The sequence below is a fragment of the Saccostrea echinata genome, unplaced genomic scaffold (genome assembly GCF_033153115.1).
Source record: "Saccostrea echinata isolate AGI-Se365-2 ecotype Australia unplaced genomic scaffold, CSIRO_AGI_Sech_v1 ptg000010l, whole genome shotgun sequence".
Lineage (NCBI taxonomy): Eukaryota > Metazoa > Mollusca > Bivalvia > Ostreida > Ostreidae > Saccostrea > Saccostrea echinata.
The window spans coordinates 11,683,560-11,755,648 of NW_026889759.1; the positions used below are offsets into that span (position 1 = coordinate 11,683,560).

A 72,089-nucleotide genomic window follows, 5' to 3' on the forward strand; every position below is an offset into this window, starting at 1 on the left:
ACAACTGCTTTCAATAACTGGCAATTGTATGCTGTTGCCAGATAATAGAACACTTGTTGCGTATGCAACGTGGATGAGGATTATGCAAACCGTTTTCACCAAGGAAATAAAAATGGAAAGCACTTATAATGAATCCATGTCATGGTCGATATACTAAGTACTGCATTGTACTTTAAGGCCTATCCCACATATTTTTCATATCCATGAGCACCTATTGAAAAGAAAAATCATTATGGAGATGACGTTACCTGGTCCGCTTGTAGATAGGACTTTGATGGCTGGTTAAAAAACCTACTGGAACAGTCACTGTCGGTCATTGTCCCGCTGTCTATCCCGATGAAAGCGAAGGGACAGTGTTTGGAGGGGCAAGAGGATTTCTCCCCTTCTGTGTAATCCACATCACTGACCATTTTGAAGAAGATCACTCTGAAAATTGTTGATATACAATATATTTTTAATTCTTCTGTCAGTATTTTGACGAATGAAGGTTGGAGACGATGGTTTCAATTTATAATTACTAGTAAGTACTTGTGCTCACCCAACATTGGAATCGAAGAAGTATTTTCCTCCCGTGGTATCAGCTAAAACCTCATCTCTTGTGTACACCTTTTGAGCCCTAATTCTGTCCGCTTTGGAGATGGAATAACGAAATGTAAATTCGGCATCTCTTGGTAAACACAATGCCATTACAAATGAGTTTGATCTAAAAGAAAAAACAAATTAAAATATGAAATAAGTGGCAAAACTATTTGAAATATTTATATTGAGAGAAAATTATTCGGAGAGATTTAAGCCATTAATGTGTACCAAAAGGATGTAAAAAATTGTCTCACTTTGTGATGGAAGAGCCACGAATTCCAACAGTGGCTGGCATTCCATCTTCAATGAGGGCTAGATACTGGAAAGTCCTCGACGAGTCACCAAGGATTGAGATGAAAGACTTGCTGGTAATATCTCTCATTGCGTATGTCGATCCGCCATCAGTTCTGTAGACATTTAGATCATTTTCCGTCGGGTACATGAATTTTATCTGTAAATCAACAAATTTGGGGATAATTTAGTCAAAGTAAATAATATGAATTATTCTGACGAAACCTTAAAAAAATTCAATGTTTATTAAAATTTTTGGAGTCGAGGGAATTCAAACGGGTAGATAATGAAGAAATACTAACCTCTCCGTAGTTGTATGGGCAATAGGCCATATCCCACGAGTTCCTCAATTTACATTCCCCAGTGGTGTGGAAGGGGTGATTTGTGACAAGGGTCATGTCTGAAGTTCCCTGATCTCGTGTCAAACTATTTCCCACATCTTTAACGGTGAACATCGCCTCTTTTTCGGGGCAGTTGCGTCCATTCGTGAAATGGAAGCGGCTTCCTGGAGTCTGTATATATTCCAAATATGTTTATTTCCATAATAATTTAGCTAAGATTTGTTGAATCGAATTTGTATAGATATATGTTAAAGGTTCGTTATTAAAATAAGCCATTGAAATGTGTAATCATCTTTTCCTTTTTGCTAAATAATTACATGTACGTATAAAAATCTGTAGAAAATTGCGCACACAGAGTTGAGATATTTTGACTATTCACAATAAATAAGGAATACCTGCTAATATTAACAATAATTATTCTTAAATCGTTAATATCTTGTAATTTCTTACATCATCAAAACCAAAAAGAACATTCTGGACTTGGTTCTGTGGGTCTAGATTTGGGGGACACTGTCTGTTTGTGATGGCTGTGGCGTTGTATAAATCTGTAGACTCAAAGCCTCCAAACCACGTGTTTCTGACATAGACAGGACCCTTGTGTACCCTATATCCAGCTATTGGTCTAGAACTGAAGGAAAAGGGTTTCAGACTGTATAGTCAATAGGCATCATTGTCAAACAAATTACATTGCTAACTTGCATCATTTTGTTGCACTGCTAAATTAAATTTATACCTTTTGTTGTAAAAAAAAAACTTGAATCAAAACAAATTCTTAAAAAAATTTGAAAAATTTGAAAATACATTATTTAATTTAAATTAAGTTTAATTATAACCTAAGAGACCGTAGAACCTACAACAGCTTTATTTCGTTTACTGACGTTAATAAATAAATGTATTAGTTATATATGTTCTAGTAGTGTGGCATTTTTCTTTAAAACTTACGGTCTTGATGGGAATGATCTCTCGGCACTTCCCATTGGATTACCCATGTTGTCAGAGTAACCAATCACAACATTGTCTGTAAATTCCATCCATACGTTGCTTTCTCTATATTAAAAAAGTGAAATTAATGTAATTCCCTGATAAAAATCTTGAAAAAAAATAATTTTGCAAATAAGCATATTTTTCTTCTATACTTACTTGATCAAAGTTGCTCCGAATAAACTGTCGGAAAATCTATTAAACAAAAGAACAAATTGCAATGTGAAAAATTCATTTTTTTCCCCTAATCTCTGGTCAGAAGTAAATTTTCAACTGAATTTTCAAATTAATTAATGAAAATATTTTAACTTACGATGATTTTTTGACAATTATGGGAGTCCCTCGAATCCAAACATTTTGCATTCGATTTTTATAAGCTGTAAAATATTTACATAAAATTATATATTAATGAATTTGGTTAATTACTTTTTTGATTTAATCTGTGAAATTCATTTATTCTATTTTAACAGGTCAAATAAACATCTATTTAGCATAAATATAATCATTCAAAATCCTGAATTTGTACACTCAAAAAAGGATCCTTTACGACTATTAAAAAACTTTTTTTTGTTAAATTAAGTTTGTTTTAGATTTATTTTGGCTTCTTGCATGAAAATCAAGGGAAACCCCATCATTTTTTAGCTTCAGAACTTAAACTCTAAAATATTTAGCTTTAGAATTTTAAAAAGTTTAAAATACTTGATGCAAAAATAGATCTTTCAAATCGGTGCATGCACCAATGAAAATTTGACAAAAATCAAAATGAAGATCAAACAAGTCACCTGTAATTCCTTCAAAGACAGCTGCTACCCTGGGGGAGGAAGGATCGGTTGGGATAAGCCTGGGGTTATATTTATTGTACCCTTTCACGGTCAGGTCCTGTTGCTCAATATTGTCCACAAACAGTCCTGCCTGCAGTTGTCAACAATAATAAATCATTGTTTTCACGCTGATTTTAATATCTATCAAGTTACTGAGGACAATTTTGAAATTTCTAGTAAATGACCAAAAAAAATTCTATTTTATAAATATACTAAAAAAATTTTAGATACTAAAACTAACATACCACAACATACGAATGATGCACATTGTTAAGATACTTCGTGATTTTTGTGCGACGAGCCTCTTTCTCCGCCATGAAGTTTTTGTCATGAGATGGGCCCGTCGGAATATCAGGGTAAACAAACCACATTCCGATTCCCTGTCATTTGAAAAGTAGCACATTATATAACACCTTATCCATTTTGTAATTCATTCAATTTAGCGAGAAGTAAGTAAAGATATCCAGAATTAATTCTTGTAGATTACAATATATTGCAAGAACCCGGGTTTATTTACTATGCAACGTTGCTTTTAATATTATCTAAGCTAATACTTGAATTTGATCCCCATGACGGGGATCAAATTCAAGTATTAGCTTAGAAAATATGCAGGCATTGATCCCCAAAGTAAGCGCATACCTCTCCTCCGGCGGCGACATTGTTGATCAGAGTCGTTTTTGGGCTCGTGACCCAAAATGTAACAGGACCTTTTTTTCTAAAAAGAAAATTATTTCAAATGTCAAATAGATCTCCGTACATATAAATGTATACGCCAAAAAGCCTTTCATTTGCAAATGCTTATTCGAACACGTTCAAGATCCACTCACGTGTCAGTAGGAATAGCTCCCGTGACGTCTAATACGGTGTCTCCTTTATATCTACGCTGACCCAGACCTAGGTTACCCCTGAGATAAGTGTCTTTTTCTCCTCCATCCTCGATAAAGAATCCGTGACCAACCGTGTCATAGCAAACATTGTCAGTTACCTAAAATATAAATACAATTGGAAACTCTATGTAAAACAGTAGAATGCAATTGATTTCTCCAAATGAAAACTTTATAAATGATGGTGAACTTTAATAACCATATAAATGAAACATATAATTATGTTTGAACGCATTTTTATTAACGGTATGTTTTACCCAATGTAAACAACTCTTATTCATCTTATATTTGCAATTTTTCTATTAAAAATCCATCTGCTATTATTTATATTCGCTACTGAGAAAAAGCCTCTATACATAAATGCTCAAAATTTGATTCGTGACAAGAAATATTCGCGCGTAAGATAAGTTTTCTAAATTCACATATTTCACGTTTGCAAATAAAACTTAGTTTACAGTATTTACCGTTGTATTATGAGTTCCGTGAATTGTGACACATCTGAACTGGCTATGGTGAATGGAGTTCTTCCTGAGGTAAGAGCGGACTGGATAGAGAGAGGTGTCAGCAAGGTTCTCACACATGTGATAGTGGAGAGGGTAGCGACCTAAAAATATTATTTTTGAATTTCAATGTCACAGGTTTCATGAAGACGTGCAAAACTAAGGGCCTTTGCATGTTTTTCCTAAATTGAAGAATTTTTAAAAATTTCAGAATATAGCAGTCAAATTATCAAAATTTCTTCAACTTAAGTTAAAGCTTGTACCTGTGATCAAAGGTTGACCAAGATTTGTAAGTTCAACACCTTCTACTCGAACACTTCCAAATCCTTTCACGAACTAAAAAGAAAGTGAGGCAATTTTAATAAATTATGATTGTATTAATTACACAAAAGAATCGTGTATATGATATTACAGAATATGTACATGTATTAACCTTGACGTGTCCCCCGTTGCTTTTGCCCTTGGACACCTCGGCGTCTATTAGGATGTGTCTTGACATCAAACCCACCTCAGCTCGCATGTCCACCCGCTTGAAAATTTCACCATAGTGATCATTTCTGATTGGACCTTCAATTTAAAAAGTTAATTTGCAAAAACTAGACTACTTAAAGGAAGAAACAATAAATCACGGAAAAGTGTTATGTATCATTAAAAGTAAACCAAAAAGAATCAGTAAATAAATGTATGGTTATCAGTAAACGAAAGTAAGGCCATCAGTAAACGAAAGTAAGGCCATCAGTAAACGAAAGTAAGGCCATCAGTAAATGAAAGTAAAATTTCAATAAGCGTGTTGAGGCAATAAAATATAATTTCAGATTACATATTAAATAATTTCAAATTCATGTATGTCGATCGCTCATGATTAAAATCTATCTTTATCCACTTTTATTTATTGGCCAAATTACTTCAATAGAATTCATTTTCCCCAGAATATTATGCGTTTCTAAGATAATTTCCTCCAGATAAAGGTATAAAGTTTGTGCACTCGTCAGAAAGAAAGCTATTTTGTCAAAGCATCAAACTGTGTATATTTTGAAAGCATTTCGAAAAATATTTTGAAATAATTTGTTTGCATGGGTTATAAATATATGTATATATTTGAAACATTAAATGTATAGAGAATCCTCAAACGAGCGGTTAACCAACCGGAAGCCTTTATCGAAGGATAGCTGAGTCTTGATTATGTAAAATACTCTTAAATTATTGTATAATGTACAGTAATGTCGCCGTTTCCTGCCTTTCCTGCCCCGTTACATGAACTTTTAAATTGCTGAATTATCTGTCCATGTAACACGGATTAAATTGAGATCTAACTTTTGTTTCAATCTTTTTCTTTCCTCCACACTCCGTACTAATGGGCTACATTTTTTTTATTGATCTGATATTAATTGCATGGCAATAATCAAAAGTCAGATACTCACATGAAATAGATAAAGTTTTTACTTATTACTTTATGTTTCTTCTTTGCGCATCAGAACATAGTGATTATTAAATACAAGCAATATTACGGGGTATAACAAAATGACGATGTAAATCAATAATAAAGAAATAGCAAGACTTGGTACATAGCAGGTAATTGTAATAAAACATGCATTCTGAAAATGTAAAGATTCAGTCTCTACTCAGGGTTGTCCCTTTGACCCATGCGTTCACATATATGGTGTACATATTACATGTAAGTATTTGTGAAGAAAACTAATGACAACTGTACAGAAATGACCTTGATCAACAAAGTAAGAATGTGTACATACGGTTGAGACGGACAGTGTTTGGTGAACATTCGGGACTATTACAGGGGACGATGGAGAACTCCTCCACCTGTCTCCAGTCGTAATCAGTGGAGGTAATAAAGATCTTGTCCCCTGTATTCAAAAAAATTAGTGATTTAGTATATAGTATAAGATTTCTTAAATATACTTCATACATTTACAAGTATTGTGAGAATTTTTGGGCTTTAATGCTCTTAAACAAAGAAAAAAAAAATTATGACTACAAAGTATTTGGGATCTTTGATTGTTTAATATAAACTCTCCATTGACTATTTTGAAATGTCAGTACAATTTCAGAAAAATGGGAGCGTTTTTAGACACAATCACCCGTTAAATGCTTACCAGTATTCCAACCGCTGACGTCATCAACAACAGAGATGATAGGTCTCGTCTGCAGCGTGTTTAGAACCTTAAACTCTGTGCGACTCTTGGAATCCCTTAAATGGTTCTTTGACATTACCATAATTTCTCGTTCTCTTCCTGGGGCTGTATATGTTACCTTGGCCTCTGTAGACTGGTCCTCCGAAATGTCTGAATTGTGGTTTTCAGAAAAACTTGATCCTGATCATTAAAAAAAAATAATTGACTTGAGAATAGAGAAACATCTTTGAATTTCTCAATTCTATTTTCAAAGATTAAAAAAAAATACTAGTCCTCAAAGGGAAATGTCATTCATCTCAATTAAATATCAATATTAATCTGAATAATTAGGTTTTTACAACATTATTCTCATAAACCTTTCTTTCCCACAGCAACATAGGCATCGTCTCTTTGGACTCTACGGAAAGTGTTTGTACTGCCCAGTGCGTCAATGACGTCATAAAGAGCAGATAGGTCTTTACGAAAGAAGTTCTTTTGTGTTGCAATAGCGAAAATGTCTCCATCTGGGATTCCTGCGAACCAGATGAAGAAATATTACTGTTTGGACATAACTAAAGAACAATGATTTGGAAAAACTTTAACTTGGATACTCAGTAAGCATGCGCATGTGGTATCCTTTGTAGAACATGTTAGAAAATAGACCCCCAATTCAAAACAAGCAAGTTTCTCGAGTAAACAAATTGTTTGTTGACCTTTCATTTGCATATCAAATTTTATCAAGGTATATTCAGTGCACACCCGATAGGATTTTGTTTGTTTACCTTCAATAAAGTTTTTCAAGTCGGCAATTGCGGCATTAGTTTTTCTTTGACTGAAGAAATTAAGTCTTCTGTGAATTTTTCCTACATATTCGAACCCTGAGTCGGTGTTGATGTTAAAATCGCTGTTGAAAGCTTCCCTAAAGTGATACACATACATTCCTGGTTTGAAGCTTATTTCGGTTTCCTGCAATATTTAAATATAAATGAATCTTATAATCAAATAACCATATACTTGTTCAAGTATGGGTGACATTTATGATGAAGTTGTCACTTTCTAAGTCTATTTTTGGTCTTGTGAAGGATGTTGATATTCTTTCAACAAATTGATCAATATTGCTTTGAACATTTACCCTATGATTGTAGATTTCTTCCTGTGCCTTTTGGGCGTGTCGTGACAGCTTGGTCCAGGAAAGTTTATCTTTACCGTGGAGTTCTAGTACTCCCCCTTTATCCACGCCTATAAACTTCTCCCCAAAAGACGGTATGTTGAGCTCTCCAGGTTCGCCTGAAACAAACAGCTTTAAATTGAATTTCAACTTCAAATTTATTTTGCTTCTTAATTGTATGTTGTTTTCCTTTTGCTTGCTTGTTCATTTTGTCGATATTTTTTAATTGTTTTATTTTGTTTTAGCAGTTTCAGTGCATTTTTTTTTTTTAATTTTTAACTTTTTTTCAAGAGTAAAGACATTAACTACATGCAGTTAACTCTTCAAACATTAATAATTTTAATTTAATCATTTTAAAATAATAATGAAGTGGACGATGAAGTTATTTTAAATGAAATTTTTACCTAATAAAGTAATCCTTGCTTTTCTATCAAACTGACAGGTCTCGCTTCCGATATGGAGCTCTCCACCGCCTTGTATCCAAATGTAGTGGGTCCGGATGCTGAAATTCCCATTTCTGCTCCACACTAACCTACCTCCGGAGGATATGGTGATTCCAAATAATTCTGGGGGAGAGACGTCTAAGAGAATGGGTTGGGAGATAGTAATGTTGTCATTTTTGCTTGCAGTCTGAAGAAGAAAAAATTACTTTTCACTAGAACATTTTTATTTGAATGATTAAATTGATAATATGGTATTCTCTTTTGAAATTCTACAAATTTCAAGGTTTTGTGCACATGATAATTAGTAATGAGTAAGTACTAAATTTAGAGGATCTTTTTTTGTCTTCAGAATTATCAAATTCATAGATATCGTAAAATGAAATTGATCATCGCAAACCACGGCTAAAATAGGAGTATACAATCCTCTCCCGTTCTGGAGAGAGCAACTGCAATATATGCGGACTCCGGACCGTGGCCAGTGACGATGCTAATTCATATAATCAGCTCTGCATATAATATGTGTTTTGCACACGGTCAATTGGAGTCAATATAAGTTTAAAACTATTGAATGAGTTAAATGCCGTCATGAACGGAATCAGTCTTGCATGCCAATGTAAACAGGGATTTTTATTTTTATGTACACGATTCACTGATCTGTGATAAACTCTCAGTGACGTCTTCCTACGCATTAACACGCTCGAAATGTTTTGATTCTCTTTTATATTATTTCTACACCTGTCTGACCATAACAATAACAAATCAATATCTACATCAGATAAATTCGTGACTTCCGCTGAGGTAATAAAGTGTGTCACTGATTTTTTTTTCTTTTTTTGGGGGGGGGGGGGGATGTAAGACAATCATTCGATCCTTTAAAATGTCCAAGTAAACAACATTTTTCTTATGTTTTTGATTGTTTGTTTGTTTGTTTTTTTTAATTATATATATATTTATCTCTTCTATATTGTCTCTTATTTTATTTGAAAATTAAATTAAAAAAACAAAACAATGTAAGACTAACATTTCAAAATTGAATAGAAAATCAAATTCGTGACGATACTCATTTTGATACATCCTGCCAAATCCTAGTACCAAGTCTATTTGCAATGCTTTAGCAGGAAATGTATACATGTATATTAGAAATAAAAGGTTTTTTTTAAAGAGCAATGGATTTTATTTGACATGTTAGATTATTTAAATACCAAAGTTTATAATAAAAAAAATTGAAAAATAAGAATAAAGATTATAAAATCATAAGATTATAAATTGGATTTTTCTATATTAAATTATTTATCATCATTATTATTTGGAAAAGAAGGGAGCATGCATGGAAATTAATCTCTCTCTCTCTCTCCAAATTTTACTGACGTGCGAAGCATTACAGATTACAGCGTGTAACACAATATGCGATATATTTACAAATCAAAAAAATCAAAGACAAAATTATGAAATTCCAGATTCAACACAATAAAACTTGGAATGCCCTAGAGTTTTTATTTAATATTTATACATCATACAAACGTCTGTATTAATTGCATTTGTAGGAAATGTATTTACAAGATATAAAAAGTATAATAGAAATGAATTTACTTTGCATTTGAAAGTAATACATTTTGCATCGTTTTTCAAATATGTCAAAGATTGAAATATAATTTAAAAAAAAAAACAATGAAGGAGATTATTCATTTTTATTTATCTTGAAAAGAATGGAACCTTTCTCGCAACAAATTAGCTTGTAGTGGATAACATGAATACATGTATGTGCGGACATTTATCGTGTTTTATGCTTGACCAGTCCCAATTCTCTCTCTCTCTCTCTCTCCAATTTTAACGTGCGTAACGTTACGATCTGTTATGCACACAAAACTTCTGTAGACATCCCATAATAAGTAATAAAACAAGATGAAAATTGATAAATACTTACTATACTCGAAGACCAAGCTACTAAATCACTGGCGTCATCTGGACAAGACCCTAGAGCGCGACCCCCACAGCAGAGGAGGGCGGCAAGAAAAACCGTCCTCATGTTGAAAATTTCTTATCAAATGAATATGAATCTGAAGTCGATTATATTTATAACCCAAAGTCATTACGCTACCCTGATTTTGATGACGCGATATTTTTGGAGATTTGTAAATACGTGATGTTAGTCAATAGGTCCGGGTTTATTTATTGCAACAGGGCTCGGGGTCAATTAAGCCACACTGTGGTTAATGGCCAAGAACTTTACTTCTTTTTACCTTTAAACAGGTAGTCTGTTTTTGTGTTATGTTTATGATGCCGTTCACGGTTGAGATAAAACCTTGGAAGAACAAAGTCCTAAAAAGCTTTCTTTTATTTATTTTCTTTTAAATGACGTCAAACAATTCATGAACTGCGTTTATAATATTTGTTTTAAATTATTTCTTATCCCTCGGGGGGGGGGGGGTCTAAAAAAGTTTACAAGCCAAAAAAAAAAAAAAAAAAAAAAAAAAAAAATATAATAATAATAATAAAAGAAAACTGTCCAAACTCGAAAATCCTGTTTCGTGCGTGTGAATGTGTGATGGGAGTGGGTGGCTTAAGTGGACCTTCCTCTACATCAACTTTTGGGTACTTTTTTTTTAATTATGGAATTCTGGAGTGTTCGACCTTACAGCAACAAAATAATGGAGTTGTGGGGGTGAAGGGGGAGGGGGGCAGGATCTAAATGAAAAAAAAAACTAATAGCAAAAAGAAAAAAAACTGTACTCATTCAAACCACCTCCAACTTTACTATATATGAAAATAATAAACAATATCTATTATGCAGGAGGCCAATTGATTATTCATTTATACCACCTTAAAATGGGTCCTTATAGTCATATCTACTTATACAGAATATAAGATATGGATATAGGGTAAGGAATATAGACAAAAAATAGACACATGATTAAAAGTATAATCTTTAATTTTTCTAGACTTCTTTTATCGAAACGTCCCTGGAAAGTGTCAAGTTATATAAGTTAAACAGGATTTGTTTGATGCAAGCTTTCAATTGTTGAAAAAGATGTGTATAATCAGGTCTACAAGGTTTCGATTTTTAGGTCACCTGAGTCACTAAGGTGACCTGTTGCTATCCGTTTTCGTTCGTCGTGCGTCGTGTGTCAACATTTGAACATTTTCAGCTTCTTCTCTGAAAACGCTGAACCGATTTCAGCCAATTGTACCATAGGGCATCTATGGGTGAACGGGAACAAAATTTGTGATTTTATGGTCCCTGTCCCCCTGGGGCCTGAGGGTAGGGCTAAAACCATCAAAATTAGTGCCATCTTTAAAAAAAAATTCTTTACTCCTGGACATCAAACAGTCAAACTGTTGGCATGATTGTAATAAGCATTGAGCCCTTTACCAAATTTTGAAATTCATGGCCCCAGGGTTAGGGGTTCTCGAGTTAGCGTGGGGCTCTGTTGGTCATATAGTTAAAATGCAAAAATTCTTTAAACCCACCCTTCCCCCCTCCTGTATATAAAGCAAATAAACTAGGTGCATGGTTATGATGATCAAGAGTGTCTCTTCCAAAATTGTGAAATTTGAGGCCCCTAGGTGAGGAGTTCTGCAGGAGGGGGGGGGGGGCTCAATATGATTATTTAGTGAAAATGCATTATTTCTTTGAAAATCTTCTTCTCTGCTCGTAGGTATTTAGCAGATAACCAAGTATATAGTTATGTTTAGTAAAGGCGCCTCTTCCAAAATTGTGAATATGCTGGCCCCTGGGTCAGGGGTTCTGGTGTTAGGGCAGGGCTCTATTGATCATGTAGTGAAAATGCATTAGTTCTTTTAAAATCTTTTTCTCTCCCTCTGTATGTAAAGCAGCTAAATTAGGTGCATGGTTATGATGATCAAGGATGTCTCCTCCAGAATTGTGAAATTAGTGATCCCCAGGGCCAGGGGTTCATGTCGGGGGAGGGGGTCTGTTTAATATACTTGGAAATGCGTTTTTTTTTTTTTTTTTTAAATAAAAAATCTTTTTCTCTGCCCCAAGGTATTTAACAGAAAAAACTAATTACATGGTTATGACGAGCAAGGAAATCTTTTCAAAAAGTTTGAAAATCATAACCATAACCCCAGGGTCAGGGATTTTGGTGTTTGGGTGAAGCTCTTTTGAATATATAGTAGAAATGCATTATTCCTTTGAAAATCTTCTTCTCTCCACATTGTTATTAACAGATTAAGGAAACATTCTAAGTACATGGTTATGATGAGCAAGAGTGTCTCTTCCAAAATTGTGAATGTCTTGGCCCCTGGGACATTGACTTTGGTATTAGGAAATCTGTAGTATATAATTGATAATATAATAATATAATTACCTGCAAGTTTTATTGCGGATAACACCTTGCAGAGTTTTATTGCGGATAATACCTTGCAGAGTTGTTGAATTTCTGTCGGAAACTGAGTGTGTGCGGGGATGGGGGGGGGGGGGGGGCTATAATGCTAGAAAAACAAAGGATAAAGGAAGAGCAATATACATGAAGAACAATATATGTGTATACAGTAATACTCATTTAATACGAACACGAATTTAGCGAACTTACGGATATAGCGAAGTTTGTTTGCAATCTCCAACGAAATTCTTAACTATTTCTAATTCAGATTTTTTTTTAAATGGGTGTGTCCCAATGAAGCCTTTACCCCCACCCCCCAAAAAACACGGGAGGGTCATTTATATTCAAAGAAAGCCCCTAGTACCCCCCACCCCCACCCCAAGCTCAGTAGGCCTACAACTCATTAGTAGTCCCTCCAGCCTTACATGTATATATGACGCTGCAGTAAAGAGTCTACGTTATTAGTTTACTCTGATATTTCTTATTCATGTTTTAACTTACGTGCAATTTAAAATTTTTAAAGAGTTATTCAATCGATTGTTGCATGTTTTGCGAACAATGAAACAAGATGTTTCAATAAACTTATTGTATACTTGAAGAATCCAACGGAAGTATAACGCGAATTCACCAAAGAACAACTTAACTCATTTTAACTTTCATAGAACTTCCGGTTTTGTTATTCGTTTGTTTTTTTGAAAGCAGAACTCAATGAATTGGAAAATGTAGTATCAGAGGTAAAACATTTTGTCAGATAATATATTAGTTAAGTTTAGAGTTATCTCAGTTCTGAGAAATAACACAATAACTAATTTTGTTGCTGAATAGCATGGCGAGATATCATGAGTAGGTTGCATAAACAGCACGCAATATTCATGTAGGCCAAGGTCTACGCAATTTCAATTTTATTGATATGCAGGTATCTACATTTTCTTTTCTTTTTTATAATATTATTGAAAAATAGGGATATTAAAGGAAAAAATCTTAAATTTCATTCAGGCTGCTCTAATGTCAAAAGCATGGTTAATTTCTTTATAAAAAGTATATTGTCATATTGATATATATATACTGTGCAGGGCTCTAAACAGACTGGCATATAAAGAAATCAAGAACTGCAGATTTATTAGAACTACAATTAGTTGCATCTATTTTTTGTATTTTAATCAATAACATCTGCAACTGCCAACATTTATTTTGTCATTCAATTCCCAATATAATAAATGTATTGTAGCTTGACAAGTTTTCATAACAATGGATTTTGCTGATAAACAAAAGTTAAGGATTTATTATGTAAATATTGAGGCTTTAATCACTCTTGACAAAAATAAATTAAAACATAATGATACTAAGGCTAAAAGTGTTATGTTAATACATGCTTGGTGAATTATTCTGTTTTGCATCAAGTCTAAATTTAAAGAAAAAAAAACATGTTCACAATTTAAAACAAAATTATCCCACTTTTCTCTGTCACAAAATTTTGACATAAATTGCCGATATACATGCAGAAGATGTTAGAATATCATCAAATTTTGTTGTGATTTGACTATGACACTTCTTCTTTATTTAGATTTATCATACTTATCATGCTTATGTTTTACCAAATTGAATCTGGGATGAATGTTTACAGAGTACTTTTTAATACTTTTTAACAAAGTATGCCTATGAACAATGACTAACCTTTTTGATGATATTTACAGGTTGTTTGGAGTCTGTAGGATGGCCGGTGATGGTGTTGGAGTGAGACTTCATTTCTTAATCCCATCATCACCTGAAGCTCTATAATGAAATTATTCACCACAATCCATCTCATATGCTTTCCACTGCTTTATTTTCGTGTAATGTAAGTACTAACTATGTATTTAAAAATAATTTTTTTAAAGACTGTTGAAATATTTTTACTTTAAAACACTATAGATTTGGAAACCTTTCCTTTAGTACACATGTATGTCAAATTAATGTAGGGAATATCCAGGGGTGTGCAATTAAAAAATTCAAGTACTAGCCCACGGGCTAGTGGCAGCAATAAAGTTACTAGCCCCAAGTAAAAAGTTAAGAGCCCAAATATAGAGGCAAAAATTAAAAACTAATATTGAAAAAAAGTTAATTGTTGAAAAAGTCAGGGTACTTTCTAAAGGTAATTCTTTTTATTAAAATAATTTAATGAGATATCTGCATGTATTTACCATAAACAAAGGAATGGAGGAAATTCGGATTAGGAAAAAAACGATCGGTTTTTGAAGTAAATAAGTCAGGTAGTACTGCAAAATGGATAAGATTATGGAGATTTATGGACAATAGGAGCATGCAGCCTGGAAAATGTTCACTGGTTGGGAATTTAAGAGCAAAAAAATGAGTGAAAATACCGGTTGTGCTTTTCATGTATTACATGTGTAGTTTTAATTTCTACTAGCCCAAGGGGCTACCTCCGTGCAGAAAACCACTAGCCCGACCCCCGAAAATGGTAGCCCCGGGCGTCGGGCGATGCTAATTGCACACCCCTGATATCATGTACATTCACTAAAAGCTTTGTAACCTTTATGAATGCTTTATTATGATTTTCTTTTTTAAGTTCATCACTACAGTATGTCTGGCAATCTCCCACCAATAGGAGTCTTCTGGGACATTGAAAATTGCTCCATTCCCAGATGGAAATCTGCTCTTTCTGTTGTCCAGGTCATCCGAGAATCTCTGTTTACTGACCACAGGGAGGTGGAGTTTATGTGTGTCTGTGACACCAGCAAGGAAAGTAAAGATGTCATCCAGGAACTCAATTTTGCTCAGGTACAATCAAACATATTGAATCAGATTTATACAAACTAAAATACAGTTCAGTACATGTATTTGAGTCCCATGTTTTAGATTTATTTTGTCAGTATCATTAAAGACATGCAGGGGATGACAAATCCCATTGCCCGACGCCCGGGGCTAGTGAATTTTAAAGGTGGGCAAGTGAAATTTTATCAACCACTTGCCCATGGGTAAGTGACTTTAAAAAATTGAATCCTTATGTAAGTCAAAGAAATATAGCTAGACACAGGGGCTTGCATGATCTACTCATTATTTGTCTTCCTATTTTTGAAATATATATAAATATATACAGTATTAGTTTATGGTCATGATGGTGGGGCAAGCAAAAATTCAGGTAGGGCAAGTGAATTTTGACCATGCATTTGCCCTTGGACAAGTGCCTAAAAAAATCTATTTGTCAGCCCCTGACATTAAAATGTATTAAATTCATAATTTTTTTTTTTTTTTTGCCAGATTAATGTTGTTCACATCAATGCCACTAGTAAGAATGCAGCTGATGATAAAATCCGACAGAGTCTGAGACGGTTCGCAGACACACACTCTCCCCCTGCTACTGTGGTGCTGATATCCAGTAAGTAGGCATGCTCTCATATAAGACCTGTATCCTAAAATAAATTTTACTCTCTTCAAATTATGATTTACTGATTGTCAAATATTAATTCAACAGTTTCTATCATTGAGAAAAGTATATGAAATTAAAATTGACTTTAAGTAAGTTTTCTTTGAAATGCATTCAGGAAAAGTACCTTTAATTCACTAAATAGGATATTGGAAACCCTTTGAAAACCCTGAGGGACTATTGACAGATAAATATAACACTGCTTAACCAACTTTTTATTGTTCTGTATATGTAGATAAAAATTGTTGTTAATACTAAAAAAAACTATAGTTAGCACACGTAATAATGAAAATATCTTGTGACTGTTTACATTTTCTTTTCAGCTGATGTAAATTTCGCTGCTGATTTATCTGATTTGAGACACAGAAAAAAATTTGATGTTGTTTTGATACATAGTCGCAAAGTTTCAGAGGCCCTGAAAATATGTGCCACAAAAAACATTGTTTATGAAGAACTTGTAAAAGATATTCCAAAACGCCAAGCAGAAGTTGTGAGTATACATGTATTTTACTTCACAATTTTCTTTGATACATGGATAATTTTTTTATTTTACAATATTTTTATTTTACTTGAATAAGCTGTAAATATATCAATGTTGTTTAAATACTAATGAAAGAATTTTTTTTCAAAACTTGTTGATTCATATTGATTATTTTATCCAGTCTTGTTGAGCCATATAGACCATTTAATCCATATGGATACATCTAGTACAAAATCACAAAATAATTATTTATGATTGCTTCATTGAAGTTCATTCTGTGTACTTGACAAGTACATATGTACAACATCTTTGACTTGCTTTCCAATATTTCATCATTCAAGTGTTAAACAAAAAAAATATGCAACACTCATCCATGACATACCTGTAGCAATGAAATGCCGTGTTTTACATGTACATGAATTTAAATTTATTCATGTATATCTATTGATCGGATCATCATGAATATAGCCTAAGCCAGTTATGAGTGATTGATTTGAAGAGGCACCTTTACCACAACGACAGTTTCTTTTTTTCAAAAGAAAACATAAATTGCATATTATATATATATATATATATATATATATATATATATATATATATATATATATATATATATATATATATATATATATATATATACATATATATATATATCCAAAATTGAAATAAAGTCTCAGTAATCGGATTACAATATTAAACAAATATAAAAAGAAAACACAAGAATCCTCCGTAAGGAGGATTCTTGTGTTTTCTTTTTATATTTGTTTAATATATATATATATATATATATATATACAGCTTGACTTTGGATCTCAAATGCAGATATCTCAAATAACATGGGTATTTTGAAGTGATTTGCAAGTCCCAAGCACTTTTTCTCTTAAGTATTTTACCCTCAATATCTTAAACCCTCTGATTTCTTAAAGTTTTTTTCTTGGTCTCATTGGGTTACAGATAACAAGATTTGACTGTACATATATTTATAATCTGTTGAATATAGCTAGTCATGAGTGATTGATTCAAAGAGGCACCTTCATCAAAATGACAGTTTATTTTTTCAAAAGAAAAACAAATTACATAATCACAATTACTTGAAAATTCCAAATTTATCTACATTTTTTTTTCTACATTTGAATATGGGAGGATAGTTCAATTGTACATTGATTTAAAGCAAATCAATGTAAGTAAATGTATAAATGAAAGTGGACAAAGATCTTTTGTTAGCGAAAAGTAACATGCATAGATGTAGGTATTCAAACAAATATTTTAGAAGTTCAAATGAAAAAAAAGGAGATACTTGAAATATTCCTCATTTGATGCTGCTTATTTAAAAGGTTGAGGATGGAGGATTAGAGTTAGAGGTGACAGGACTGCCTAACAATGTCAGTGAAAAGAAAATCCAGAATCGCTTAAAGAAGTTGTCCGTAAACTGTGGAGGACGAGTCGTCTGTGTCTCCAAGGAAACAGCTGTCTTACGATTCTCATGTCATAATGATGCAGTCAAGTACGTAAATGAATTTTCATTTTACTTCCAGTGTTTTCATTTAAATTTTGATAAAGGGTTCATTCTTGATTAATGGATCAAGAACTAATACACAGCACTTGCTAAAACTACATACAACCTTTCATTGATATTATGCTAGAAAAGCCTTGACATATAGATGATATAGAATCTTTTCATGATGATATTTCAAGAAATAAGTATCATTTACTCATGGTCAAGATCCAGTAAATGAAAGGAGCCTTCAGGTTTCTCAACTTAAGCTTGAGAAATGAATTCGATGCTGAATTATAATATCTTGGTTATATAAGGTTTTATCAGAGAATATTTGTTTGGTAAACACAACAAAGTACATGTAATGTGTTTTAAACTATTGTTTTGAATGAAAAATGAAAAAAAAAAGTCAGCTTTTTCAATAAAACACAAATGAAATGTATTCGAGTTGCCTATTATTTCTTAGAAAAAGGTAACTTGTATATTCTTGACTTCTTCTTTGAAATACTATTAGATTGAATATGGGTATTCATATTCTGATTACTTTTCACATGACTTCAAATTGAATGCCATGAGAATGCTTCATTTTGATAGCTGTAAAGTACTGTACATGAAAAAGTCAGTGATTTAAGTTTGACATCATATAATTGATCTGGCACCAAAAAGTGTCTAAACTTATTTTCTAGATCTTGACATTAACTTGAACAACTTAAACATACATGCATGTGCATGTCCATATACGTATTTGTATTGTGCAGTGATGGTGAATTGCCAATAATCACTATATATTTACATCCACTGAATACTATCTCCTTTATTGTTGTATATCAGTCTGTAAACACCGCTAAGTATATATCACCTCAACAACTTTCTTGAGCAGTGACTCTTCCATCAATGAAACTTACAATGATGTATATCAATAATTCAATATTTAACCTACTTAATCCTACTTTAAGTGATTATTTGCACAGATATAAAAATAAACAATAAAATGTCTTTCTTTGGTTGGAAAAAAATTATGCATTTTTATCTGCAACAGCTGCAACATTAATTCCCATACTAACAACCAAAGAAAGCACTTTTTTTTGTTTAAATGATTATGAAGTTAATTGTATGTTCTTATACAGTATGTTATGTTGTCAATATCCTTCAGTGCTGATATAGTCCTGAGAAACAAGTTACAAGATGCAATTTGTCAGATAAGCAAGCAGAGAGACATTAATAGTTCTGAAACTCAAAAATAAATTTAAAAATAAAAACAAAAAAGAAAATCAAAAAAAATAATGAATGATGAAGAAATAAATTAATAAATAATAAATAAATAAGTAAATAAACAAAGTAAGATTTTACAAGTCATTATGTTTGACTAGTGACATTGGCATGCAGTGGGAACTGTGATACATATTCTTTTAGAAGGATAAGACATATTCTCTTAAAAAAAACAAAGAAATTCAAAATATGTTTGGATATCATATTTTTATTGTGAATGTTTCTGTAAGATTTCAGAAAATATGTAGTTTTGTAAAGTTATATATTTGTATATATAATTTTTTTAATGAAATAAAAAATACCAGCTTAGTCAAACTATCAAAACACCACTTAGTAATTGCTAGAATGGAATGCTTCAAAGTATACAAGCATAATATTTTATAATGGCTAAATATTGTTGGGGAATTTTATAAACACATTGAATTCATAACTCCAAGTATTGAGTATGAACATAAATAACTGTGGTAGAGGAGAATGAGATGCAAGTGTCTGCAGTAAACTACAAATAAAAACCAATTGCTGTAATTGATACAATTTACCCATATTTCTGGATCCACCACAACAGAGTACTAATCAAACACTCTTTTACAAGAGAGACAACTTCCATTAATGTGTAAACATGAACACTTTTAACCAATCAGAATTAAACTCTCTGTAAGTCCTGATCAGTTCTTGTAGCATTGCCTTTCTTTCAGAGCAAGGATTAGAATGGAGGGTGAGGATGTGTATGGAAATAAGATAAAAGTGAACTTTCCTCAAACCTCCAAAAGTAATTCCAACACAAGTAATGGTAAGTCTTTTGGACATTTTACTAGTTTAGCAAAATTAGTGGAAAATTTCATCTTTTTATGTTTTGAGGTAGGGTTATTTTCTCTGATTTTGAAAGTGTTATACTCATTGGATGATTTGAAGTGTGAGGAAAGTTGGTACAAAGAAATTTAGCTTAAAACAATGTGCCAATAGAAGTGATTCTACTAATAATGAAAATTTGAGCTAAATAAAAAATACATCAGTTCCCATTATTTTGTATTTAAAATTGTATTTCAGATTCCAATGAATTGCAATCACAAAAAGTTCCATCTCCAACTTCACAGACAGGATCCAAAAATACAAAGGCTAAGAATAATCAGAGATCAAAATCAGAAGAAAAGAAATCTCCAAAATCAGAAAAGGAAACTAAAAATAAATCTCAGCCAAGGGAAATGGCTACCACTTCCACTGACAAAGATGTAACATCGACAACAACAAGAATACAAAATGTTGTGGATAAATTTTCGAAGGACAACAGAGGGAGTCGCCATGTTCTGATGTTACAGCAGCAGTTGTATCAGGAGGGACAGTGGCAGTCCGAGGAACACCACACTCCCCCTCAACCATTTTACTCCCACTACAATTATTACCATGGCTACCAAAATAGACAAAACTATTCCCATCATCCTCCAGATTACAATAATTACCATGGTTACAATGTCTCCAATAGTTTCTATCACTATGGTTCCCAAAACAATCGTAGCTTCACTTCGTATAGTTCTTATCGAAGCTTATATGAAGGTAACCCACAAAATTTTCGCAGAAATCAGCAAAATGGTTATCCAAATGAATCCTCCATGCATCCAGTGTATGATCACAGAAACAGAGAAAATTATGGAAACTATGAATCAGATAGAGATTTCAATGACAGGAATGTGTACACATTTCAACCAATCACAAGTCCCTCACCTTGTCCCAGTTCTTCTAGCGGTTCCTCTGTGGAGATTGACCAGGGGGACTGGGATTCACTGACCGGACCTGTAGAACTGATGGTTTCTAACCTTGACTACAACATCAGTGCTAAGGAGTGGAGAAAAATCTTGTTTACAACATTTCATCCTCATGTTAGGGTATGTATAAATGTCTAATAAATGAAAGTTATCTGATTATGCCTTCAAAATCAGCTTTATTTATGAGTTACATGATTTAAATTTCATTTGGTGTAAGTTTGATTTATTGATCAATCTGTTGCTGCAAAATGGCTAGTATTATGCTTTTAAAAAAATACATTCTAAAGATCATGAAATGTACAAAAAATGTGTGCAATTTGTTAATTGTCAACTCAGAAATCAAGTATTTATTTTTTTAACAGGTTCTGAATGTTCATGTGAAGACACAGCCAGATAACACAAGTCTAGGAATGGTTAAAGTTCCTAGTATAGAGGAGGCTAGGTTTGCTATCTCACAATTCCACCGCAAAAAGATTGGATACAAACGGATCCATGTGACCTTAAAGAATGAGGATACACAGCGTCCAGCTTCCAGCACCAGGTTTAGAATTCACATGCTTAATAATGATATTTTTCTATTTGAAAGTTGAAAATTTATTGCACGTACATGGTAAGGATGTTTATACTTCTTTATGAGAAAGATTTTACTACATTTTGTTCTCTCTGATTGCAGAATGGAAGCTGTAGCCCTTCTCTCAGAAGCAAAAGGAAATGTTCTGCCATTGTTCAAATTCATTGAACTTTTTGATAAAAGGTAAGAATGTTTAAAACAAAAATATTTGGTAGTAAACTACAAAGGTTATTCATAAATACAAACTTACATTGCAACATTGTAAGATATAATATATTACATGATCATCATTTTATTCAGGTACCACAGGACTATCAGTGTATCAGAGCTGTATAAGATGAGGGACACTATTGAAATCCGAGAGCAGGGAGGGGCAGGGAGGATGGTCTACCTTGCAAACTCCTCCCCTCCTTTGTCCACGACTCCCTGCTCTGAACCTGGGGATGGGGACATGACTGAGATCCTGGAGCAGCCTGTGTGTCTAAAACACTGTCCAGAGGGCTCTGTTGCATACGCAGAGGCTGTCAATAGATGCATGTTGCCCCTAGTCAAAATCCGCTTAAAAACATTTGCTGCAGATGTTCACACCTTGCTGCTTAGTCATGAGGGAAACATGCCACTTATGAGGTTTGTAAATACATGAGCAATTATCCAGTTGCTATTTAATTCTTTTTAAGGCATATAAACAACTTTATAAGAAAAAATTTAAAGGAGAGAAACAATATTACTTTGTAATTTTTACCTTCAAGGTCTGTTTCTATATTTGTTATTCTTTCTGTTGATTGTAATAGTTTTTCTGCCTGCTATGGGGCTGAGTTTTCAGCCATCTCAGAGGTTTTAGAAGGAGGGGTGCCTCTAGAACACCTGATAAGCTGTGTTCCAGGAATTCAGATACAGGTGTCCAGCTCAGGTGTAAAAAAGATACAGTGGGCCGAAAATAAACCTCCATCTCAGATCAGTAAGTATTTAATTCTGATGATCAATTGTTAAGGAGAACTTCTTCATGCCAAGAAATTCTTGTCTTTTTTGGCTTTCTAAACTATCAAAAAATGAATATTTAAAGAAAGAACTTTTGAGCAGCATATATTGCGAATTAAAGAAATTGCACTTTTTGATTGTAGTTTTAAGTTATTATATATCTCACTTATGTAGCTGCTGGGTATTTTTTTTTTATCCCTTTGATTGTGAATAAGCAGACATTCCATTAGATTTCACATATTAATTGTTAATAGTATTACTCCACTTATATTGTGAGGAAGATCTCTATTGTTTTTTTAAATAGGTCAGAAAGTCATCATTACATGGTATTCAAATATTGAAAATTGATACTAACTGGAATTTTGATGCATTTAATAGCAGCTGAACAAAGCAGGACCTGCACCAGCCCCCTCCTGAGCCAGCAATTTAGTCAAATTAGCCGTGAGATGGTGGACCTTTTGAAGCAGTCCCCCCAGTGTCGTATGCCCTGCAGCAAGTTTATTCCCTCCTATCACCACTTCTTTGGCAGGCAGTGTCGTGTGGCAGACTACGGCTACAACAGACTCAAAGATTTGTTTGAAGCCATTCCTCATGTTGTACAGGTAAAATATACAGTGTATGAATGAAATGTGAACCAACATTAAGTTTTGTAACTACATGTAAGGATGTTATAGCTGACATAAGCATTGTGTGTCATAACTTATCATGCAGAATAAACCATTTTAAAAATATTCAAATGAACAGTTCCTTGATTTGGTTTGAAATTCAGTGGACTTTGAATGAAGTTACCAGCTAACTCTTGTCTGTTTTAGGTACTAGGAACAGGGGATAGAAAGATGCTGACACTGAGTCACAAGGCCCAGTTACGACGATTCACATCAGACCTCACCAAAATACTCAAGTCACAGCCAGGCAAACAGTTGTATGCCTCTGCCATTCCTGAGGCCTTTTGTAAGGGTTTTTTTTTTTAACATGTTATGTGCAATTACATTCAAAGAAACATTTCAATGTTTTAGATCATCTTTATGTAAAGTTTATTTCTTCATTATTTGTTGCTTTCCAATCCAGCTCTGGCATTCAATAAGAGGTTTGATGTGGCTGAATATGGAATGGCTTACTTGGATGATCTGTTGTCTGAGCTTCCAGCAACTTCTATTGTGGTAGGTTAGCCCTGTAGGTCTAGAGCATAATGATCAACTACATCAAGTATCTTGTAAATTTCTGTTTGCTGTGAAGTTAAATCGCCAAATTAATTCACTAATGTAGATTATTGTTTCATTTGTGTGTACTGTATGATGCAGGTTTCAAATGAAGGGAAGGAATGCACTGTCACTCTCCCAAGAAAAGGTATGTAGTTTAATAGAAAGGCAAAAAATTAAATTTATGTTAAAAAATTTCAAAAATTTTTGTAACCCAATTTTTCTCAATTTTATGTGTTAATTTAGAAGGGAAAATCATTAATGGGGATGGAAACGCAACATTCTTCTTTTACACTGTGTACATAGACAATTTTTTTTTTTACAATCATGAAATTTCAACCGAGTTCTTCAGTAAATATAAAATATTCCTTTTTATATCTTAATATATCTTATGTGTGTTTTTAGCCTCCCTTTAAGAAAAAAAAAACTTACGTTCCAGTCCAAAAATTATGAATCACAAGTTACAGGCAGTCTTGTGTGCCTGACAGTATTAAAATTGCTATGAATTATTTTATAGCAAATTTCAAAGTCCTCACTATAGAAATGTTGCATTCAGGAATATATTGAATATACTACATTGCGAAGGAACTAGGATCCACACATAAAATTTCATTTTTATTTATTAGACCAGAGTCCTGAGGAGATAGAAAGAACTAAACAGTTTGCATTAGAAGTGGTGGACCTTCTGAAGCACAACCCCCAATGTAGGATGCCATTCAATAAGTTCATCCCAGCCTATCACCATCACTTTGGTAGACAATGCAGAGTGTCAGATTATGGCTTTAGTAAACTTCTAGATCTATTTGAAGCTATCCCACATGTTTTAGAGGTAAGTGTCGGGAGTATGATGGCTGAGATGAAAAAAAACCTCACTGCTCAATGACTATAAGTTTCAAGCACAGGTCTAAATTTGCATCCTTTGGGGTAGTTGATGGTGTTCCAGTATGAACAATTCTTGAAGGGCTGAAGAAAAAAAACCAAGCAACCAGATATTTTTATATTCATTGATTTTTTTTTTTTTTATACTTCACATCATTTTGTTTGGAAATTTAGATATAGGATATTAGTCTACAAGAGTTCCATTAGATTTTTATCTATTTCTAACAAATTGTAAGCTACTATTGATTTTTTAATTGGGTTATTACAAGTAATACCTGTTTACAGATTGAGGAGGAAGGTGAGGAAAGGTTGATCTACCTGACAGAACCTGAGCTTCGTAAGATCCTGGCTGAACAGATCATCGGTCTTTTAAAAGCCCAGAAAAATGAATGTGTAGCCCTCCATCATCTAATGTCAGCCTTCACCTGTCACTATGGCTTTAACATCCCACTACATGATTTTGGAGTGGACTGTGAAGAAGACCTCCTCAATAAGCTGAAACATGTTGTCAAGGTACATACTCATACAACCTGGTGTTTAAAAGTAAATTACTGTTTCAAATTTAAACTATATTGTATGCAGTTATATGTTTTCAAAAAGTTGATGATCATGTATCTTTTGACTTGTTCATATGAAATATGAAAATCATTTAAAAAGCAAATTGAAATTGAAGTTGTCACTTGCAACTGTGTCCAAATTTAGTATGACTAAATCTAGTTCAACAATTTAATGAATATTATTCCTCAACTATTGTAGGTGGAGATGGTGAATCGCTGTAAGTATGTGATGTTGACAGATCGCAATACCATTCCTCCATTAGCCAAGCAGGTACTTCAATTGTTGATGGATCAGAGTGGTGGAAGTCTTCCCCTGATGGAGCTCTGTAGTCGCTATCTGTCCACACATGGTACTGAGTGTAACATCAAACAGATCAAAGAGGAATTACTAGATTATGTGCAGGTGGGTATATTCTAGAAAACATACTTAAACAGTTTCATTTTTAGCTCACCTGAGCTGAAAGCTCAAGTGAGCTTTTCTGATCACCCGTTGTCCGTCGTCCGTCCGTCTGTCCGTCTGTCCGTCCGTCTGTAAACTTTTCACATTTTCAACTTCTTCTCAAGAACCACTGGGCCAATTTTAACCAAACTTGGTACAAAGTATTCTTGGGTGAAGGGGAGTGTAAATTGTTAAAATAAAGGGCCAAGTCCCCTTCAAAGGGGAGATAATCAAGAAAAGACAAAAATAGGGTGGGGTCATTAAAAAATCTTCTTCTCAAGAACCACTGGGCCAGAAAAGCTGAAACTTATGTGGAAGCATCCTGGGATAGTGTAGATTCTAAATTGTAAAAATCATGACCCCCGGGGGTAGGGCGGGGCCACAATAGGGAATCCAAGTTTTACAATGAAATATATAAGAAAAAATCTTTAAAAATCTTCTTCTCAAGAACCACTGGGCCAGAAAAGCTGAAACTTATTTGGAAGCATCCTGGGGTAGTGTAGATTCTAAATTGTAAAAATCATGACCCCCGGGGGTAGGGCGGGGCCACAATAGGGAATCCAAGTTTTACATTGAAATATATAAGAAAAATCTTTAAAAATCTTCTTCTCAAGAACCACTGGACCAATAAAGCTGAAACTTATTTGGAAGCATCCTGGGGTAGTGCAGATTCTAAATTGTTCAGATCATGACCCCCGGGGGTAGGGCGGAGCCACAATAGGTATATTAAAAGGGGGAGAATCTGGTAAAGAACAGCATGGCCAAAGTTACTCAGGTGAGCGGTGTGGCCCATGGGCCTCTTGTTAAAAGGATTTTGTTATGATTTAAGGAGCTTAAGATCTAAACTGGATAAGATTTTAAATAAAATTCTCACAGATTTATCTATCCTAATTGCTGTTGCATTCAGAGAGATTCTTTTGTTAAGAGTTACCTCCCTTTTAGCTATTTTTTATTGCTGCATACAGGTGACAGGGGATGATGAGTCAGAGGTCATCAGTCTGACCGCCCTACAGATTTTTGCCAGGGACACTCGTATCCTACTACATAAGCACACACAGATAGCTGTGTCTCACTTTGACACAGCCTTCAGGGAGAACTTTGGAATTGAGATCAAGCCTGCTTTGTATGGCTGTCCCACTATTGAGGCACTACTTCAGGCAATTCCACATATTGTGACTTTTGGAGGGAAAGGCCAGAGGAAATTTGTACAGCTTGCAGATGAATTTTCAGGTAAGTTTCATTGATTTTTATCCTTCAGTCTTTTCGAACTGCACATGTCAAAAAGATTTTTTTGATGAAGACAATCATGCATAAATTTTTTCAACAGGGAGTATGTCACCAATCTCTGGCCTCGTCAGATTGTCACCATCTGCAGATTCTGATACTCAGTCTAGTGATTCAGGAGTTACAGATACACATCCAGAAGGTTAATACAAAGGAAAAAACAGTTCTTAATGGGCTTCATTAAAATTGTGCAAATACCTATTAGGGACTAAAATGGAGTATCCTTTATTCTTGTCATAAACAATTTTATTTTCAATTTTTAAATAGCAAGAGAGTTAATCGTCATGAGTGTTTGATTCCTGACTTTATTTACTACGGCCAGGTTTACATTCTCTTTAGATCATCTTTATGTTCAGTAAGAATCCCATGAAATCTTACTTCTCTGGGAATAATAGATACAATTACTGATTTCTCTGGATTGGATGTGACCTTTTTGGTGCAAAGTTAAATTTTATCATCACACAAGGTTTGCTTTAACAGTTTTGTGCTATATCTTTCAGTGGAGGACATTATGAAGCATTCATCAGGACCTGCAGTAGATCTGCTGGGTGCCCCAGTTCCTTCAGCCATTCCCTCCCCTGATCTGCGTCCTGTTGCAAGACAATTAGATCTCATGAAGTTTGAAAGTGTTACAGGTATTTACACTGGAAACATTCAGAATATTTATCAATTCCACAATTATTTTAAAAGGCATTTTTTTCTTCCTTTGATAAAAGTTTCTTCTCTGTGAAAAGGTATGACGTTTAATAAATCAAAAGTAGATCTCTATTACTGAGAAAAATTTGGAATATTAAATTTCATTTAAAGTAACTTTTAAACTCAGATATAACAGAGAAAATATGGAGTCTAAGTGAGGAAGAAAAGAAGGGACAGAAGACCCCTCTTTGTAGGACACCAACATCTGAGCTCCTACAGCTGGCTGCCCAATGTTTAATCTCAAGACCTCCCTCCACCGAGCCTGGATCTAAAGAGGAGAAAAAGTCTGCCAGTCAAGAGTTACTCGACTTAATCAAGGGCAGTGGATGGTGGAAAATTAATGGGAATGAGATTGACCAATTTAAGAAGAACCTGTCAGAGGAAACAAAAGGTGCTGATAAATCTAGTCCATCTGTTTCAGCAGATAAGCCAAGGAGAGAGGATGCTGAGAGAAATGGTAAGGATCTGAAGTACCAGTCATCCCCTCTACAAGAGTTGGCTGCTAAACAGATTTTACAGGCCCTCCACTTGCCACCCAAAAATCTGGGCAAGGGAAAGCTGGAGCATACCTGTGCTGCTTCTGAGGAAATGTCATATGACGAGATGTTTCGACATGATTTGCCTCTTGAGACCAGCTCCATCAAATCAGATTCCAGCACTCTGAGTGACAAGTCTGAATCGCCAAAGAAATCCCCTCGCAAGCCCCGAATTGCAGCCAAGTTCACAGTCCCTATGGACTTGGGGTCTCAGTGACACTGTTAGAATTGTGTATCTTGTACACATCTGATAAATTTTCGTTGCAGTTGGCTTGCATGTTTTGTGTTTGCTTAGTTTTGTGATCCAAAAAATGGAAGTTGTTACAGTTTTATTTTTCTAACAAATGATTTTTTTTCAGTTAAGCAACTGATGTGAGAAATTGAAGATATAATTTTCTGTGATGAACAGTGTTGAATTTACTATTGTGTTACCAAATTGAATATATATAGAGAACTATGACCATTACAATTCTATATTGTAACATCCAGTTTTTGATTCATTAGAAATAATGTTGTGATAAAATGTGATCATGTTTGTATAAGAAGACCTCTTATATAATATTAATGGAAGAAGGTCTTAATTAAGAAATTGCAGGGGGGAAAGCTCAGTGAGGGAAATATTGACTTCAGTGTTTTCTGCTTTAATAGTAAAAGTTGCATCATTTTTTTTAATGGACTGAATCTGAAAGAATTTATGATTTTGTAGGCAGATAACTGGAATCAGTTTTTCTCTCACTGATTATTTTTACAAGACCAGGCTGACACAGGGTGAATTTCCTGTAGTCTGGTTTAATTGGTGACTTGTTAATTTGTAATAGATCAGTTAGTATCAATGTCAAAAAGTGAAGGTTTATTTAAACCTTATAGATTTTATGACCTTATGAATTGTTACATTATGACATCTACATTCTGATTCAAGAGCTTGTGTAAGATCAGATTGTTTGACAGAGAAATGATTCTTAGGAAGTTTTGTGCACTTGTAATTGGAGTTTGTACATTATATACATTGGACAGAATGCTATATAGTGTAGCAGAGGGCTTGTTTTGCATTAGAGAATGTGCAACTTTGTCAGCAGTACATCTGCAGTATAGTTTATACTATGAATATATTGGAACTAATTATCAGTACATGTGATATGTACATTGTTCAATGTTCCATAGCAACAATACTATATGCACAAATCAGGTTAGGCTGATGGAAAGTTTGTATTAACAGAACAGCTGGCAAAATATAAATACATGCTTTATTTCTTTATCAGTTGAATGTTTAAAAATGCCATGATTTTTCTGCTTTTTTGGACAATGCAATTCTCTCTCACAAATTGTGAAATAAATATGTGCACTTTCTTTTGTTTGTGTTTATGTATGAATATCAGAGTTACTGCCCTTGATAGAGCAATCCATTATATCCCTGTACATGTAGGTTGCACAACAGTATTAAATTTTGCTATATATTCTTACCAAAAATGTGCAACTTTGAGTAGGTGGTCTTAATTCAAAACAAACTTTTGAGAGGTTTCCTTTTTCAGATCTTGTAAAACAATTCTTTGTAAAGATTTTAGTACCAAAAAGAAATAGCCATCCAGTAAACACAAGTTTGTTTCGGTTGAAGTCGAGCAGGTGCTTGAAAATCAAATACAGTATATAGAAAAATCAGCAGGCCTTCAATTATAATGAATCTGGTCGATACAGGAAGTTTACATATAGTTTTTCATTTTCTAAAAAAATTCAGCTCCAGTCTCGTTCCAAAATACCCGAATCGGGAGGGGGGATTCAGGAATTATTTTGCGTCAGCCATGTTTTGACGTGAACCTCAAACTGAAGTACTGTTATGACACCTGCACATTTTATCCAATAATATGCAAGTTCTTGGAATAATACATCTATAAAGGATGTACTTGATCAAACAATTGTCTCTGATTGTTTCACACAAAAGTGATCTTTGAAACTTCATATAGGAGACAGGGTACATTTATGTGTTATGGCAGGCAATCCAATATAAAAGGCAAAATACACACAACTAAGGATTTTGTTTTCCCTCAAGTTTTATTTTGAAAAGATTCATTTTGAATACTTTAACACAGTTTGAGATATCAACACCATTTCTCCCTCCACTAAAGATGGGAGGAAGTACATGTAACATCATCTCCCATGTTTTACAGAAAAACCGCATTTGAAAGAATACTTATTTTAAACTTAACAAGTCAAGTAATACACTTTAATAACATTTCAATTGTATAAAGCCAATTGCAACATAGTACAGTAACAGTAAATTTTTTCGAACTGTTTTTTCCCATAAGTTTACTACAGTATAGTGTTCTAGCTAATATACTTAATACAGAATTTCAAGATGTTTTAAGAAAATTGGTTAAAATATTTTCATGTGCAATAGCTGAACAAAGTTAATGATGCAGATGTTTGAATATACATGTATCTTTCCTTTTGACTCTGCTTTGGGATTGATTAACGAAGATTCAATGTGAAAAATCATTAATGCTGAATCAGTATCTTAATCCATACTGCACTGAAATCACTTCATGAAAGAATAATGTGTCAAGAAAAATGTAATTTGTAAGGACATGCAATGTCTAATGGTCCTCTTCATAACACATGTACAAACTTTTAAGACATCTTAATTTGTGTATTAAATGAACCTAAATTTGTGTATTGAAATCAACCTTAACTTGTGTATTTAAATCAATCTTAAATTATGCACTAAAATCAATTAAATAAGATTTTGTTGCATTTTAGTCTCTAAATTCATTTGCAGTAAAAGTGTTAAAGCTTAAAATAAATTCATACATACAGCTAAGTGATTTTCCTTCCCCGTGGTTATTAAAAAATGTACTGTGAACTTGATGGACATAACGAATTATGTTTATGAGGAAGGAGAATTATCAATCCCTGGCACATTGTTAAAAGTGTGTTTTACTGTATTTAACTGTTGTGCATAAATCACCATTTAAACAAAGTCCAGCTTATATTCCATCATTAGTCTGAAGTCAAAATCCCTGGCTAGTCGCACTGCCCACTTCCTTCCTTTTTCCCTAGTTGAAATGGAAGAAATCAACTCCTTCTTTGAGATTCAGTGATTCAAGATTCTTTTCAAATTCACCTCCTGTTAAGCCCTGTAATTAATTCAGAATGGCAAATATAAGCTGCAATTAATAATTAATTTATCAAAAATTATTAAATGAGTTTTGGTAGTTTTAAGTTTGAAAAGACAAAGGCCATATTTAAAAAAAATTCTTTTTGCCCTCTCCTTACTAAAACTGTCCCGACTCAAAACTTTTTTAAACCTCTAGGAAATGATAAATTTTTTTAAAATTCATTCCTGAATTTTTTCATCCCATCAACAAATATTTTGATTGTATTAGCATCTTCTTTTCAGTAAATTTAGAAAATTCAGCGCTGATGTTGAATTTTCTAGGGAAATTCCGGAGTCCAGAGAGGGAAAACAAACATTTTTTAAAAGATGGCCTAATTTTTTGAATCAAGCAAAGAGTAGAGATATATCCTTGTACCTATGTAAATTAATAATACTTGCTTTCAATAAAGGAGGGTTATTTGTGCAACTAGAAGAGTTCTACTTGGAATGTGGTTGAAATATCTGATACCAGTTTCGGTCAAATTTCTCACTTTGAACATGCTTACTGAGAGTTGCATGTATCTTGATAAAAGTCACAATGCCAGAAACATTGAATTATGAAAAATTTGGAATTATTAACTTGGTATTAAATTTTGGTATAGGTGTATTACATGTATTTGAAATTATTTGATTCTTGTAGAACAATTCATCTTATAACTCCCCTCTTAAAGGACTTATTGCATGTTTCTAAATTATTTGAAATTAAAAGCATAAAACGTTCCTTATGACCACAGTTTAAAATTTTGTGTTTTTACTGCAGATAAATCGCGGTAGTTAATCAATTATTAACTCAAATGAAAACCCCTGATTTAAAAATCCAAGTTAATTAGATAGCGATCACGTGACCCTGTGACGTCAAGAGTGCGGGACGGTTCGCCCCGAAAGACCATTCGCGCTGAGACGTTTCGCCCCAAGACGGTTCGCGCCGAAGATCAATTAATCAATTATGTGGTAATTATCACTTGTTAACAGCAATTATTAACTTCTTAATAACTTTTGTACTGTGCTATATAAATCCAATCCATTGGTTAAATCAATAACCCGTAATTGGCGACTTCACTGTATATCCCCCCCCCCCCCCCCGGCCCGCCCATAACCACACTAAAATTTAAAAAAAAAATTTCAGACCTGATTTTTTTTTAATGAATTCCTGTTATTTAAAAAAAAGAAGATATTTCTAAATGACCTGATATTTTTTTTATGATGTGAGAAAACAGCAACTCGTGATTATTTTAATGACATGATGATTTAAAAGAAAAAAATATCTATTTTGATGTAACAGGCATAGAAATGTCACTTTTGAAATTAGTTATATGAAAAGATTTTTTTGAGAAGTATATTTTTAATAAGAACTTATCATGCTTATATAGCATTACTCAAAATCGCAAAGAAAATTGGAGTCAGTGTGCATCCTAGCTATTGAGCAACGGTAAAATGAACTTGACACCCGTCTCATAATTTAATTCTCCTCTTTATCTTGACATGATGAAGAATCTCCAAATTATAGTTATAACACCCTAATTACAAAACTGAATCAGACAATTATGATTGCTGAATAAACATAATTATATCTGCACATGGATAATTATACATTTAATTATGGTATAAGCCTATTTTCAACAACTTTTAAAACATAAAAGTTTTTTAGTAACCTTAGAACTTTTTTTAACACAGTCAATATTAACCTTATATATAAATATTTATCTTAAAACATCGTAATATATCGTAGACAATGTAGATTAAATTTGGCGCGAAACGTCTCGGCGCGAAACGTCAATAGGGGCGAAACGTCCCGTTACCTGACGTCAAAGGCGACAATGGCTGATCAGCTCCACGTTAATCTTACGAAAATATACGCGATACAACCTGAATTTTCTGCGTTGTGGATGACCAAATCGCTTATTTTATCGATATGAAATTGAATATCCAACCTTATATGTTAGAATTGCAGCAAGAAAAATCTGTTTACATTGTATTTAAATAGCATCGACGATAGCGAGGGAGACGCGGCGAAGACGAAGAAACTCGCCATCAGAATACGATTTGATTTGTCATCTTATCACACGTATTTACTTATTTGATTCACAAATTTAACACTATATAACTTTGTTGTTCTTTATTTTTAACATAATATTAATTTATGCAAGTCTTCATATGTTTTTTTAAAGGATGGCGATCTTGAAAAATAATTTCCCGATCACGAAACATTGCCGTATTCAAAGCTACAGTTTCTAAATGTTTGGAATAAAAAACGAAAATTTCTCAGAAGCCTTATACCATAGAACTAGTTAATGTTTCTATAGTAATTGAGAAGCACGTTAGGCATTAATTTTTTCAGCATTTTTCGTAATTAAGCTGCATTTGTTGTTGATAACTCCGTAATTAGTGTGCATATTCTCATCTCTCTATCACTGAATTGTCGCCTATGACGTCAGAGCAGTATTTCGCCGAAATCCGACTGAAATATGCATATTGCCATATTTGAATTTCAACTCCTAATATCTCTTAAAATATGCTTTCAACAACGTTTATTCTATTCAGTATTTTAATAAACAAGGTTGTAGATAATATTTTTCATAAAATTACGATTTTTGAAAGATCATGCGATAAGTCCTTTAAGATATGATGAAAATAAAATCTCTTAATTCAAACAAATTGTGAACAAAATAACATTGTCCCCTAACAAACCTAAAATGGCACAATATTCTTGTTTGATATTCAGTTTGGGAACTTTAACTCAGCTAGAGTTTCAGGATGTTTCAGGGTTGTATTTATGTCCATGCAACTATATATCAATAATTATTTCCTTTCAGTAAGCTTTCTGGAAACACCTCTACTGGTAGCTACTGGAATATGGGCCCAATTGTTGAGAACTTCAATTTACTAGATATATCTTCATTATATTCACATATTTGTAATTGCACTAATGTAGAATAAATTGGACAGCAAACATTTTGACAGTAATTGGAACTTTTGTTCCCTTATTGGGTTTAAAATTGATACACAAATTACAAGTGTAAAAATTGTAATTAGTTTAACAGGACATGCACGTTTCTTACCAATTTTATGCAGATAATAAATGGTGGCTTGGCGGATTGAAAATGAACAATTGGAACTGTGGGTTTTATGTCCGTCTGCAAACAGAGTATAGAAGCAATCAAAGATTTATTTGTAATGAATTGTCAATACTTGTGTGATAATGGAAAGATCTAAGCAAACACTGAGGGGCACCTAGTACAATAATCTCAACAACGTTTAACCAAATTTAGTTGGCATTTTTTTTTCTTCGCTGACATAAATGTCGCTCATTGTGATCTCTTAATGTTAAGTTTCCACAAAAGAACAATGGCCGCCTCTGGACAAGATCAGACAGAGTTTGGTGCCTCATGAAATGAGCCTCCAAATATTTGTTTGATATTGAACACCATGACAATGCATTGCATTGTGTTTGGTAGAAACAGAGTCTGCAGGCAGACCATTGTCAATCACCGAACCAGAAGTCAACTTTTCATCAAACCCCTGTTTCAAACATGTCCAGTGCTTTATTCAAAATTCCTGTCATTATTTCTTGATCACAAGTTTTAACAACCCCCTGCAGTTTTTGGTGAAATATGAATATTTTTATTGTAATAAATCTATTCAAAGCTATTCCTTACAAAATATGAAGCTGGTGCTTAGAGGGATTCATAGGCTTTTAATTTGATAGAAATGTGTTTATGTTGACACCTCACAGCAACACTGTCCTAGCTTTTCTGAAGATCTCTAATTACATCCATTTAGTCCAAAGTCAGTAAACCTTTATCTTTTACATTTTTTGAGTTCATCATGTCATTTAATCATAGCACTAAAACACAGGCACTTGACATTACATATATTTCTTGTATAAAAAATATAACCCCACAGCTAATTATTATGTATGGGGTTATATTTTTTTAATAAGAAAAATATGTAATGTCAAGTGCCTGTGTACTTAAACAATTTTTTGTAAGGGAATTCTCCTGAATTCCTGAAAATTTTAGAACAAACAATTTATTTAACCCTAAATTAAAGTGGTGTACAGTTAGGAATTTCTGCTCATGTTGTAACATTATAAAGTAAACATTTCTTGCAGAAACCAGTTGTCCAGATAACTGATTTTTTTTCTCAAGCAGATATATGACATACTCTTGTGAGGTGAAATTTGGTAAGAAATCCATGTTTTTCCTTTCATTATTAATTTTTTTCAGATAAATTATAACACAAGATGACACCTTGGACTATACATAATTATCAGATCAGAGATGGTTCTTGATTTCAGTCATACTTTGGGTATGACTGATGTCACAGAGTCAAATATTAATCAATACAAAATTATTAGACTTAACATTCATTGCTTAAAAAAAGAATGTGATATAGAATTGAAACTCAAATTTTACAATAAAACAATCAATTCAATAACCTACTTGATAAAATGATTCAAGAAAAATCCACCACCATTACAAAAACTAGATTATTAAGGGCTCATTAGACAGAAGTAAATTTTACATTTGTATTTACATACAGTTTGAATGATGTCTATTTATGGACACAGAAATTTATGAACTACTGACCAGCAGTTTCATTAATTTGTGATGGCCAATTATCATTCTGCAACCCCCTCCCCTTTCTCTCTCTCTTTCTGTCTCTCTCTCTCTATATATTCTTTGTACCTTAGATTCATGATATGTATAGACTCCACAACTGATCTTCTTGGGATCAACATCACAGAAAGTGGCAACCTGTGGAGAATAATATACGCTCAGTACAACATCCACAGAATATTAGAACTGTCTGCATGTACTTGTTTGATTTAATTTACAATAAGGTAATCAAAATATGCACCCAAACTGCGATCTATTTTTAAATTACCAATTTTTTTTTTCATAAAGAGAATGATATATGCTTATTTATAGTCTTTTATACAACATACTTGTTCTAAATCTTTATTTAGAAGTTAAATTTAGCATCTTAAAATAATATAATACAAAAGCTGCTGATCATTCTTTTAAGGGCACTTGATGGACAAGTATATGTCAAAGGTCAGTCTAAAGAAGGCAAAATCCTTGTTAGACTTGTCCTCGGAACATAGTCAGACAATGTCCTATCATAGGTGTACAATAAACCTAACAAAAGTCAGACCACCTACTCTGGCAAATGAGGTTCACAATGGCAACTTAAACCTTGTTTCTGACATTCATCATGGCTCAATAAAATCTTTTGTGTTCTAAAGTACAGTTTGAAATTTGATTAAAATTGTTTCACATAGATGTCAAATATTTATGCATCAGTGAAAAGATGTGGAACAACTTTAATGACTACAATTACATGAATAGCATTTCAAACAACTTTGTCACCAGAAATCACTTTTACTTTTGTTGACTCTGAAAATGATCTGCTTTTCTTGATTACGGTTCTTCTAGAACTTTTAAAGGAGAATAAATACAGATGAATGATTTTGAAGGAATCTAAAATACTATCTCAAGATCTTTAGATTTAGTTGAAAATTCACAACAAAATACCAATCATTTTTGTTTTGTCTTGAGCCTTTAAGGTCAAGATCATAGAGATTGTATCTTGACAGTTTTCTCTACAGACAACATTACCCTAAACTTTCTATTCTTAATTTCTTCTTTGGATTGCTGATTTTAATGCATTATAATCATAATGAGGTAAGGAACAACAGCTTTAACTTGAGGTCAAGGTCATGACCCCATTCTTAGGTCACATATTCCTATAGTATACAAAAATTTTCAACTGTGCAAAGTTTCCATCCCTTTTTTATCCAGTATAAATTAAGCATTTGGTGTGTACACCATTCACCTCAGTAAATCAAGCTTCCTCTCTTTAGTTTCCAATCATTTTGTTCCACATCAAACTCATTTTCTTTTAATTTCTCTTTTACCATCTGATTCATGCTTTCAAATTCTACCCCTTCCTCCACCACTACCTCACACACACAAGTAAGATAGGTTTGTAAATTATATGCATGTTACAAAAAGCACTTTTTTAATTTTACATACACTAGTATACTTCAAATTTTAGTTCAGAACAAATGAAATCTGTTTTGTGAATGATATTACACGACTGTAAGTTTTACAAAGTGACTGCCTGCATTAAAGATTGAAATCCAAGCAGAATTAAATCAGAAATAGCTACAACAACAATTTACATCAAAAAGAAAAAATATAAGAGTTGATATTTTTTACATTTAAAAAGTATAATATGTGCAAAAAGCAGATGTTTTGATCATAAAAAGAGACAGCATACACCTTACTTAAAAAAAAAAGAAATGATATCATTTACATGAATTTTTGAACCAATTTTCAATTTCACAAATTCATCAAACTTCAACAAAATTCATTTCCAATCACATATATTTTAAACAACTTCAATACATTCAATCAGAACTAAATCTCCAGACTAATGCATTCCTTAATGTAAAACCATCATAAAAAGTCCAACAAAGCAATCCAAACCATTTCAATATCATTAAATCTCAAACTTTTAAAAACTTTATTAAAACCTTAATAGTTACATGAATGCTGATAATAATAACATACTCAGTAGATCACCTCTCCTTCACTTTCATTTGTCATTAACATGTGTATAAACTTGCCAAATAAAGAAGTAAACATTCTCAAAACTTGCTTTTATTAAAGTCCATTTTTCACTGCAATACTTAATTGGAAATAAAATGGCTCGTTGCATTTACTCTAGACTTGTGAATCATACATTAAACCTCTGTGAGGCACATTTCCCTTTGAACAGTGTATCAGACATCAATAAAATGACCACCAAATAACTCCATTCAATCATAAAAAATGATGGAACATTATATGATATCTGCCGAATAAAATGTCCATTTAAAAATTGCTCATCAATTTATTTGCCATTTAATGTGTCATAGCTGAAAAACACTTTTCTTCAGTTGTGTGTTTTCTAGTGCCGTCAGAATTCAATTTGACCGATTTAGAATTGCCATATCCATCACAATAATTGATATTTATTTTATTTGAAACTTATAAAAATAAAATCTCATTTGCATTTATAGATTTTAGTTGAATTTATAACTTCCCTTGCCTCCTGCTTGGTAAACTTGTTGATTTTTAACGGTACGTAACTTAAATTCACCTGCTGAAAATTGTCTTTGAAGTTACCATAAATTATGAAGTTTCCGACATTCCGTTTTTTTTTTTTTTTTTTAAATTATTCGTTGAAATAGAAAACACTTGCAAAATTCTCACAAATGTAAAAGATTGACAGTTTTTTTTCTTTTCTCTAGCTGATATTACATACATGTATGTACGCTGGTATGTCCCTTATGGTTCTGGAATTTCTGAATTAAAATGAGATAATTGAATCTAATCACATTCAAAATACCTTATCAAGGAAATAATTTACAGGTATCTTTATAGATCAAAAGGAGGCTTTAGATATGGTGACAAAAACTTATTTAAGGGGGACCTAAAAAACTCCAGAGGGAGAAAAGATTTACACAAAGACTCTCCGAGCGAGATAAACTGGAACAGACAGATTGCAGAATGGGGGGAGATTTTAAATGGTTTCTGACCATAAAAAGATACCATAGATCACAGAGCTTGTAATATGAGCTTCTCTCACTGACCAGCAGATGGTCAGACATCTTGGTCTTCCTTCAACTATTCCCTAAACCAGGCACTGGTCTAAGCTTGGCTTTGTGCTCTTATGTTTTCTTTCCATTTGTGAGAAAATCATAAATCTTCTCTCAAATTCATGATATCCCAAAATAATTTCACTGTCATTAGAGCTCTCCATTATATAGCTAACCCAATATTAAGAAGTTAATTGGTTTACTTTACAGGTTGTGATTTGGGGGTACTGGACCTCAAAAGAACTGACCAAAGGGTCAGCCAATTGTCCCCGCTAAGGTCAGGGGTGAATCAGTAATTTTTGACCAGACAGGCCCAGTGTGAAGTGACCAGAATGAAAGTTAATGAAATTGGATACCCCCTGTCCAATTGGCGGCGATCTACTGCACATCAATATTTCTCATTCCTTAAGATACAAGACATTTATGGGCAGAGTGATTTATCAGAAAATTAGTTTTAATGCATTTTCAAATAAATGGTAACAAAATTTTAAATTTTTCTTGACTTGGCCGACCTTTATTATTCAGATTTCAGAAAATCAATTCATTACAAATCTACATTTATCCACCATTTATAATTAAAACTTTATACACTACTGTTATTGAAACAAGCATTTTTTAAGTTAAAAACAATAAATTGAAAGCATATGAAAATATGAGAGTAACTTCTGTAAAATACTACCGTAATAGGATCTGATTGGCAGTTAACATCAATGTCAACTCAGCCATCTGATATCAAAATAATTTGGGAGCTTTAAGTTCATTCAACAATTTATATGCACATGGACATAATTCGCAATAACAAATATATGTAAAAAGTTGCAAACAACATCTGTGTTTGCATGAATTATAAAATTCAACATTCATCATATTAGGATCTTCTGTCTATATTTTATATGATTTGCTTTCCTTTTATGACTATGAAAGACTATATATGCAGCCACAATTCAATAGAAAATTTTTGTACATGTATGTCTCTGTGCATGATAGATGATTTTCCAGTATTGACTTGCTCTTGTTCATATGCTCCTACACATATTAATAAAATTCATTGTAAGGTTACTTTTGGACAAAATAAATCTTTCAGTCAGAGCGATCCAAGTCAGAGACAATTTTTTCTGATCCCCTTTTTATTCAAAAAAAAAAAAAAAATCCTGTGGAGAATAAACTTGTTCAACTTCATAATCTGTCAAAATAAAGTCTTGTTTCTTTTGAAAGCTCCTAAAACACTGAATGGTTCTAATCAACTATGTCTTAAAGTGAACTTATTTCAAAAAGCCCTGTTCCTTGGATCTTCCACTTCTCTGCATCATATTTTATGCTTTTTTATCATTTGATAGTTTGTATAAAGTTGTGAACTCTAAATACAATTTTGACACTGAGTGATGAATAGATAGGGAACTAGTATTAAGTTTTATAATCCCTCTTTTAAAATTTGTCTGAAAAATTTCATATAAGGGATATAAATAATTTAAGAAGATCTCTTTTGTAACGATTTCACAATGGCTGGCCTGAAGGTGTCTTTGAAAAGTGTTCCATCACCGACAACGAATTTAACAAGGCGACAGGTTAGTTGGAATACCTAATTGATACGCATCGTCAAATTTCAATCTTTGCATCCCATTAACATCTCTAATATAAAATCTCCACATTTGATACTAGCTAGACACAGTATAAAAACAGTCTTATGAATTTAATACGGGTGAAATTAAAATGAAATCAGATGGACATGCATTGTGTTTCCAACCTGTGTCCTTTTAGCTTGCCAGTGGCGGTCAAAAAGACAGGTAATAGAAAGTTTTTGGATGAATGTTTAAGTATTAATAAAAAACAGTTTGTTTCCTTAGCTTGGTTCTGCAATTGTTTGGATACAGGGGGGTCTTTGGCAACACGTGTTTGGGGTCATTCTAATCTAAATGCAAAACACAATGTACACATAAACTTTGGCCTAACCAGTCAAATTATCAAATTAAAAATAGGGGAAACTGGTACAAATTAAATTGTTAAGTAGCAACTGAATGGCAGTTTTGAGTTCAAAAACAAGAATTAGTTATTTGTAAGTGGGGCTGTTGTCCTTCACACACACACACACACTTTATATATTTATAGTATGATAAAAATTAATACCAGCATATTCATCAGGAAAAAAATGACTTGAAAAAAAACACATTACATACAGACCACAAAAAAATGACTACTATATATATATTAGAGAACCCATATATACATGCACCTCCAGATGACAGTGGCAAGTCTGTAGAACCATTGATTTTATATATTATAGTCCCTTTCAAACCCTCAGTAAATGGCATATCATATAAAACTTCCTCTTGAATAATTTCAAAAACCATCAAGTTTAGTTAAAATATTTCAAGATTCTATAAAAAGCTCATTATCTCACTCTGTAATGTATGACACTATTTGCCAGTACACCTGAAAATGACAAAACCAGACCAAATTTACGACCTTATTTACCCTCATTAGTTCAGGTATGTGCAGATAAAGTTCAACCCGTGTCAGACAAGGGCCTACTTATCTACTCTCCATTTTCACTTGACCAAGCTGTAGCCAATTCATTTGTTTCGCCCCAACAACTTTAAAACTGGAGGATAAATCTAATTTTTAGATCTTATCACAGGAGGGGCTTTCATGTTGGGGGATATTAACCATGGTCATTTGTTAAATACACATGCCCCTGAATATCCCCAGCTAGAAATTAGAGGAGATTTAAATACAATTGTTCTGATCTTGTTTTCATCCATTACCTTTCTAAATTCTTAAGCACCTGCTGTAGATTTCAATTGTGATAAGCCATTTGCATATAATTTTGTAGCTGTAACATTTTTTTTTTTTTTTACATTTTTGCACCTTGATAAACAGGACATGAATGTCATCTGCTTTACATTAAATAGCACATGATCCACTGTCACTGACCTTTAGTACTAAAAATTTGATAATTAAATCATGACCAATCCAATGGCATTTAAATTTCTGTGTATAAAAATAAAAATTAATTTTTATCACACCTTAATGGAAATATCTTCAAACATATTTTGTCCATATACATGTATCACTACGATAATTAAATAACTTCTCTGTAGGATGACACTTAACTGTCCCATTAATTACTTTTTTTTTACCTATTAACTCTGACATTTCTTATCATTCCCTATCTGCATCAAATTCCTATGACTGCCGTACAGAAACACGAACAGTCAAAGAATGAACAGTCCAATTCAAATAATTTAATTTTGTTTTGTTCATTTTTTTTGTAATATCTGTATGACATTTTCCACCATTAAAAACATTTACAAATGTTAAAACTATTTTCTATTTTTCATGGAATGGGACTCTGAATGCATGGCCTTGAATTGCATTTAACAATTTCCTAGGACAAAAAAAAATGTCATTCTGTTTTTCTCACATGTGTAAATGTAGTTGAATTGACAAAACTCAAATTTACATTAAACATTATAGTTTCTGATAAAATAAAAAACAGATTGGGTGAAGTTGATTGTTATCGCTCACTCACAATAAGATGCTATCTGTTTTTCATGATCTTTATCATTAATTTTTTTTTTTCCATTTTATGAGACAGGAGTGGTAAAAAAAATTCCATTTATTCAACTGGAAGTAAAATTTCAATTTATTTCACTACTAAACATGTCGTCTTTTCTTTACACATTTTTTTTAAATACAACCATCTGTCCATCTTAGAAAGAGACAGAATGAACTTCGACAAAAAAGTCTACAATAAATGATTTTCGTCTAATATCAAATGTAAACTCATTAAAATAAAGGGATAAACTCATTACAAAACGATGTCAATTTAACCTGCCAATGAAAGCTTATCGTAAATCCTTAGACCTGTATAACCATATTAAGGGATTTCCAATGTGTTCCTAAATGATGCTTAAATGATGAAGCCATTAACATCAAATTAATCATCTTCCTCCACTGCCTATTTAAACCCCCCCCCCCCCCCCCCCCCCAAAAAAAAGCTGCCTCAGGACAACACCTTTGATGATTTAACTTTTTGCACTGTAAGAGGTAATTTTGGAAACTGGGAATCACACCAGAGAATTATTCTCCTGCACTTTGTTCATTTATGTCTTTAAACTGAAAACTGATTTAACTGTTAAATGTCAAATTCTATGAAACACTGAACAAACATAAAACAAACAGTCCAGTAAAATGGGTTGTTCTGCACACTTGTTTTTACTTTTACATATGAAACAGAGTAATACACAACAGGTAATGTCTGTATGACTGGAAATCTACAATTGCTCTGTATATTGCATCTGTATTCTTTTTTTAAGTCATATCTGCTACACCTCTGCACCATACTTCTATTTTTTTTTTCTTTCTCCACTTACAGTTACATCATATATTATTTATGCACTCTTATTTGAGAACGATGCAAGTTAAAACTTGCAAAATATGTACAAGTCGATTTTTCAAGTATTAACACTTAGTGTCAGAAGATCTACAGATTTTGGCAGAAAGTGATTAAGCTTCATCTTAAAAGGTCACAGTAACCTTGAGAAGAAAGTCTCCTAATAAATGTTTTAAGGATTTAGTGCCTAATACTAAATACTACAATATAGTAAAGCTCTGTTACAAGGAAATCACAGGCACTTCGATTTTGCTTCCTTAAAACCTAGATTCTTCATACAACATAGTGCAAAGTATTCTATGGAATTAATGAAAATTTCTTTATAACCGAGATTTCCTAATAAGCAAGTTCTTTTACATCCAAGTTTTACTGTATGTGCATTATGTGAATATATAAGGGAAAAAAATATTCATTAAAACTTACCTTCCTCTGATTGGCTGTTGTCAAGGATCTGTAAAACTTCCTTCCTTGTTTCCCAGCATTCCAGATTGTAAATGTTTCCCATTTCTCTATCACCTGTTTCTGGACATACTCCATTCTTATCCTCCATATGGAGTCTCTGAAACACAGGATATTTTTGCACCATTGATAAAATAGATGTAGTCATATAAACATCAAAAAACAGAAACCAATTCTTTTTTATTAGTGACAAGCATCCCGCTTTTCATGAATCAAGATGTCAAAATCAAAGCCACTGAATCCTGGCTTTGTATAAAAACATAATTGTGACACTTGAATATTGTGCCATCCAAATTTGTGTGCAAAGGCAGTGCTACACTTTGATGTGTAGAATATTTGCTGCACCTCTAAAGTTGCCTAAAACATTTGGATTTTAAATTGTATGTAACTGTGTATCATTAAGTTCATTCAGCTGATGACGTTATCTTACTCATGAATAGAGAATGTGGTGGCCTCTGGGTGGTACCGGTACATTAGGAGGTCTGCATCCACCCGAAGTAGTCCCCCTCCCAGCTCCAAGTGCTGCAGGAAGAAGATCAGATCCTCTGGTACCCCCTGTATAAACATCACAGATGAGGAACATATCACTTACTTTGAGAATTGAGATACAGTAAATACTTTGAAGGGAGGTTGAAGGTTGAATTCTGTGTATTTATCATACACTGTCTAAATCACTATTACAATTTGGATATGCATGGATGACAAGATTAGTATACTTTAAGTAAGCAATATTGTATAGCATTGAAAAATACATTTAAATTGGTGGGTACTTATACAAACTTCCATTTGTTTACTTTTGAAAGAATTTTTCCCTTTATGTTAGATTTCAACAAAACTAAATACCAACTTTTCCATCCTCATTGAAGCCTCCAACTTTGTCGAAAACTGCTCGGTGACAAAACCAGGTCGGCATGATGAGGGTCGGGCCATGAGAGGTGTAAATCTTCAAAAGAAAAAACCCAAATTCTCACAAAAGGTGTCAATTTTCAAACAAAAATACATCATTCACAATACCCAACCCTCCACTGAAAACTAAGCAATTGTTCACATTACATAACAAGCTAAAACTTGATCATGCACCTTTTTTCTGTCTCTATAAACAAAAATTAAATAACTGTATTGAATTCCGTTTATCTTTCTGATGCAAAATTACATGTCAAGCTGTCGGAGTAGTTTTTGTCCTGGTTATTGCTGTCAAACATGCAAGTGACACTGAACTGCACAGCATGTTAGCCAATGGAAATTCAAAACCATGTCACATGCTGCAGATGACTTCAACTTTGACTTCCAACTTATGTTTTGTTCTGCTGTTTTGTGTTGCTGCCAATTCTTTGCTGTGTTCTTTGTCACACATGCCAACAAAATTGAAATACTTGCAAACTGATTCTTTCCAGAAAACTAGCAAGGTTATTAAAACCTATTTATCAAAAAGTTTGTAAACACAGACAATTTGTATTGACTAAGAATGAAAATCTGCCTGGCAAGGTGACAAATGAGGTTTCACCTGCAGGTTTTTTTCACACCTTAATAATGTCTAGTTCAAAATTACCACTAGATAACTGCATAAACTTTTCACCATTAACTTTCTTTTAACAGTTCTCAAATGAATATAGACAATATTTGAACTGTAAACAATATATTTACTATTGTAATGTTAGTATGTAGGCAATTATTCATTGTAAATCTACATGTTCTTCCTCTGTACAACATACAACCTTAATTTATACTGAATTTTGGACAATTTGCCATTATAAAAATTATATTATATTGTACTCAAACCAAAGTTTTAAAAAAATCTTTTCTTTATTGTCATGTATATAAAATTAACTGTATGTAAAGTAAATTATCAGTGTAGCTATTTACCTGTGAATACAGTTGAATATTGGTAAGATTATTAGCCCAATGTGTGAACCTTTCCGTAGATCCAGCTGGTTCCCTGTGGAACTTGCTTCCTACAATCTACATAAAAGATAACTATCACTCCTCAACTTTGGAGGAATTCTAAAATATTAGGGATATTTCAAGAGCGTAATGGCTACGTAGCTTCTATGTAAAGCTAGATCTTGATCATTATGCTAGCCCAGCTGCTACATAGGGAGAGCTAGCATAAATATTTGATGCTAAGTACCAAATCCAAGATGGCCTCCTTAGTTACCACTTGGCAGCACACAAGATTTTAACAAAATGGGGGATTGTTTTCTATATCTTAGAGAATTAAATGTAAATTTACACATATATTTTCACTTAAAATACTCTTTTAGTTCCAGAAATAAGTTTTTACTGATGTATTTTTTTCCTAAATCTAACATTTAGTGGCTAAGCTAGCTGTCCATTCAATAGAGATAGATATCTACTACCTAGCTGCTAGGTTAGCAGCTATGATCTTGAATGCAGCCCAATTTTCAGTTAATACCTTTATCAATTGCCAGCAAGTGAAATATTGATTACACTGTTACAGAGATGCTTCACTTACATTCTTAGGTTCAGATTTAGTGGCCTGGTACTGTTTGGACACTCTGTCAGGTGACATCACATCATCCTTAAAATACCATAGAGAACAAAATAGTGAATTGTTTTACCTGAAAAAAGGGGGGAACATTTGTTTAGAAAACTTACAATGTCCTGGAAACATAGGTAGACTCCATTACTCTGTTCTACTGCTCGATTCTTTGCATATCCAACTTCAAAGAAGAGAATTAAGACACATTAGTTTCTAATATTGTACTCATCTCTTGTCTCAGAACAAAAGCTTATTTCTGAAATAAAAGCATGCAAAAAAAAAAAAACAAAACAAAACAAAAGTATTATTTAATTTTATCTATTATTTATTTAATTAAATAATAATAATTTTCTTTTTTTGAAAAAGATTCAGTTAGAAGTAGATTTTGTAAGTATATGAAATAGACATGCCTCCTCTTGGATTTGAACTATGACCTCCAATAATGACAGAAAATGACTTCTCTTTCAGAATATCCTTCCACTCTTCCAGTTTGTTAAGAGTCTCATCCTTTCATATGTAAATAGTATCAAAATACATAGGTATAATCAATTACATAAGACATGAGTGTGTCGGTATTATTGAAAATGAAAGACATATACAATGTATTAAACAATTTTGTCTTAGTTGTTGTTTAAACCTATTACTGAGTGTCATGAATAAATCATTAATTCTAGTACAGTGTACTTATATCATGTTGTAAAGTTTGCAGTGGAGGATCAAGAAGTTCATGGGGGTGGGGGGGGGGTTGAGGCCCGTAGGGCCGAAGGGGGAGGGTATGGGAGGGGGTGTCCCCCTGCCATAGGTGGGGTTTTCTTTAAAAATGGCTCCAAATGGTGCATTTTCCAGTATTTTAGACTGAATTAGTTAGTTTTTTGCCACTTTTTTTCTAGTTCTTTTTCAAGACCGACCTACCTAACTTTTCAAGAATCTGAACAAAAAAATCAAGTGTTGGGATTATTTTTAACTTCCATGTAAACATGAAAAAATGAGACTTTTCTAGAAAAATTTTTTAATGTAAAATCTAATAAAATCAGAAATATCGCCCTCTGATATATAATATCCATTTTCCAATACAGTACTTCATTTTAAAATGTACGTCCAATGTGTCGCATGTGTAGCTCTGTCTACCAAAATGCAACTGATGTGCAATTTCTCAACACTTAGAAAATTTGGATTCTGTGTAGAAACCCTAATTACTCTTTTCAACTACTTGACTATACTGTTCATATTTTTTTTCAATATAAACAAATAATGATATTTCATATCGAAGAAAAAATATTAATTTTTTTTTTTGGGAAATTGTTGGAATTATTGCTTATTCATTGGGGGGGGGGGGGGATTATAATTTCTAACATAAATGCACTCTTTAATTCTATTTTTTTACTCACTTACCAGCCCAATGTTTGAAAAAAAAGGCTTGAAAAACAATCAATACCTCTACTTTATACATATCAGTTTTACCACAATTCATGATACAAAGTTGTAACCGTTAGTTGGGTTTTATTAAACTCATTCAACTGTAATTTAAAAATATATATGTATTTGCAGATATGCTTTTTAACATGATTAAAATTGCATTGTAGCTTCCATCTACAAAAGGAGCACTTTCAATGTGCTTTTTGGTCCAGGTCACAACATAAACAACTAGTATACGTCCCTGATGTATTAATTTTTTTCTAAAAATAATAATAATAACCACAGTTTATTCACATAGTTCAATAAAGTCACATTAAATTGTCGAAGAAAGAAGAAAATCTTGAAAGAATATTACTTTAACAATACCAAAACAGTTCTATGTGCAGTTTTGGTTGTTGCTGTATGACCTTGTGTCATTGCTAGCTGCACAGACTATCATTATCTCTGTACTATTGAATACCTGTGTATTGTGTGCGCTCAAGCGGAAAGGGGTTTCTCCTGGTGGCTGTATATTTCACCTCTTTGTCATAGGCACTCCCCAGCTTAATTGTTAAAAAATATATATCTACTATACAATGTACTATAAACATAACATATGTTTATAGTATAGTAGATATATATTTTTTAACAATTAAGTTGGGGAGTGCCTATGCTCTTTGTGTAAAACAATGGGCTTGGATAGAGTCTCATTTATGAAATATATCATTTAAAAAATGACAGGTGTAAAAAATTTTTTTTTGATTGGGTTGGGGGGGGGGGGGTGTCCCGAACCCCCCCCCCCCCCCCCCAAACCCCCTGAATCCGCCACTGGTTTGCATATACTAGGTGGGCAAAGTTTACAACATGATAACTATGTAGTGGGTTATTTTGCATAAATTTTACCTTCAGGTACCTTGTAAATTCAAAATTTACAGTGTGATATTTATAAAATCCATCAAGTCATCATATTCAATTAGATCTACAATGGACTTAAATTGTAGGCACAACAAGTTCTCTTTCTATACAAGAGGCCCAAAGGCCTTAACGGTCACCTGAGTATAATACAACAATTTAGAGGATCCATAGAGTATAAAATGAACTGAAAGGTGAAGCTTTGTTGCCCAAAAGCAAGAAAAATAGGGTGATCAGGATCAACAAAATAATCAGTCTAGTGTTCATTAACAGTGCATAAATTAGGTTCTAATCTGTTCCCCATTTATCACTCTCACCAGACAGTATATAAACAAACTTATAATCAGTGCTTCTGTACTCTTAATTCCTTGTTGAAATCTCTTACAATGGCCTCTCTTGGTCTTTGATGAACATTTAATAAGACAAGTTATTTTTGTCTCATTTTTATTTATCTGTTACTTACAAGTCTACCTGATCATTAAAACTACGAAAGTACTTTTTGTATTTTACAATAAAAATTCTAGCATAATTCTCTTATTCTATTAACCTTTCAAGTACATTATTTACAGTGATTAATTAACACAAGTAAATGGCAAAGGGGAATAACTCCTCTCAATAGAATACAAATTAATAGAGCCCTGGCCTGGACCAGAACACTTGATCAAATGGTTCTGATGTTCAAAAATCTGGTAAAAATACCCTTCCTTATTAAAACTTTTACTCTTTTTGCCTCTGATATGCCCAGGTGCAGAGAAGATTTTTAAAGCATAAATGCATTTTCACTATATAATAAATAGAGCCCCGCCCTAATATCAGAACCTCTGATCCAGGGGTCATGAAATTCACAATTTTGGAAGAGGCATCCTTGCTTATCATAACTATGTATTTGTTTAAATAATACCCAGGAGAAGAGAAGAAGATTTTCAAAGAAATAATGCACTTTCACTATATGATCTATATAGCCCCACCCTAGCACCAGAACCCCTGACCCTGGGGCTATGAATTTCACAATTTCAGTAGAGTCACCCTTGCTTATCATAGCTATGTATTTAATTTGTTTAAATAATACCCAGGAGTGGAGAAGAAGATTTTCAAAGAAATAATGCACTTTCATTATATGATCTATATAGCCCCGCCCTAGCACCAGAACCCCTTACCCTGGGGCCATGAATTTCACAATTTTGGTAGAGTCACCCTTGCTTATCATAACTATGTATTCAATTTGTTTCAATAATACCCAGGAGTACAGAAGAAGATTTTCAAAGAAATAATGCACTTTCACTATATGATCTATATAGCCCCGCCCTAACACCAGAACCCCTGACCCTGGGGCTATGAATTTCACAATTTTGGTAGAGTCACTCTTGCTTATCATAACTATGTATTTAATTTGTTTAAATAATACCCAGGAGTAGAGAAGAAGATTTTCAAAGAAATAATACACTTTCATTATATGACCTATATAGTCCCACCCTAGCACCAGAACCCCTGACCCTGGGGCTATGAATTTCACAATTTTGGTAGAGTCACCCTTGCTTATCATAACTATGTATTCAATTTGTTTCAATAATACCCAGGAGTAGAGAAGAAGATTTTTTAAGAAATAATGCACTTTCACTATATGATCTATATAGCCCCGCCCTAGCACCAGAACCCCTGACCCAGGGGCCATGAATTTCACAATAACAGTAGAGTCACTCTTGCTTATCATAACTATGTATTCAATTTGTTTCAATAATACCCAGGAGTACAGAAGAAGATTTTCAAAGAAATAATGCACTTTCACTATATGATCTATATAGCCCCACCCTAGCACCAGAACCCCTGACCCTGGGGCTATGAATTTCACAATTTTGGTAGAGTCACTCTTGCTTATAATAACTATGTATTCAATTTGTTTCAATAATACCCAGGAGTAGAGAAGAAGCTTTTCAAAGAAATAATGCACTTTCACTATATGATCTATATAGCCCTGCCCTAGCACCAGAAGCCCTGACCCTGGGGCCATGAATTTCACAATAACAGTAGAGTCACTCTTGCTTATAATAACTATGTATTCAATTTGTTTCAATAATACCCAGGAGTAGAGAAGAAGATTTTCAAAGAAATAATGCACTTTCACTATATGATCTATATAGCCCCGCCCTAGCACCAGAACCCCTGACCCTGGGGCCGTGAATTTCACAATTTTGGTAGAGGGCTCAATGCTTATTACAATCATGCCAACAGTTTGACTGCTTGATGTCCAGGAGTAAAGAAGAAGATTTTTAAAGATTGCATTAATTTTGATGGTTTTGGCCCCACCCCTCAGGCCCCAGGGGGGCAGGGGCCACGAATTTCACAATTTTTGTTCCCCTTCACCCATAGATGCTATATGCCAAAATTGGTTGAAATTGGTTTGCTGGTTCCAGAGAAGAAGCTGAAAATGTTCAAAAGTTTACGACCGACGAACGACGGACGACGACGGACGAAAAGAGATAGCAATAGGTCACCTGAGTGACTCAGGTGACCTAAAAATTTAATGTATTAAGAGAAACAAGCAATTAGCATCTGAAATAATCCAGAAATCCTGAGACAGTTATAAATCCCTAGCACTTCTCAGCAACAATGGTTGAATATACATGTACATGTAGAACAACTTACATGGTAAATTTTACAAATCACATTCATGCAGTCATTCTATTCAAATCTCATTTGAAATTACAACACATGTATTCTGCCTAAAATCAAACCAGTGAGAAGAAAATTTGATGAGTTTTCAGTGTAAATGTATGAGTGAACTGTATCCAGATGGACTTACTGTTGATCCATCATTGAAAATGGATATTTCTAAGCTTCCACTAAAATCTTGATCTCTCACAGCCCTTAAACATTCATCAATCCATTTCTCTCCATTGTAAACAGGAATGATGATGCTCTGAAATCACGAAATATAAGCAAGACATTCTGAACATAGCATTTTTAAATATGTGATGAATTCAAATATTAGTAAAAACTACACATCACAAGTACACAACACGATATAAGGATAGATTTAAGATTAAGACAACCTGAAATTATTCCTTTCAGTCTGTCAGTTACATGTATACGAAATACATTAAATTCATCAATCTGTATTTATCACACTCACCACATCTGTCATACGGTGATGTATTATTCAACTTTCGGTCAAGAGATTAGCTAGCAAAGAATTGACAACCATTTCCTTGGCTCCAAAACCCTTTTCACTGAGGAAATTCGCAATACAGCGCTAATATTTATTGGATGTCGATCCCGAACTCTTAGTTACCAGTTTATTCGCCTTGTACAAAATCTAAATAAGGAAACATTTCTTTCAATGTTGTAGCAATCAGATAGTGCATCTTTAATGATAATGGAAGAGTAAATTTGATCTGCACAAGGAAATAATTTCTTTTGACTATAAATTAATGCATAGTAGGCATAGTCATGATAGCATTGATTAGGAGATGAGATAGGAGGAAAACAAAGAAACGCACGATTTTCCTCATACTACGTGTAAAATATATTCCACTACAAAGTATGTCTTTGAAAAATTCCAAAATTAAAAAAAAAATGGAAGAAATTGGAGAAAAAAGAATTATCATTGCTAATTCCATAGCTCCCTTTTTAAGGAGGAAATTCTTCAAAATCATATATGTCAGTTTTGAATATTTTTAATATTCTCAACAACCAACATGAATTAGAATTACCATATCTGTATTGGATTCCGAAACTTCATAAAAGCCCTTACAAAAAAAGATACATAGCGGGTTCCAGTAAATGTTCTACCAAGCCTCTTTCTTTACTCCTCGCATAAATATTAACAGTAGTGAAGGAGAAACTTCAGGAGTACTGTGCAACAATATATTCGAGAAGTGGTGTAAATCAGATGTAAAATTAGAAATCACAAAATTTTACCAAAATCAACAAAATAAAAATTTACGACTTTTCAACTTTATATATACAACCATTCCCCACGATAAATTAAAGTCCAGGCTTTTTTGATATCATTGACAGCTGCTTTTACAATAAAAATGAAACTCGTAAATTTACTTACCTTGTCATTGGCCATTTGCAAAATTATTTTGTTAAAAAAACATTCTGATTGTACACACAAGTACTCTGAAGTTGATATTAAAAAGATTCTTGAGTTTCTGATTGACAATATCTATGTAGTTTTTGGAGACCAGGTCTTCCAACAATCTACTGGAATTACCATGGGTACCAATTGCGCCCCGTTATTAGCAGACCTATTTTTGTATTCATATGAAGCAAAATTTGTTCAAAATCTTGTACGTGAAAAGAAGAAAACACTTGATGTGGCCTTCAACTCGACATTTAGATCCATCGACGACGTATTGTCAATTAACAATTATTTCCATTCGTATGTCGACGCGATATATCCCAGTGAGCTTGAAATAAAAGATACCACTGAGTCTGACACAACTGTTTCATATTTGGATATTTTACTAGGAAAAGACGTTAATGGTAATCTAACAACCAAGCTTTATGATAAACATGATGACTTTAACTTTTCAATCGTCAATTTCCCTTACTTATGCAGCAATATACATGTACCTTCATCACCTGCATACAGGGTTTATATTTCTCAGTTGATTCGATACGCAAGGTCATGCTCTACGTATGAACAATTTCTAAAACGGGGTAATTGACAAACAAGTTGATGAAACAAGAATATCAGCAGTCTCGTTTAAAGTCGTCATTTCGTAAGTTCTATGGTCGATACAATGACCTTGTGAGCAAATACAATTTATCATTAAGTCAAATGCTGACTGACGTTTTTCATACTAATTGTTAGGCCATTATTTACACACTGAATTGTCGACGGATTTTTCCGTTATTACCCGATCATGACAAGGAGCACACGTCGGGTGTGATCGGTCGACAGGGGATGCTCACTCCTCCATGGTACCTGATCCCACCTCTGATGTTTCAGAGGTCCGTGTTTCCTCTGCTCCAAAATTTGTATTGTTTAATGGTCTTTTGAGCTTGAATATTGTTTGTTATCTCCATACCATTTATTCAGCAGAATCGAAAAAGATTTTGTGCCCGAACAACACACTAATACACCATTGTGTTAAAACGATGAAAGAGAGAGGGGCATGTTATTCTCAATAATGATAATAATTTAAGGTTCTTGAGACATTTGGAGGTCATTAATGGAAAGTATTTGTGCATTGTAAATGTTCAGATTTAAGATAACACTGATCATGGCCGTATAGGAACGGGGGAGGGAATGCCCTCTCCCAATAATTTTGTCGATGTATAGTATACTATAAGAAACAAAATTACTTTATGTATCATAATATATGCCCCCTCAGATCAATAATTAGGTCTGATTTTTGCTTGCTTGTCAAGAAGTTTTTGTTGGAAGTGCCCATGCACCCAAACTGAAAACTGTTTACTGAAATTGCTTCCTACTGATGAGCTAAAAATGGGTGACTTGCTTGGGTGATACATGCAAGGTACATACCAATAGACTTGCTTTGGATGCTGCAATTTGGCCTACACTTTCCTGATGAATGACCATGTTAAAGTTTTTGAAACAGGTTCATTCTAAAGTACTATTATAATGTTTATGTAGTACCGTAAATCTGGAAATTTTTACGTCGATTTATTTTTGCGAATCTGGGTCAAAAAGCTGTTGATTAATTTTTACGTTTCAAAATTTTGCGAATTGTCATTGGCGCTAAAATTAAAAAGGGCTCAACACTTTCATAACAATTTAAAAGTTACGCATGTACAAACAATATTAATGCATGTACGGTACATACAAAAAATTACGCGTGTACATACTATATTACACGATGCCAACGCTCAATAATCAGATAAAAATACTAGAAGAGATAAAACATCTTAACTTTTTTAAGTTTTGTAACATTTTATTAAATCACTTATGTATATTCTCTACGCACGCTTTATCATGGGTAATTACCTTGTAGCACAAACAGTTTTGACCACTGCTTATGAACACCTTCCTGTTCACCGGGTCAAAATTAGACTGTCAGCAAAATTTTTGTTTACGTTTTTTGTTGTTGATTTATTTTAAAGAAAAATATTTTTGCGAATGCAATGCACGCGCAAATTTGCTAAAAATTTATCTACAGTAAAAATTTCCAGATTTACGGTAGTATCTTTATTGGCGTATACATTACATATATTGCCACAAAAGTATAACATTAGTTTTATAATATAAAAATTGGTCAGCAGGTGTTACACAGGTGCTTTATAACATAACTTGAAATATACATATATGAAAGAAGAACTATACAGCAGTATCTCCTGCTGTATAGGTATTACATTACGACTTTTTGAGTAGATCCATTCCCAAGTGTCTATAAGACCTACCTGGACCAAATACGCATGGATGATGCATCAACTGATCCACACGAACAGACTTGCTTTTGTATGCCAGATCTGACCTACATTTTCTGGATGAGTGACCAGTTTAAATTTTTAGGACAAGTCCATTTCCAGGTAATTGTAAGCCCTACCTGAACCAAAATTGTATAAATGTAGCATCTAGGGATGTACACTACTAGATTATTACTTTAGTTTGGGACTCTGCCTTATTAAATATAACATTCGTTGAGCTAGGTGAGCTCTGTTATTATCTTTGAATATTTATGGGTTTTTTTTTTTAATTTTCAACATCAGTGAAAGTACATATATCTTCTAAAAAAAGAAATTTGAAGTGGTTGATATTGTGATATCTTTCACACGAGCAAATGTAAATGCATGGTCAGCACTGCACGGTGTCTACCACGGTCAGTCCCGTTATCCGACCCTCCAACAAACAGAAAACATTCCCATCTGGATAATGTATGGTCCGTAATTCTATCGCCAAGACATGTGTCTTCTCTTAATTTTTGGGAACTTGATGTCAGAGGGCCGAAACCACGCCGCTGGGAACCCGATAAAAGATGTTTGTTTTTGCAGATTCTTTAGGAATGTCAGGACTTAATTGGCCTACACTTTATTTTTGCAGATACATTAACTGTCATTCTGAATTCTGATGGCATGTTTAACAGCTTAGGACAGATGTAAGATGTCTTTTCACCCTCTAAATCTGTGTACTCCTCCGCATCATAAAATCTGAGAACAGCAGGGTGTATATTACTGGAAGGTGGTCATTACGACTATAAAATCCAGGTATTATTATGGTCATTTTTGCATAAATGTGAAGGCTACTGTCTTATTATAAGTTTAGGCAATGACCCGCAAATGCATGCACAATTAAGAAAATGATAGTTTGTGACAATTCCATTTTTCAGAAGTGGCTGACGAATTGCATACCTGCAAAATCCTACTTAAAATGGGGACAAAAGGACCGAATCTCTGCGTCGTGTTATTGTTAAAAATGTTTCAATATGGCATGTATCATTTTTCTATCCATTTTGAAGGCAGAGCACTTTAATCCGTTATGCTCTTTGACCGACCACTGTCTTGGATAACGTTGAACAATACACAATCACCCCAAACAGACTCAATCATTATAACCAAGAGATTGAAATAGGCACCTTCAGCAGACCCTCTAAATGCCTGGTGGGGTGCACCAGTATATAATTAAAATTAGAGGCTTCTTTTTCTTGTGGACACAGGTGCTCTTCAAAAACAAGAAATTAATGCCCTAAATGTCCGTGTTCAATTACAATTTTAACCTTGGACGTGACCGCACAATTTTCTTTGTTACATCTGAATTGACACTTTACATTTGGTCATTTCAAACGTCGTTAAGGACCTATCATACAGCAATGAATATATATTGATCACCTGCTTTGTTCGTTTCAACAGAATTGTCCAAATATTTTTAAGGTGTCGTGTCCTCATGAAAAGGGAAAGGAAATTAACCTGAACATTTGGGTAATGTATATTTACATACCCAATGTCGGTGTACCGTTAGTGCTAGCCCAGTTTCTTTGCAAAGTTTATATACATATACTGTTAATCTTCATTTCAATGAAGGGGTTGTGACCAGAATAATACAATAAACCAAAGGCAGCATGTGATCGTTCGATTTTGTTTACTTGTCTTATTTAAGTTTTGCATTGTTTACAATATATTAAAACTCAGGCAGTCCAACGGCATAAGCCTTGGCTATACCCCCCCCCCCCAATCCTCCTTCCAAAAAATTCGGAGTACCGTGTATATTCGCATATATCTTTTGACATGAAAGGTTTTTTCAAAGATTTTCCCCGGTAATTTCTATATTCAATTATATATTGCACAATTTCAGAGAGTCCTTAGAATTTCATACCATATGTCTAGAGACAATTTAATCGATGTTAATCCGATTTTTCAATTCGCTAAATCATAAAATATACATTAATTTAACATAAAATCTATTCGTCTTCGCTAACCGACCATAAAGACAGTTGGTGTGAAGGAAGAAAATGGCCTTTGGGTTAAAATCACATGCCCCTATTATAGAGCGCCCATCTCTGTGTTCAGATACAAATGTAGGTAATGTCGAAAATCTCCGTGAGAAGAATCGGCTCTTTATAGCACGTGTGTGTTTTGTCTTGTTTTATATACCAGATCAGAAAGACGTGTATTGTCCCCCTTAACAAGATTTTACACTATAAAATCCCTACACGGAACATAATGAACAACAAGGCTGGGAAAGATGGATAGGAAACACGTCCGAGCTTTTTTGCATCGGTTTTAGTCAGTAATAATTATTGTCTGGGGGAGCCATTCCTTACTTTTATAGCGTTTTTTGCATTTCTCATGGTTTCACTTTGTTTATCTCAGTATAACGTTTGGCGGGAAATAGTAATGCTATGAATAAAAAATATAGTTTTCCCGCCAACCGTGCCGTCCACCAGTTTTAGTTATTTAGGTAGACGACTATTTATGGACGGCCTTGAAATGAGAAACAAAGTATGAAAGAAAAATATATATGAAGTATAATTTATTTGGAGTCTTATTGGTAAAATTTTAAATCGACATTCATCAAATACCTGTAATTGCTTCCTGTCAACATTATATCTAACATTAATCTATTATTTTACAAAAGGATATTACATGTATTTTTAAAACTAGACATCCATCATTGAGCCAAGAAAGACATAAAACCGAAAATTAAAACACAACAACGTGAATTTTTATATTGTATGAAGACAAAGCTTAAATGCTTTTTGCATTTTATTTAAACTCCTCACCCGACCCTAAATATAGCTAGAACTACATGTACATATACCATTCAAAATTTTTATATGTGTGTGTATTCAGCTTCCAAAAAAGTGCAATACTTGATACACATCTTTTATCACCGGTAAAAGATACCTTAGGGTAAATTATATTTAATGCTATTTCGTTACTCTTTTGAACCTTAGACAAACTCGATGTGTATCAAATTTTGGGCGTATAATTGCATTAAGGACATAACGTTTCGCTGAAATTAACGACAGGTGCAAAATGCTCTATCGTTTAGAAAAAAAAAAGTATTCCATTTGCACCTCGTGATGTAGATAAATTGTTGTAAAGAGGTCTCATTATTTTCAGCAAAGTCTAAAATAAAACTGTGGTTTGATATTGGTACATGTACTAATCTTTAGATATAAACAATAGGATTTTATAAATCTATATCATACATGATTATTGCCATTTCTAACAACCTTTTCGAGGAACGCCCATTTAATAAACGTCTCTGAGGAAGTTTTAGGTGATATTCGGTACGACCACAAGAAAACAAGCGAGCAAGGCGACTATAAGACCGCAAATACACGGAAACATTCATCCTCACGAAATACATCTAAACATCATTTTCCTAAATGTCAGCATTTTTTAAAGTAATGCAGAACACGGATTTTGTCCAAATTACAAAAAGGATAACCATAGTAGTAGTAGTAGTAGTAGTAGTATTTGTTGTTGTTGTTGTTGTAATTAAAATGATAATTCAAGGAAGCCCCTTTAGAAAAAAAAAAATTAAAAAGGGAAGATAAACTATAGAAAATAGAAAGAAAGAATCGAAAACAGACAGACAATCCTTAATTTGTGTATATTTAATCAAAACTAACATTTATATTTTATATATATTTAGTAGTAGTCATGCTTGAAAGTACATCAAATAAAGAAAAAAATATTTTAAATCAAATAGAATAAAAAATTCTGTTTGCAGCTAAATGGTAGATCTTAATATGATTAATAATAATATAGTTATTAAACGCCGGTCTGTATAATTATTTATCATGTGAATGTGTATTGCCCAGTTTATTATTATGAGTGATTACAATTTTTAGTATTCTTGACAGGGAAAAATAATATTCACTCAGATGCCAAGAATTTGTCACTCAGGTAAGCGCGCACCAGGTGAAAACAGGCGTGTCTTGCAAATAAACCCCGCCCACTTTCGCGATTGCGCGTGTCATGCAACGCTGTGATTGGCTGTCGGCGCGATAGTAGTAAGTAGTGAAAAACCACTTGTCGGATTCTTGACAAATAAGTCTGTATGTATGCGTTGCTTTGCTCTATATTAGATGTGAATATTTAAAATTGTGGATTAAAGTTACAAAATATGTAGCTTCCTTCTCCTACAATGTATTGAGACTGTCATTGGGATCATGAATCTATACTCATTTCATGGACAGTACCTGTTGTGTATTGTGATTTTGTGTCTGCATGGATACCTGGCCAAAGTCTGTGATTTATGCGACTGTTCCATAAGGTAATTTCCTCGTATAATTTCTACTCGTATGTATTTTGTTTAAATTGTTTACTTTTTTCCATTACTGTTCTCAGATGAATGACATTTTGATACTTTACAGATACCTACACTATATATGTCAATATTAATGATCTAAAACAAATGCTTTAATAATACAACCCTTGTTCATATGTCCTATATTTTTTTTTTTATATTGCATACACCACGGATTCAAAGTCTGCTTGTTAAATGATCATTTTTCACATTTCAAAATTTTCTTATTTTTATGAATATTTGAACAATAACGTAGGCAAGGTGCCAAGCTATAACTCGCATGAGCGACTCTATGATGTATGTAACATACTTACTTGCCATTTCACCTTCAAAAAGGTGTATAGGCTATTCTAATTAAACCGGCTCAGGTGCGTGCAGTTATTTTTTTTATGCTTGATGTTCGTTAGAGCATTACATATTTACTTCGGTTTTAAATCTTGATCTGATTTACATAACGCATATTACACCAGTACTTCCAGGCGCTTTGATCTTTACAAGATTATTAATGTTCACCCTGTACAATTACGAGATTTAAATTAACTTAAAGTGCAGGACCGACGCACGGTTTGTGCTTTCTGTCAAGAAAAAAAAACCCTGCATAATGAAAAGCAATTTTATGACCCTAAATTAAGTTGTCTAATTTTAAATTTCCCTTTAATAATTTGAATTGTTCAAATGATACAACCATGAGCAATTATGCGGCAAACGCAAGTACGTTGAATGATAAAATCTGCACACAAAAAAAACCCAAGAGCGTCAGGTATTTTTCTACCGTTCTTTTCCAGCTATCAACAGGACATATTTCTCCTCTCAAAAGAAAGGGAAATCGATTTCAACAAAATGAATCATACAAGATTGAAACTTTTGAACGTTATTGTAAATTTTATAAGCTCATTCAAGCAAACAAGACAACCAAACATGATAAATCATGAGCTTGTTTGATAAAAACAAGTAGCCTATAGGAACACAAATAGTAATCAGACAACTTTAACTAAACCACGTCTTTTTATACTGGTTGATAGCACCTATTCACTGTGTCAACAAAAACTATTGAAGTGACAGACATCTTCGAAAGCTTTTGATAAAAGCAGCAAATTGTTTCTCCCAAATCTTCCTCATGTAACAACCAGAATATCTCCAATATTTCAAACCCAAAGACACTATAGAAATTCAATTTTTCACATTTCAAATAAAAGTTGGGAATTAAGGGCTGATCCCTTTACAGCGCGTTCGACATCACCGGATTTGGGAGCCACAGGAATGCACTGGGTTTGTCAATAGGAGAGATTTGCAGTCTACTCGGCATTTCTCCGTGTTGCTGATTTCAATGTCATTAATCTGGGCCAGGACGGTGTGATTAAGTCCTGTTATCACGGGAAGAAACCCTGTTTTAAGTGTACCTACTTATCTTCAGCAGTATTTGTGTGGTCGACCTTTTACATACGGGTACAGCTCTAGACCCGCCGCGCCTGGCAATCAGGGCTGGCAACTTAAGTGTTCGCTGCAATTTGAAAAGAATGAATATACCGTCATAATGAGGGAGTAGACGAATGTACCTTTCACATTTAATTGGGTTTTATCTCTTTTTAACGTATTACTGGGTAGGGTGAAGTTAGAGACCAAGAAATACAAGACAATCTTTACCAGGCTAGCAATGTCTTCGGGCGACAGATACGTAACGTCGGTATGAAGGTGATGTGGAAACGACACAAAGAACATGCAAATTAGGCTAGAAATAGAATAGGGAAGATAAACCACAAGATATCATATATATTCAAAACTGAAAGCCGGATAATAGTAGTATATAATTGTATACTTCAGATGTATTTTTATGGTTTGACGATCTCGACGCAACTTTAGTAGAGATTGCAGAAGTACAAAGACTTGAAAGGGACGATGCACAGACGACACTAAATATATGTCTTTTCTAACCCACTTGATGTATTATCTTCTGAGTTTCAGAAGTTTGAATTTTAATGTAAAATTTGTCTGAAAAACAGGTTGTTATCATTAATTTGGTCTATCAAGTACGAATGCAGCATAATTTTACATGCTTTATCTAAAATTGTCAGTAATGCACAATTGGTTGATTGTTGTATCATCCTTAAATGTCATTGTCCACATTAAGTTCACAACTTATTACACATCGATAAACTTTTAAACTTTTAGTTAATCTCAATCAATTTTAAACCTGATCTTTATCTTTTTCAGTGATTTGAACATAGAGGTTCCAGGAGTACAGAATATCAAGACATTATGCAATTCTGGTAACATTGAGTGGATAAGCCCGTATGGAGCGTTACGCATCGAGCTGAGTTACACAACTGGCGGGCTGTTTGAAGCCTGCTTTAAAGTTCAGACAGAAAATGTGAAAATCAAAGTGTCTCAAGAGTCTTGGAAGAACTCTAAATCACATCTTGCAAAAGTTTTACCACAGTCATCTTTGCTTAAACCATTATTCAGTGTCAATGGAAGGACTAATGAATATTGTTTATATTCGAACACTCCCGTCCTGCTATATTTAGAACCAGAACGAACTCATGATATGTCTGGATTTCCCCGGATGAATCTACAGTATGTGTTAGAAAGAAAGACTCCTAAACATTTAGAAAATGAATTGGAGGGTAAGGATTTTATTCGATTTTAACTTTTCAACTGATAATTCTGGTGTTTCTGCACCCAAAAATTAAAGACTATATCACTTCTGATGTCGAAATCAAAATTGAGCAATTAAATAAAAAGGACCAGAGTTTTCAAAGTACAAAAAGAACCCATGATAGTTAAAAGGTATCGTAATATCAGTGTTGCTTTTATTTGGAAGTAAGAGATAAACCTTACATACCAAACTATAAATTGTTGATAAGTGAATTAAAGTAGACTACCTTAATCAGCAGTGTTTGTGTAGAGTACCACTAGGTCAGACCTAGAATACTGCAGCCTGATAAAAATTCAATCTAATGAAAAAATTGGGCTCTGACTCGTAATTTAATTGTAGGTAAAGGCAAACGTTACCATTGACTATTTGTTGACAAAAGATGAAAAGGAATAGAAATCTCGGTCATTTTCTTGTATAAGAAAGGTGTTTCAGGTCCTGACACGAACGGGGGGAGTAGATACCTAAATGGTTAACTTCATTGTTCAACTCCAATACGCTCAGGTGTATAAGCAACCCTGAAGTAAACACAAATCAAGAAGTTATCAGCGCGAAAGGTGCTACCTGCCATAAACCTTTTACGGATGACAGTACAATAGTTGTTTCCTCTGATGGACTCTCTAGATCTCTACCTGCGTCCAGGGAGATTATTATTATTTTTTTTATCAAGCCCTTCCCTAATAGGAGACCCGTTGGTATGACACGTTTGAAAAAAAAAAGGTCTTGTCCATTTTTACTCGGTAATGAGATCGGTATTTGACACAAACTTTAGGTTATTAACTTGCAAAGATTCCAAAAGCAGACTATTATATTTCGGCAATTTTCTGCTTGTTTATGTTTATTCTTCATTATTTAAAGGGGATTTTTTGGGAAACTCTGAAAATTGATAAAGTTAAAGAAAAAGGACAAGAAATGAGGAAACATTGCCGTAACACCTGAAAAGCTAATGGGATAAGCATGCTACAAAGTCAATACATTAGCGAATCATTCTTTCTGGATAAAAGGGATCTTGTTTCGTCTTCTCTTGTACTAATCTTACATGAGTATTTAATCATTGATTGTGAATCTATGCTCTGGGGGGTACACCGTTAGAACTTTGTCAAGGCTGAATGTAAATATTGTCACACGACGATCAAACACACAACAAAAACAGTATAAGGAGACTGCAATAGAAAAATCAGCAAACAGCCAAGCAGATTTGTGCGGAGTTAAATTAAAATTCTTGATATTGATAGTCTTCAAGTGGAAAGGAAACACTTTGGGAAAATTCAGAACTACCACTATTTGTTTTGCCCTTCTTATGTTGTTTTCTACTGCAAAAATTCACATTGGTGACATTATAATTTCTTGTTGCTATTTGTCTTTGACAACCACAACAGAGGTTTGGGAAGTGCAGTATTAAACATGCATAAGTGCATTTTGGAGACTCGACAACTTCTGTTCTTTCATGCCGTCAACAGTGCAACCCATCGGCTATCTGATACTGCCTTAATGATGGGGAGAATTGGTTTATCGTAAAGGCGTCTTTGTAAGCAAGACCAACAGCACACAATTTTTTCGCTTGAACAGCTTTAACGAGAAGAGTAAAACCTCTTTTAATTACGTAATTTTCCCCTATCTGGTAACACTTGTAATTTAGGCATATGTTGCGCCCAGCAAAAGATAGCTTATAATTGATATGTACCTTGGCAGAGCAATATGGTCGCCTGAACTCACAGCCCAAGTGATAACCACTTGAAAGAAAATTAAAAATTGCAAAAATAATTTTCTTGTTTTAAAGAACGAAGCCTGATTAAAACTTGCTGGAATGTCAAGTGATACATCTTTTCTCAGACAACACACAAAGTGTGTTTGTGAACAAAGAATTTTTAAATTGGATGTCCAAAATAGAGGTTTTACCGTTAAGTGAATAATTTAGTTCTGTAACTGATACTTTCGTAAAGTAAAAACTGATAGCAATTGGGACTGAAAGCAACTGGGAGAAGAAGTAAACAAAGAGCACAAAAACAACCTCATTGTGGAAAAAAAACTTATTATGTGTCCACATCTTATAATTAAAGCAAAACATGACACATGGCAGTGAAAGAAAAAGTGATTTTCTCTTAAGCTTTTGTTTGTTTGAACTCGACATGAGTCCTACTGTGTGTTGTAGAAAGTCCTCGAGAACAAAACACATCCCTTATCGGCTTGAACAAATCTAATGTTTTTTTATGTTTCTTTTTTGTTCAGCAACATTTGACGACTTTTTGACGGTGCTTACACGTAATCCTTTGTCACTTGAGCAGGAATAAAGTGAACGGGAAAGAAAGAATCGAGAACAAAACCCAGATTTTAAATAGATGTCCCTCCCGATAAGTCCATTTACCCTCTTATCCAACTAATCTCAAACGCCTTTCAAATATAACAGTCAATAAGAAAGTTTGTTGCAAATGGCCTTGGTTTGTTTAAGTACCAATTAATCTTTAACAAGATCTTTAAAAACGAGTTTTGTTTCTATACTCGTTAAACACACCCGGATGCATAGCTATCAATAAGTTTTCTTTGCGAGCAGACACGCTGATAACAGACAATGCCTTGACAATCTTGGGATCATCTTGAACCTTGTACTATTTCATGTTATCTGTCATGTAACTCCACTTCGACCTGTATATTTTTTGTCTTTTTTTTCAGATTGTCGTCCATGTGATACTAAAGAATTAATTCGGTCATACTGCACCAGTGATTTCGGTAAGGCATATTTACTGAAATATACAATGATATACATATTAAGCAAAAGAAGTTTCTCTTTTATCATTTAATCTTCCTTGACTTCTCTTATTTAAAACTAATTTGAATTAACAACAAAAATAAAGTGTGATTCCGATGGTGAAGTGTGCCTAAGTGTCATTCATTTTCTATTCCATAACTCAAAGTTGAGATATAAAGACTTAAATCTAACAGCAATTTTCTATTTTAACCCATGATTTTAATACATATGCCGTTAAAGAGTTCATGTATTTCATTCTCCATTATTTAGTTTTTGTCGGCGAAATGGGACAAGTAAGACAGAGAGAAGAGGACGACAAGTCGGAAGTACAATTCCACGTGACACGTGTTGTCAGGAAGCTGAGCACGTTGTATTTCAAGCCCAATGCAGACATTCAGCAGCAATATGGCAAAATAGTTGTTCATAAAAAATGTCAAGTGAGAAATGGACGAGGGACTTTCCTCATCACTGGAAAAGTCAGGTTTGGAGAGCTCGCCAAAACCTGTTCTCCGTATTTGTCAGACTGGGAAAATATCGCAAACACAGCCATCCGAGAGGGCACAATGGAATGTCCTCTCGTATTATAGACACGTATGGATATAATAAAATAACATTGATATGATCTCAAATATTAAAAATGGCAAAGTGCAATGCAGTTAAAGAGGAGAGATAATACAATTTGATTCAGACATTCTTTGTGAATGCAAAAAATACAAGGGACCAAAGAAAATAACGAAGGCTTTTGAGAACCTCGTTGCCATTTATCAAATATGGCTGCTGACTGTGATACTTATTCGTTGGTGCAATGGACCAAGGAGGATACTTTTTATCTCTTATTGCAAAGTTTATCTATCCGAGTAAATTTTAATCTATATTCTAAACGTCGCTGCTTCGGGCTTCACGAAAAAAAAAAAACGATCTCATTTTCTGTTTAATGTGTTCAAACATTTTTAACCTGGGATCTAATACTGAATCATTGGCTTCATGTTTAGGGGAGGGTCATTGTCGTAAAAGTGCTTGGGGTATCATTCATTTGACGATGAACGTATCATACCATGCTTCTAATAATTTCAGTATTATTCGCGTATCATAAACAATGTTGTTTACATTCCATGAGCTGACTTACATGTATATATTGTTGTTACAATTTGTTATGATTGTTTACAAAGAGAAATAAAATGTAAAGAAATAAAAATGTATATGAAATCGGTGGTTCTTGAATCTTATTGTCTTGGAGTAAAAAGAACATAGTTGTACGAGTATTATCAATAATCCTGAGTATATTGAAGCAGATTTTATACATGTATAATGAAAAACAATACCAGTTTACTTTTCTATTATAAAAGAATTATTCACTAAGAGCAAAGGAATATAACTGTAAATGAAGCAAAATACTAGCATTGCGATGAACATTATTTTTGCAGAGACAACCTTTATCCCTTGGAAAAGATCTGTGACGAACAGACAAACAGTCCAGCGATTTTTTCGACCATGTTTGTTTACTGTCAGCTAGTAGCAATAAGATCAAAGAAAGTAATACAAGAAATTCTGTGTGCGTGTTTATACATGAACAGCAGTGTCCCGAAAGAAAATACGAGTATCAACAAAATACGAGTGTCAACAAACGGTTGTAAAGACAAATATCAGTTTTGCACTCTTTAGTTTGTTGAAAATAAGATTTAATCCCAGTGCATTGCTACGGGGAAATTGACCCCTGGGTGCAACAGTACAAAGTACACTTGCCCATGTTTGTAAGAATAATAAAGTGGCTGAATTTAAATTAAAATTTCAATAGAATATGAGGTGTTTTTTTCCCCAGAGCACACACCTGAACCTTAAAGACGCGTACAACAGTATTCAAGAGAGCAATACTATGGGTGTAGACTATAGAGCACATATTTATTCGAGAAAATAAAATTATTTACTGTCACCAAAGGCGTCGAGTGGATTTTATTTTACTGCACTGCTCTGCAAATAAAAAATGACACAAAGTGTTAATTCATTAATAGAATAGAAGAATGGCGGAGATTATTGGGTGCTTTATATGTAGTTAAAGACAATCTGAGAACTCGCAAAGTCTGATCCGTCAATATTCTGATAAACTGATATTCAACCAACTGTAAAATGAATTCAGGGTGAACGAAAGTCAAACGAGCCATATACATACTCCGTACTCATGACGGAGCATATATAAAACAGGTCAAAATTTTATATCTTGTCTTTAATAACATTGGAGGCGTCCAGCCAGAAAGCTTAAGATTCATAACGAATTCCTCGTCATAGAACGAAAACCTATCAAGGTAGAGCTCTCTATAGAAAAGTGATCTTTATTTGACAATAAAAACATTTCATAGATACACAATCTCAGTACTTCAAAAATAAGGGTTTAGACGTCGGATTTTATTTGAAACACATGCAAATGGCGTTTTTATTATTGTTCTTTCTATTTTCAAGTGCAAAACTATTCATATGCGGAGAAGTTACTTGATACTATTTTTTGGCCAATCTTTTTTAATTTGTGGGCACTTGAGCCCGTCTTCTCGCTGCGGTTTTAGTGCTGACAAAACGCAAATTTCTGCAAAATCTGAGGTGAATTTACGTCTGACCTGTTCAAATGGTTAAATCTTGACGAGGTTAGCAAATTATTTTACTGTCAATTTTCAGTTAGATAAATGCAACAGTTTGCAAGAAGACACCAACGAAGGAATTTCTGAACGATTTTCAAACTAAGTTACTGAACGTAAGCAGTAGCTACACTACACTTAAATAAACTAAAAATAATTTTGGCAGTGAAATTATAGGAAACAAATGCTGCAGGACATAAATCATTTATGTCAATAACAAAAACAGAAGGAAAAAGATAAACGTTAAATTTCAACATGAAAAATAAATACTAGAAACCTGTCAAATCTCTGAAATCTCGAGAAAACCTTGCTGACAAGAGAAGCACAGAGGACGTTTTTGTGTGTAAATTATAGAGATATCCTTTAATCAAACTTGTACAAACACAGGTTTTATTCATCCTTGTCACTTACGTCGATCTCAACTTCAGTAATCTATGTATTTTCAATTCACTATGATGACATTTATATTAAAGATAAGAGGGCATTTTGAAACTTGTTAATTTAAAGGAAAATCCTCAAGGTACAGTGTATTCTGTGCCGTGTAACGCGCATTACGAAAGAGTTCTTTAAAATTATGTATCTCTTCAAATTTTCTGTGACTCATTTTGAGATTTTTTTTCACTTTACGACACAGACTGGAAATATTTGTATAGAAAATCCAATCATTTAGGTAATTGGCACCTCATTACTTGAAGCTTTCTTCTTAAAATTGAAAATAAACACACAGAAATGACCAAGAAATGGACCATGTTTCGGAAATCAGACCATCAAAATTTAAGGGAAACACATCTTTGCATATTTTTTTTTTGCTAGAATTTTATTTCGATGCAGCTGTGCGTCTGGGTTGGATTGAATACCGTGCATGGTGTTGATGAAATATAATGCATTATGTTAAATACATGTATAGTCATATTTCTAAAGTATTCCCTGTTCTTTGACCTTGAATATTTCACAAGGACATTCTGTACTTGATGATTTTTGCTAAATCCTGGATATCTTAATTGTTCAACCGAAACATTTAGTACTCAAATGTTCAAACATACTTTTATACATCGATTGTTTGTCCCCCCCCCCCCCCCCACACACACACACCTGCAATTAGGAAGAAGAAAATGTAAAATAAACACTTCACATAATACTACGGTACAAAGCTGAGGAAACGGCTCAAAGCATCAATAATCCGTAATCAGGACACAACTATATACATGTACATAAACATTATCGAGTCATTCCGCTGGAGTGAGTTCCAGTTTCGAGTCTTCTAGCTAGGTTAAAAGTAAAACATCAAGAAGAAAAAAAAAAACTGGAAAAGGGTCAAAAACTGAAAATAAAGTCCAAATAGGATTAAAAGAAACCTGGAAAATAGAAAAAGGCGGTAATTTACTCTAGTAACTGCTAGATAACTGCATAAAATCAAGTATAATGCATATAGATAATTACATGCATGTTTATGAGTGAATGATTTCTAGATCTCAAAATGAAATCTAACATTCTACAGATTTTAAAAAGATTCACATGCACCCGACCATCAAGGTCAACATTGATTTTTTCTAGATTGGACCAAAAATAGATCAAAAACGTCCAAATTGATCTGATTGGTTATGTTTATTTTTGGCTGTTCAGTGAAATCCCGCGTCAACAGACGTAAACAGCTAAAAAAAGAACGGCGCGATATTTCCTTAAACAAGTTTGCATTATTTAATCATTGAATAATATGAGAAACCAAATATTGTTGGGTTTTTTAGCAACCTCTGAAGTACATATTCACCTCGTCCTTCGAGGTCGTTGCTGTACTCCTTAGGTAAATACATGTAATCGTATTGATCACAGAACAGCAATAGTTGTATAGTATTCTTTTCTTATGATCTTAAGTACGCTTTGCACAGTAGAAATTTACCCGAACAGACAATAAGGTAAGCTAAGAAGTAGTGTAATGAAATGAGAAACAACACTGAAAATGACCCCGGCTTAATAAAGATATGACGGAACCCTAATTATAATAGCCCATTTTAAAAAGGATGTTCAAAAAATTGTAAATTGTTTTGCATGAAGCATAATGGGTGATGTTATGAAATATAAATCTCTTCTTTATTAGCAATCTTAACCAAGTAGGAAATTAGAAGGATGGACATTAATACGTACACAGCGACTTCAGAATTGGAAAGCAGACATATAAAATTCTTAAAAAGTATATACGTCTTTCCTCTCTTCAACAAAAGCATATAATGCTGTAACTAGAGGACTAACAGTAAAGTGGAGAAGACATTGATCGTTTAATATAAACATCCAACTTGAACACAAGCTGGAGAGTTTTCGTACAATCACAATTGTTTGACGCCATAAAAACAGACGAAGGAAACCCAAATCCTGCCGGGTAATGAAAGTCTTTCTTCATGAAAATACCAAGACGACTAGCATTTCTACACCAATGTAACAAAATAAGTCAACCACGATGAATTCATTCTATTGAGAAAGATAAAATTAAGAAGGAAAGTTAAAGTTAACGCGCCACACGACAATGCTCGGGGGAAAAACGATCCCCTGAAAAGATAGTTCCAGTGACTTCCTCTCGCTAGAAGATGATAGGATTTTCATATGACCTGATCCGAACTTTTCTGAGGGTTTCACCAATTACGTAGAGGGGGATGCATGCAGTACCTCACCTTGGTCAACCTTATCTTATCGGAGGCCTGTCAGACAACAGTATGGCTGTCTGATGAATTGACTTGTTAGGTTGTAATTAGGTGAACCTTTGATTTCAGCAAAAAAGCCGCTTCCTCCGCTTATCTTCTTGAGGAGTTTGTATTATGATAACAAGATAGGAGAAGAGCGATATACGGTGTTTGTACACACTTACATGTGTATCTTTAGTCACAGGATGACTCTATGTTATCTAAACTAATTATGCGGTTTTTCTTTGGGTAAACCTTGACCAAATATTGTTTTTCTGATTTGGTCTGGAGTCAAACAAACTGTCAAAAGTTCACGATTGTTTTCTTATTTTTTTCAGCTAGAATTTTGCAGCACGTCTATGTGGAGGGTCCAATACTTTGTTTAGAATACTGCTTTGCGTTCAGTGTTTTGAAATATTTAAATAAACTTTTGCTATAATTATGTATTTTTACTACTTGACTCCATACCCATGTAACTGTACTTCAAACATGTATGATATTATATTGAGCAACATGCAGAGCTTTGAACCTTTTCAAATGGCAAATATATATATATTTGTATGTTTGTATCAAGTGGTTTAGATGATCCCGAATTCCTGATAAAACTAGAAGTAATAAAATTATATTCCACTTAAAAATACATAAACTGATAATTTCTCCCAGTTTAAAAGAGCTTAAACATCCATTATTGCATTTCACTATCCGAAGCATGAAAGGCTTAAAGTGTTTATACTATACTGTGAATAAAAATTGCTTCAAAATATAGATCTTAAATTTCTCCCCAATACTTCAGATGTAACTAAATGGTTATCATTAATGTTTTTTACTCTTGAATTATCAAGAACTCAACTTTTTTGAAAACTTCAATGAAATAAACAATGCTTGATCCGTGGGGGCATGGATATGAATTGACATACAGTAGAATAAGATAATGTTCCTCACATTATTCATGTACAAGAGTGTTATACATTGTATAATAAATCCCCTTTCTTTCATTTCAGGTGAGAGTTTTTAAATTAAAAAATCTTTTGAAATACCTGCTCATATATAATAAATTTGTACATGCAGTTTTGAATGAACAGTAAAAGAATATACATGTATTAGCATTTTTTATCATTTAGACACTGCTTTTCGTGCTGCTTACGAAACAGTTTACTTTTGTACATAATTGACCATTAAATGGTAAAAATATCTTCTTTTTTTCTCATTTTTCTCCCCAATGAAATATGAAGATAACAAACAGTATTCATGCTCAAAAGTTCATTGATGTAAGCAGAGCAAACACGGAACTCCAAAAATAAAGGTAGGATCAGGCGCCATAGAGGAGTAAGCATACCCTGTCGACCGGTCACACCCGCCTGTGCTCTTTGTTATGATCGGGTAAACGGAGAAATCCGTAGTAAATACTGTATGAAAATAATGACCTAACAATCTGTATGAAAGACAGTTGTCAACAGTACGACCTCATGACAGATTGTTATTGCAAACGAGGTCATAAGTTGTGTAGATCATAGAATTTGCGAAATGTTGACTTCAAACGAGATTGTATTTACCATTGTATCATCACCTTGTTTGTCAGTAGCCTGCCTCGTTTTAGAAATTGTTCTTAGAAGAACATCCTCTTGAGACATAAACCCCATATGCAGATGATAATGGTATATTGTACATAAATAAGGGAATGTCATTTAAGAGTGTGGCCCATAATTTGAAACAAAGCAGTGGAGATAATATTATTAATAGAAAAAAATTGATATTTAGATCTGTTACATTTAGCATATAGATAAGCAATCACAAAACTTAACCATTACGGTCAAAATGTAACCATTAACTTTGATGCCAGAACCAAATAATGCTCTTTTAATGGGTGGGTTTCTCTATTCCTTTGACCCTGGCCTCACTTTTAAAAAAAATGTGTTTAGCTCAGTTTCAAAGAAACTATTCAAGATATTTTTTAAATTAAACTTTACATGCTGATACATATTGATTAAAGCTATTCAACTGCAACAACATTTTTGACCTGACCTTTCCTTTGATCTTAACCTCACTTTTCTTAAATTTGTATTTAGCCCAGTTTCAAAGAAACTATTCAAAATATTTTTTTATCAAACCTTGTATACTGAAAATAAAGATAGAAATATTCAACAACGACATCAACAATTTTAACCTTT

At 33.5% G+C, this 72,089-nt stretch overlaps 4 protein-coding genes across 5 annotated transcripts in view; 2 read left to right on the plus strand and 2 right to left on the minus strand.

The window, feature by feature from the left end:
- Nucleotides 1–10,163, minus strand: part of LOC133184555 (cell migration-inducing and hyaluronan-binding protein-like) — a 10,692-nt gene extending 529 nt beyond the window's left edge. The window contains exons 1-22 of the mRNA XM_061319642.1: nt 10,062–10,163; nt 8,099–8,324; nt 7,659–7,813; nt 7,309–7,492; nt 6,904–7,059; nt 6,509–6,727; nt 6,149–6,259; nt 4,831–4,964; nt 4,661–4,733; nt 4,362–4,501; nt 3,841–3,998; nt 3,653–3,728; nt 3,259–3,393; nt 2,975–3,104; nt 2,506–2,569; nt 2,352–2,387; nt 2,154–2,258; nt 1,662–1,839; nt 1,173–1,382; nt 834–1,030; nt 539–703; nt 249–426 (exon numbers count right to left, since the gene is read on the minus strand). Coding sequence (XP_061175626.1) covers nt 249–426; nt 539–703; nt 834–1,030; nt 1,173–1,382; nt 1,662–1,839; nt 2,154–2,258; nt 2,352–2,387; nt 2,506–2,569; nt 2,975–3,104; nt 3,259–3,393; nt 3,653–3,728; nt 3,841–3,998; nt 4,362–4,501; nt 4,661–4,733; nt 4,831–4,964; nt 6,149–6,259; nt 6,509–6,727; nt 6,904–7,059; nt 7,309–7,492; nt 7,659–7,813; nt 8,099–8,324; nt 10,062–10,163 — 3,132 coding nt within the window. The remainder of the gene's footprint in view (nt 1–248; nt 427–538; nt 704–833; nt 1,031–1,172; nt 1,383–1,661; nt 1,840–2,153; nt 2,259–2,351; nt 2,388–2,505; nt 2,570–2,974; nt 3,105–3,258; nt 3,394–3,652; nt 3,729–3,840; nt 3,999–4,361; nt 4,502–4,660; nt 4,734–4,830; nt 4,965–6,148; nt 6,260–6,508; nt 6,728–6,903; nt 7,060–7,308; nt 7,493–7,658; nt 7,814–8,098; nt 8,325–10,061) is intronic.
- A 2,976-nt stretch (nt 10,164–13,139) lies between these two features.
- LOC133184404 (meiosis regulator and mRNA stability factor 1-like) lies at nt 13,140–29,395 on the plus strand. Of its 2 annotated transcripts, none has more exons than XM_061319467.1 (23): nt 13,140–13,214; nt 14,175–14,317; nt 15,047–15,258; nt 15,739–15,856; nt 16,228–16,394; nt 17,720–17,889; nt 19,845–19,939; nt 20,197–21,029; nt 21,272–21,450; nt 21,583–21,663; nt 21,781–22,107; nt 22,272–22,438; nt 22,837–23,060; nt 23,271–23,409; nt 23,527–23,618; nt 23,760–23,805; nt 24,284–24,492; nt 24,822–25,049; nt 25,293–25,496; nt 26,498–26,762; nt 26,860–26,958; nt 27,317–27,451; nt 27,640–29,395. In XM_061319467.1, exons 3-23 carry the CDS (start codon nt 15,061–15,063, stop codon nt 28,263–28,265), a joined length of 4,602 nt encoding a protein of 1,533 aa, XP_061175451.1. In that variant the 5' UTR covers nt 13,140–13,214; nt 14,175–14,317; nt 15,047–15,060; the 3' UTR covers nt 28,266–29,395. The 2 variants fall into 2 exon arrangements, with proteins under 2 accessions (XP_061175451.1, XP_061175452.1); XM_061319468.1 differs by having other exon boundaries at nt 24,284–24,486.
- A 680-nt stretch (nt 29,396–30,075) lies between these two features.
- Nucleotides 30,076–51,711, minus strand: LOC133184405 (UDP-GlcNAc:betaGal beta-1,3-N-acetylglucosaminyltransferase-like protein 1). Its single transcript, XM_061319469.1, has 12 exons — nt 51,634–51,711; nt 51,304–51,420; nt 46,607–46,703; nt 46,313–46,377; nt 46,170–46,235; nt 45,560–45,655; nt 44,544–44,639; nt 44,127–44,251; nt 43,661–43,796; nt 35,885–35,953; nt 34,256–34,330; nt 30,076–31,176 (listed from the first exon to the last, which is right to left on the minus strand). The coding sequence occupies exons 1-12, from the start codon at nt 51,643–51,645 to the stop codon at nt 31,096–31,098; spliced, it is 1,035 nt and encodes a 344-aa protein (XP_061175453.1). The 5' UTR covers nt 51,646–51,711; the 3' UTR covers nt 30,076–31,095.
- Nucleotides 51,712–58,941: 7,230 nt separating this feature from the next.
- On the plus strand, nt 58,942–65,831 carry LOC133184406 (meteorin-like protein). Its single transcript, XM_061319471.1, has 4 exons — nt 58,942–59,193; nt 61,438–61,850; nt 64,550–64,606; nt 64,896–65,831. Exons 1-4 carry the CDS (start codon nt 59,090–59,092, stop codon nt 65,210–65,212), a joined length of 891 nt encoding a protein of 296 aa, XP_061175455.1. The 5' UTR covers nt 58,942–59,089; the 3' UTR covers nt 65,213–65,831.
- The last annotated feature ends 6,258 nt before the right edge of the window (nt 65,832–72,089 follow it).

Bases quoted from the DNA above. Each gene is read 5' to 3' on its own strand.
- LOC133184404 (XM_061319467.1), top strand. From the start codon at position 15,061: ATGTCTGGCAATCTCCCACCAATAGGAGTCTTCTGGGACATTGAAAAT. The intron at 21,451-21,582 runs GTTTAGAATTCA...CTCTGATTGCAG, and splicing joins CGTCCAGCTTCCAGCACCAG to AATGGAAGCTGTAGCCCTTC. The intron at 25,497-26,497 runs GTGGGTATATTC...TGCTGCATACAG, and splicing joins AATTACTAGATTATGTGCAG to GTGACAGGGGATGATGAGTC.
- LOC133184405 (XM_061319469.1), bottom strand. The intron at 46,236-46,312 runs GTAAGTTTTCTA...TGGTATTTTAAG, and splicing joins ACCTATGTTTCCAGGACATT to GATGATGTGATGTCACCTGA. The intron at 34,331-35,884 runs GTACAAAGAATA...CTCTGTTTGCAG, and splicing joins ATACATATCATGAATCTAAG to ACGGACATAAAACCCACAGT.
- LOC133184406 (XM_061319471.1), top strand. From the start codon at position 59,090: ATGAATCTATACTCATTTCATGGACAGTACCTGTTGTGTATTGTGATT. The intron at 59,194-61,437 runs GTAATTTCCTCG...TATCTTTTTCAG, and splicing joins TTATGCGACTGTTCCATAAG to TGATTTGAACATAGAGGTTC. The intron at 64,607-64,895 runs GTAAGGCATATT...TCCATTATTTAG, and splicing joins ATACTGCACCAGTGATTTCG to TTTTTGTCGGCGAAATGGGA.